At 37.9% G+C, this 72,089-nt stretch overlaps 2 protein-coding genes across 3 annotated transcripts; both read left to right on the top strand.

The window, feature by feature from the left end:
• Positions 1 to 207: 207 nt before the first annotated feature.
• On the top strand, positions 208 to 33,232 carry LOC127812996 (protein TOPLESS-RELATED PROTEIN 2-like). Of its 2 annotated transcripts, none has more exons than XM_052353641.1 (26): positions 208 to 374; positions 807 to 1,047; positions 1,484 to 1,663; positions 1,754 to 1,867; positions 1,955 to 2,113; positions 2,310 to 2,487; positions 2,566 to 2,692; positions 2,795 to 2,904; positions 3,016 to 3,154; positions 3,309 to 3,418; positions 3,512 to 3,581; positions 4,628 to 4,701; positions 4,780 to 4,875; positions 4,945 to 5,040; positions 5,215 to 5,342; positions 26,344 to 26,578; positions 26,686 to 26,853; positions 26,949 to 27,056; positions 27,134 to 27,280; positions 27,624 to 27,734; positions 27,869 to 28,057; positions 28,178 to 28,306; positions 28,586 to 28,681; positions 28,881 to 29,066; positions 31,441 to 31,613; positions 32,815 to 33,232. In XM_052353641.1, exons 2-26 carry the CDS (start codon positions 968 to 970, stop codon positions 33,029 to 33,031), a joined length of 3,420 nt encoding a protein of 1,139 aa, XP_052209601.1. In that variant the 5' UTR covers positions 208 to 374; positions 807 to 967; the 3' UTR covers positions 33,032 to 33,232. The 2 variants fall into 2 exon arrangements, with proteins under 2 accessions (XP_052209601.1, XP_052209602.1); XM_052353642.1 differs by having other exon boundaries at positions 2,397 to 2,487.
• Positions 33,233 to 34,537: 1,305 nt separating this feature from the next.
• On the top strand, positions 34,538 to 37,494 carry LOC127812998 (pentatricopeptide repeat-containing protein At2g22410, mitochondrial-like). The gene has a single exon (XM_052353644.1). The coding sequence runs from the start codon at positions 34,665 to 34,667 to the stop codon at positions 36,750 to 36,752; it is 2,088 nt and encodes a 695-aa protein (XP_052209604.1). The 5' UTR covers positions 34,538 to 34,664; the 3' UTR covers positions 36,753 to 37,494.
• The last annotated feature ends 34,595 nt before the right edge of the window (positions 37,495 to 72,089 follow it).

Raw genomic sequence — 72,089 nt, forward strand, 5'->3', positions numbered from 1 at the left:
AATAAAAAAGAAAAAAAAAAGGATAAAAAGTCGCACTCCTTCAACGTTAAGAAAAATGGAACGTCTAACAACGCCCCTCGGTGTAAAACACCTCGAGCAACCGCCAATCACCGGGCAACACGTAGGCCAAAAATTTGTCATACATCGCCCAACAGCCTGGTGAACTTATCATTTCTCTAGTGTCAGTGCCCAAGAGAAGTCTGGGGCCACATATAAAAGGGGTTTCGGAGAGGCGGAAACCCAAAGAGGCACAGAGAGGTATATATGGAGAGAGAGAGAGAGAGGCCCAGAGAGGACTGATCTTCTTGTTGCCGGGGGAAGACGGGCTATTCTGGAAACCCTAGGTCTCTCTGCTTTCCCCGCTTCTTTAGCCAGTAAGTCGCGCTCTCTTCTTCCTCAGTTGGCATGGTTTTCGTGATCAGATCTGAATTTGGTTCAGTGATAGTTGTTGCCGATTCTTCCTTCTCGTTCTTAGGGAGGGGGTTTTTGGTTTGTGCGCCTTGCTAGGCTCATTGATCGAAGTTTTGGTTAGCGGACTAGGTTCTGGTTCTGGCGTGCTCATTTAATTTTTTCTTTTTCGTTTTCGGTGTTCTACTTTTCATTTCTAATTTGACGCAAAATTTCACGGGATTTGGGGCCGAACTGTTAGGCACTCTGTTCTTTTGGTACTTTTGCTTCGGTATTCGGTGAATTGGTTTGGTTTTTCGCTCTGCATGAGTTCTTTGACTGTCTGAAATTGGGGATTTTGAGTGTAAAAGTGGATGGGTAACCTAATGATTGCATTATTGTTATTTTATTTGAAATAGGAAAATTGGAAGCAAAGGATAGTCCTTTTTACGCGAGCTGTGGCAAGTGAAGAATTTATACAAGTGGAACTTGTTCTGGAAGGATCACATACTATATTTGTCGAATTCGTTGTTATTGATATTTTGCACTGGAGTCGTTCGGGGTACCAGGTGTAGGAGGCATGTCGTCCCTGAGCAGGGAACTGGTTTTCTTAATCTTACAGTTCTTAGATGAGGAGAAGTTCAAGGAAACAGTTCATAAGTAAGTTCCTCTATCTCTCTGTTTTGTTATTACGAGGTACCTCTATATACTGCTTAAAGATTGTAGGAAAGTGAAATTGTGCTAAATATCAAATGCCCAAGAACCTGAGAAAACCAGCTTACCTAAACTCTATTTATGAACTGGTTGCTTTCTCTTTTTTGCTAGGTAAACTGGTTGCCTTCCTTTGGTGAGTTTTACAACATAGGGGAACCCTAAATAACATCATGCATAAGTAATAATGGGTTGTTGCCCAAGTGAACAGAGTTTTTCATTTTGGGAAGCCAAATTAACATGATGAAATTAGAGTATACTCTAGGGTTTTCCCTGGTGATTCTGGATGCAAATGGAGGCAAATTGATTAATTTTAGCAAAAAGGAAATCAGCTGGTTTAGTGGTGGATATATTTCTCTTACTCGGAACTTTATGATGCATTTAGGTTGGAACAAGAGTCTGGTTTCTTCTTCAACATGAAATATTTCGAGGATCAAGTCCAAGCAGGTGAATGGGATGAAGTTGAGCGTTATTTATGTGGTTTCACAAAGGTTGAGGATAACCGGTACTCAATGAAAATTTTCTTTGAAATCCGGAAACAAAAATACTTGGAGGCTCTGGATAGGTGAGTTTTAATGAATCCGTTCTATATCTTGGGAGCAGTCTCTGGTATTTAAATATTGTTGATCTTTAGTTTTCCTATTGTGCCTTGCAGATATGACCGTGCGAAGGCTGTGGAGATTCTCGTGAAGGATCTCAAGGTTTTTGCTTCCTTCAATGAAGAACTCTTTAAGGAGATCACCCAGCTACTTACTCTTGAAAATTTTAGGTATTATATATACCTTGACATTAGCTGATAAATGATTTTCAATTTCTTATTTTAGAGTCCTATCTACTTACTTCTTCCTATTATCAGGCAGAATGAGCAACTTTCCAAGTACGGGGACACAAAGTCTGCTCGGAATATTATGCTAGTTGAGCTTAAGAAGCTTATAGAGGCAAATCCATTGTTTCGTGACAAACTGACATTTCCAACATTCAAGGCTTCAAGATTGCGAACATTGATAAATCAGAGGTTATTGTCCATTGATTTACTGCCATCTTTTATTTCCCCTCTCCAAGTTTGGTTCTTGTTTTTGTTATTGCCTTTGTTTCCTGTCATTCCTTATCAGATGCTTGCTTAATTGATTTTGAGGTGTATTTGTTAAATTCGGTGAACTTATCTTTTGTTCAAGTTGTCATTATCAAAGTTTTTTTTGGGGAAATTTCAGTCTTAACTGGCAGCATCAACTTTGCAAGAACCCTCGCCCGAACCCTGATATCAAAACACTTTTTACTGATCACACTTGTGCTTCTAGTAATGGAACCCGTGCGCCTCCACCAACTAATAGCCCTCTTGCGGGACCTGCTCCTAAGGCTGGTGGTTTCCCCCCTATTGTAGCCCATAGCGTAAGTATTACTGGATTTTCTTACTGTAGCTATGCCCACTCTTTTGCCCTCAAGTCTTAGTTGGTTCATCCTGTGCAGCCATTCCAACCGGTTGTCTCTCCTTCTCCAAGTGCCATAGCAGGGTGGATGTCGAATGCTAATCCTTCTATGCCCCATGCTGCAGTTGCTGCAGGTCCCTCTGGTCTTGTGCAGCCTTCTGGTCCAGGTTAGTCTCAATATTTACTTCTGGTATGACTTTGAATTAATGAGATATTATCACTTATTCAGGCCTGGTTAACAATACTATTGCTTACTTTGACATCCTCAGCTGCATTCTTGAAGCATCCAAGAACTCCTCCAGGTGCTCCCGCAATGGATTATCAAACTGCAGATTCTGAGCATCTAATGAAACGTATTAGATCTGGCCAATCCGATGAGGTGCAGAAAATTGGATACATGTTTGGAATGCTTAGTCATGTGAAACATGACTAATGTTGATTTGGAAAGCATTCTTGTTTGCATGCTGACATGCTAAAATATATTATCTAGGTGTCCTTTTCGGGTTCAACACTTCCTCCCAACATTTATTCGCAAGATGATCTTCCAAAATCTGTTGTGAGGAATCTTAGCCAAGGATCTAATGTGATGAGCATGGATTTTCATCCACAGCAGCAGACTGTTCTTCTAGGTTGACGCTTTAGTGACCTGTTTTACATGGCCTAATCTTATGTGCTTATATAGTAATTTGTTTTACTTTTTATCTTGTAAAGATGATCATTTATGGTAGCACCCTTGAGATAGTTATGTCTGAATATATTTCTGGGTATACTATTGTCATTTAGTTGGGACAAATGTTGGTGACATAAGCATTTGGGAAGTTGGATCTCGGGAAAGGTTAGCACATAAACCTTTCAAGGTTTGGGACATCTCAGCTTGTTCAAAGCCTTTGCAGGTAAGAATATGATAGGTATTAGCTGCATTTGATATGGTGCTTCATTCAACTCTGGGTATCCATTTTTATGAAGAAAACCTACATGATGTCCAGACAACTTTGGTGAAAGATGCTACCATATCGGTTAATCGATGCATTTGGGGCTCAGATGGATCTATACTTGGTATATCTGAATCTTTGTTTTTTATTTTTTTTGCACTGGAACTTTTGTTTTATTTTTTAATGTGTTAAGTGGTGAAGTCACGTATAGCTGAGGGTGCGCATTCAACACCCCCCCCCCCCCCCAAAACCCCCACAGCTTTAAAAAAAGAAAAGAAAAGAGAGCATCAATAAGAATGTTGATTGTTATATAATATTTCAAGAAAAATTTGGGGTAATTTTATAAACTTTTCATTTTTAAACGTAAAATATGTCAATGGGTGCTTCTCGTAAATTTCAAAATATAGATTAAGTTTTCTTTTACAATGGAGGAGCATCATTATTACTTCATTGCTGCCTGTGAAGCTTGATAATTGATCCAACAATTTACTTCCTATAAAGCTTGATTAGTTGATTGAGAACACTTGGAAAACATAAACTGGTTTTTTTTTTCTTTGTTGTAGCTTGATAAACTAAACAAATAATAATCTTTCTTTGCAAACAACTAACTTGTTTGAGCAATTGTGTGGCGAGTTGAGCCCTTAAAATGATAAAAAGAGAAAAAGCTTTCATTTATGTGGCAAGAGGGGGGAAAAGGAGAGGAAAAAGGATAAAAAAAATCTTTAGGAATTGTGTTGCAGCTTAAGTCCTATAAGGTAAGAGAAGTTATTCATATTAGTAATTTTTATATTTTAGTTAATACTTATTTTTAGCATAAATAATGTTAATTGATTATGATTCCTTATAGTATTAACTAATTGATAGTCTTTAAGTTATAAATATATTTATTTTGTAGCCATAGACAAGTTTCCTAAAAGAAAAATGACATTAGATCAATAGTCATCTTTTCAAAAATTAATAACTAAGATGATGGAAAAGAAAAATTTTGCAGAAATTCAAATAATTTCGTAATAAATGTATAATATGTTGTAATGTTATGCTAGGGACACCCCCCCCCCTCCCCCACCAAAAAAAAAAAAGAAAAAAGAGCCTGGATCCTGGCTCCGCCACAATTTATGCATCCTATACAAATTGTGTTTTATTGCTCATCTTACAATTTTCTTTTAATAGGTGTTGCTTTCTCAAAGCATATTGTTCAGATATATATGTACAATCCAGCAGGGGAGCTAAGACATCACTTAGAAGTAAGCTTATTTGTTTTGTTGTTATTTTGTCACACCTAGATCAATCTTCAAGTACTAACAACTTCTCCAATGATCCAGATTGATGCTCATATTGGTGGCGTTAATGATATTGCATTTGCTTTTCCTAACAAGCAACTCTGTATTGTCACATGTGGTGATGACAAAACAATCAGGGTATTAACTGAATCATATTTCCTTTGGGGATATTTCGGGTTGAGTTTTCATATTCATCCTTTTTAATAGGTCTGGGATGCTGTAGCTGGACGCAAGCAGTATACATTCGAAGGTCATGAAGCTCCTGTATATTCTGTCTGCCCTCACCATAAAGAGAATATTCAGGTGAATACTTTCTATGCTTGAAAGCTGCTGCTGTGTGTTTACTTCCTTATCATTCTTTGGTGACACATAGTGATGTTATGGGCACATTTTTGCAATATTGTGAAGGAAGAAGGTCTGAAGAGCTTAGCTCTATCCCTTTTAATTTCACTTGGACTATTTTATCTCTGTATGCAGTTTATTTTCTCCACTGCTATTGATGGAAAAATTAAAGCATGGCTTTATGATTGTTTGGGATCGAGGGTTGATTATGATGCCCCTGGACTTTGGTGCACTACGATGGCATACAGTGCTGACGGAACCAGGTATTACTTCTTGTATAAACAAATTTTGGCAATTGACTTCATGATTAATGTGAATTTCCGGTTCATTTGAACTTATCTTACTGGTTTGTGTGGATTTTCCATGAGTTCTCTCCTTGATCCTCCATTACAATTTTCTTTTACTTAGGTTCTGTTTGAAATTCGTTATGGAAATTTTTAGTTCTTTCCACCTTTTTCATTCTATTTCATTTTAGAAATTTTCATTTGAGTTAGGGAAAATGATAACTTAGAATTTGTTTGATTTTGCTGTCAGTCGTTAAAAACATGCAAAGAAAAACTGAAAACAGTGTTTGATTTTCACAATCTGTGTTAAATCCTCATCATGTGTGTACACACACACACACACATATATACAGAGAGAGAGAGAGTGAGTATCGAGCCCATGTCCTTGATCTCCGTCTTTCCCACTGTGTGTATATGTAACTATATATATAGAGAGGGCAGATCGACCCCTTCACTGTACATGCATACAGAGAGAGAGAGAGAGAGAGAGAGAGAGAAGCCAAGCTTTGCGAGAGAGAGATAGACATAAAGAGAGAGACAGAGACGAAGAGAGTGAGATTGTTGTAGTTTGTTGCCTATCGAAGAGAGAGACTCGCCAGATTGAGGCATGACGGGAGGTCATTGCCATTGATTGAAGAGGTAAGATGTAGGTGTTTGAGAGGGAGAGATAGGGGGGGTTTTCTTTGTTTGTAATGAAATAGAGAAAACTGAAACTGGAAAAAAGGTTAAACTGCTTTTTGATTTTATTTTCTTTTTTTAGTAAAACATGTTTTGGCTTTTGAAATAAAAATAGGAGAGCCAAACACCATTTGGAAAATTTTCATTCCATTTTTAGTGAAATGAAATGAAAATTCTTGAAATGCAACAATAATCAAATGGCCCCTTTGAGATGCTTACCCAATAATTCTTATTTTGCATCTGCTAGAGATTGGGTTCTAAATCTTTTCAACTTTGTTGCTGACGTGGAACATCCAGCCTAAAAGAGTCCAAAAGAAGCCATATGAGCCTTTTGATTTCCTACTGCAATTAGGATGCCTTTTCGTTTCAGTTTTCCTACTACAGTTAGGATTTCAATTTTAGTTTTCTACTTCAATTAGAATTTCAGCTTTCTACTTTAATTAGGATCTGACTTTTGTTTTTCTCTTCCTGATTCAGTTAGGAATTCCTTTTCCTAGAATAATGTCATATTTCTTTCTTAAATTCGATTGCGTCTTCAGTTTCAACACGAAACTGGTTTAAATCACTTCCTATGCCACGTTAGTTGGTATTAGAGCAAGCAAGTTCGCCCAGTCCAATGGCCGGTGACTACAACGTTTGTGGCGGCGGTTCCCTTAGTGGTGAACTGGGAACTGAGGCCTCAAATCTTGAGGCGACATTGAAGGCCATGGAGAACATGATTAGATATCCGATTCTAGTGCCTAGAGTGATGTTTTGAAGAGATGACAGATCGCCTAGACACCTTAGCCCTAAGCGCCAACATAGATCAAGAAAAGGAGGCACTACTTGTTGGAGATGAAGTTGCTCACGTGCGCGGTGGTCATTTCAGTAGACTTTATGTTGAAGTTTTGCATTGAGTATATTCTAGAAGGATAGAAGGAAAAAAGGAATCGGAAGAACCCTCGAGGAAGCAACAAAATAAACTAAGTTAGGGAGATTCTAACTTATGTTGTACTTATAAGAGGTAGTTTAGACTTTATGTCGTATATATTTAACCCTTTGTAATATCCGCCCAAATCCTCTATAAATAGAAGGTTTAGGCGGGCAGTCAAAAAAGGATAGATTTATTCATTCACTGTAAACGAGTGTTGAAAAGGAGAGGAAAGTCTAGATTAGATAGCCTTTGTAATCTCACGATGGAAGTGCTCGTGTGTGAGGGAGTTCGCGTACTGATTCTTACATTGGATTTCTAGTGGATTGCTCTCAGACCAAGGCTAGATGTGGGATTGCTCACTGTAATTTGAACCAGAATAAACTTCTTGTCTCTTGTGTGGTTTGGTTGCCCTTTCCCTAATTTCTTTACTGCTTTCAATTTCATTTTTCATACTTCTGTTAATTTGATTTTGGGTGAGGAGTGTGTGAGATTGGCATTGAATTGAGAGGATCCTAGTGCTCCTAATCTTAACACTTGGTCCTGCAAATCAACAAAGGCAGCTCGCCTATGATGATAATATAGAAGATGAAGACCTAGAGGAACCTGTGAGAAATTATCGCAGGAATAATCAATACAATCGAGGTCACCAGAGAAACGCTTACAGGGATAGAGAGGACTTCAAGTTGAAGGTAGACATTCCATACTTTAGTGGTAACCTAAATATCGAAGAATTCCCGGATTGGATTGCTGAAATTGACAGGTTCTTTGAATATATGGAAATACTTGAAGATATGAGAGTAAAGCTAGTGGCGTGTCGATTAAAAGGGGGTGCTTCCGCATGGTGGAATAGAGAGCAGAACCAAAGGGAAAGAGAGGGTAGACCTCCAATTCGAACTTGGTTCCAAACGAAGTAACTATTAGAAAGAGATTTTCTTCTTGCTGATTATGATTAGATTTTATTTCAACAATATCAAAGATGTCAACAGGGACAACGGACTGTCCATGAATATACCGCTGAATTTATGAGGTTATCAGAGTGGAATGACTTAAAGAGAAATTGAGGGACAACAGGTGGCTATGTACCTAGAAGGTTTGAAGGTAGCCATCAAAGACCGTATAGGGGTATAGGTGTTGCGAACTCTAGTTGAAGCCAAGAATATAGCGTTGAAGGCAGAGTTGATGCTGCAGGAAAAGGCGCTGACTGATTATTCACGTAAGATGTATGCTGATCAATACAAAGCAAAAAGACAATACAACACAGTCTCAAGGAAATCAAGTCCGTGCTAACCGATATAGGTAGGATAAGGTTGCAGGTAAGCACGTCGTCACAGAAGTGGAGGTGATACAAAGAGGGTCTAACCCCTAGGACATCGATCGAATGAACGCAGTCCACGTAGTTGAACATGGAGAAGAGGAAGATGATGTCGAGATATGCAACCCCGATGGAGGGGATATTGAATACGAAGACAACCATGATGATACTGTTTTGAGCTATGTGGTACAACGAACAATGCTGACACCTAAGACGGAAAATCCTAGCTAGTGTCATCAACTGTTCCAAACTAGATGTACCCTCAAAGATCGAGTGTTTGATGTTATGATTGATAGTGGCAACGAACATTATAGGGAGACGACGATGAAGAGCTTGTGATTGCCAGTTGAGAAACATCCCGCTCCTTATACTGTTGAGTGGATTAAAGTCGCAGAGAAGGTCCACGTGACATTACGCTATAAGGTACCCTTTTTCATAGGCAAACATTGTGATGAGGTTTATTGTGATATTGTGGATGTGGATGCTTGTCATATTTTGTTGGGCAGACCTTGGCGGTATGATGTAGATGCTCAACATCTTGGGAGGAATAATGTGTATAGGTTTGAGAAGGAAGGAATACAATACACTTTGCTACCACTTCGTCTTAAAACTTATAAAGTGGAGGGGCAAACCTTCCTTACCAGTGCCCATTCCAAGCAAGAGATGGAGGAAGCAATTAAAGAGTCCAAGGTGGTGCATATAACAATTGTGAAATAGGTTTTGTTGAATGGAACAAGGCAGGAACTAGTTGAGTATCTCGAACCGGTGAAAGCATTGTTGGAAGAGTTTAGAGAAGTAATGCCAGATGATCTACTCAATGGAGTACTATCGATGCGAGATATTCAGCATCACATTGATTTGATTCTTGGCCCTAGTAACCTACCCCACTATCGAATGAGTCCAAAAGAGAGAGAGATTTTAAAGGGGAAAGTAGAAGAGCTGTTGGGAAAGGGCCAGATTCAAGAGAGCATGAGTCCTTGTGCAGTTCCAACCATAGATGTTAAAGGCATGCCTAGGCGCAAGGCGCCTTAAGGTGCCAGTTCAATGCCTTGATTGGGTTGAGGCGATGCATTTTTCGTGAGGTCCTCGCCTTGCACGACAAGGCGTTGGGGCATGAGGCGCACCATTAACATCTATTGCATATATGTTAATTTTTTGCATTGTTTGGATGATTTTGCCTTGGATATAAAAAAAGCCACCAACTCTCTCTTTTTAATCCTCTCTTTTCTATCTCTGCCAACCAGCTACTGTCCACTGCCCCCACCTCGCTGTCCACCACCATCGTGTTTAATTTCTTCTTCTTCTTCCAGGAATTGATTTCTTCCCCTTTCTTTTCTCTGTTCCAACTTCCAATGCTGCGACGTCTACTATCGCTGCTGTCATTCACCTTCATTGTGACTTGTTGCCACCACCACCACTTCTTCTTTTGATTTGAACCTAGAATATTTGGCTTTTGGCAATGAAATCGATCTAGATTTTATCTTCTGCTTCTAATTTTTCTAGTGGCAATGAATTAGATGGACCCACTAGATCACTGGGATGAGATGAACCCAGTGATCTACTGGGTTCATCACACAGGTGATTCAACACCCCGGCAAATCGGTGGAGTGTTAAATCATCCCCAACATTACCCGGTCTCCGAAGCCATCACTGAAGCTTTATTTTAAAAAAAAATTATATAGACATAATATTTTTATGTTTGTATATTATATAGTATTTTTACAATGTTTGAGACTTTGAGTTTGAACTTTGATGATATTTCTAGTTTAGAATTTGCATGATGAATGAATCAATTTTGATGATGTTAGTTTAGAATTTGAAAATGATGAATCATGAATGATATGTGTGTGTTATTATTGATAATTTGATAGTTGTTTATGATTTTACAAGATTTTGAGTTTTTTTTTTTTCTAAAAAGTGCGCCTAGCTTTGTAGAGGCGTACCTCGCCTCGTGCACCTCGCACCCCAAGCTCCAAGACCCTTTGCGCTTATCGCCTTTCAGAACTATGGTTCCAACATTGTTGACTCCAAAGAAATATGGTAGTTCGAGGATGTGTATAGATAGCCATGCAGTTAACAAGATAATTGTTGGTTACAAATTCCCAATTCCAAGATTGGATGACATGTTGGACAGATTGCGTGGTGCTAAGTGGTTTTCAAAATTAGACTTGAGAAGTGGATACCATCAAATTCGAATTAGACCAGTAGATGAGTGGAAAATGGCCTTCAAGACTGAGTCGGGGTTGTATGAGTGGTTGGTGATGCCATTTTGGTTGACCAACACCCCAAGCACGTTCATGAGATTGATGAATTAGGTTCTAAAACCTTTTATTGGAAAATTTGTGGTGGTATATGTCATGATCCAAGGGTTTAGCCTAGGACTAGAATGACAATCGAAGGAGCTGATGGAATAGAATAAAGAACAGAATATTGGGAGGAAGAAATGGACAGAAATGGCGGGAAATTAGAGAGAATTGAGGGAGAATGGCAGAAGAACGAGGGAGAGAGATTAGAGAGAAATTGTAGAGAGAAATATTGGGATTTCAAATATCATTCAACATGTAAAACCCATCCATTTACAGCAGCCTTATATAGACATATTTGTCTCATAACAGCCTTGCACATGCAGCCATGTGCACCTAACTAATTGCTAAAATATCCAAAACAAACTATTCTACTTTATTACAATAATACCCTTTATTGCTCATAGGGTTATGACAATTCCTCCCTCCTTAAGAGAGTTCTTGTCCCCAAGAATTTGCAACAAGTAGCCATGTCTCTTCATCCAATTCCAGCCTTTTCCATCTGGTACATCCTTCTTTTCTTCTTCCTCCTCCTAAGTCTCTTCATCTTCATTTTTAGGTTCTCAATTGAAACAAAAATAATAATCATTGCAGACAAGGCTGCATCTTCCTCCAAAAAGTAACATATTATTTACCTTGGGTTTGTAATAGCTACCAAATTAAGGTTGCTAGTACTCATAGTCTGGGCATCCAATATAATGCCAAAACCTGTCAAAGTGTCCACATCAAATGCCTTCAATGAATTTAGCTGCTCCTTGTCGTAGGTAGCAGCTAAAATTTGCAACCCTACAGCCTTCAAATGTCGATCATTCTGAAACTCTAACCGACCAGCTACCACATATGTTCCCCTCTTTTTATCATCTCCAAAATTGGCAACAATATGGTGGCATTGTTTAGGATCAGCAAGTCTTCCTTCTGCTGGGGCTGTCTCCCTCTTATTGTTTAATAAAACTCCCTCCACGTTATCTAATCCTTCAGCCTTCAATTGTTGTTGCTCCTCAACCTCAAAATGTACAGCAATATTGTGGCACATTTTAGGATAAGTTCTACTCACCTTCACAACATTGGAAGATATTTCAGCTACAAGTAGGCCATCTTCATAGCAGTTCTGTTTCTGGTTCCGCCTTTCCTTCACTTCTGATTCATGCTCAAACTCTTCCATAAAATGATCAATGCTCCTTGCTTCCTTGTTTGCTCTTTCTTTCAGCTTCTCCTCCTGCTGCTCCAATCCAAGGAATTCCTCCTTGTTAAAGCTTCCATGATAATCATCAAAATATTCCACTAGAAAGTTGTAATGATACTTCTTAATAAGTATCATCGCAAATTCTTGTAGCTTCTCGCGGAACATTCGACCGAATTCCTTGCACTCTTCATGAATCCCATTGCTTATTCCTTTGTCCTTGTTGCTACCAACTGAAAATGCAGCCTCCTTTGGCTGCCATTGAGGCTCCATTCCAGCTAAAAAGGAAACTTTCTCCTGCTGCAATTGAGACTCCATCGGACTCCTTTGTGCGCCACTTCCTAAGGCTTCACGAGCAGGACATTCCATTGAAAATGCAGCATCCTTCGGCTGCAATTGAAACCCCATTTCAACTGAAAATGAAGGATTTTTCTGCTGCAATTGAGGCTCCCATGCTCTCTTACATGCACTGCTCCCCTTAGCTGATTTTTCACAATCAGCATACAAGACCAAGGAGCTATATACATACTGCTCTTCTTCAAACAAATTATCCCAAAATTCAAGCCAAAATTAACCTTTGTTTTCCTTACTAGCAGTCTAGGATTTGATTGGAACTACCGCCAAAAAGAGCGCTGGAATTCACAGCCAAGAATCACCCCTCCAAATTCGCCTTCCACAATCCACTCTCAGCTGCTCTAAATCTCAAGTTTTTGCTGTGCAAATACTTCTGGAACTTGATTGAATTGGTTCGGCCTCCCCTTCTTGATCAACCATAGCAACTCGGAAAAAAACAGTAGCATTTCACCCTGCTGTTCCACTTTTAATAGTCGCTCTGTTTTACCTTCACATTCGACAACCTAATCTGGAAGTGATTCACGCTTCCATCTTCACATTCGCTCTGTTTCCGATCCAATACCTGCTGCGTCACTCTGATTTGACTTAAGATCCAGCGTCGAATTTAATTCCGGAGCCAAAATACTTGCTCAGCTTCGCCTCCTTGTTCAATCGACGCTACTCTGGCTCGTCGGAAATTGCTGCTATCTATTTCGGCAGCTGAATTTCCACTTTGAAGTAACCACCTGCTTCCCTCTCAAGATTCGAATAGGAGAACCCGGAATCATAGGCTGCAATCGCCTCACGTCAGCCGCCCAGGGAAGCCACCAACCCAATCACCATCCCCTACTGGCCATGACTCCTATTTCCACACCTGACCCAATCTCTATCACCTTTCAATTTCAGGTCCGATAGTGCCTTCCTTGCACCGGTCGCCACCCAATCACCTTCCAATTCAGAATCGCCCAGCGGAATCCGTTTGAACTGGCTGCAATAGCCTTCCTCACCCCTGTCGTCAACTCCAGCGAAGCTCCTGCAACTTGTCTTCCGCTTCAGTCGCACGTGCCTAGGCTAGTTTCGCCTTCACCCACCTTCCTTAGTCGGTCTCCTCCTCCACTCAATCAATTGATGCTTCCGATCGGTGAGATGTCCACCTCGTCCGCCCAAACTGTGCGATTCACCGAAAGGCTGCCTCGGCTGATGACAACAATTGATACAACCACAAGACCAAATCCTTCCTCTATTCGATCGTTAATCTTTGCTCGCAATGGGTACGACCGCAACACCACGCCCACTCGAATTTGCGATCACTTCTGATTCCAAAATCATCAGACTCACTGTTAGTTCAGATCGCGACACCCACTGCAAAATAGCGATCATTTTGGAAATGGTCGCGACACCTTCTTTCAGTGATTGTGCTGCAACCAACGAGATTCTGAAGAATTGAGAATTCGATGGTTGCAGTAGCTTACGACTTGGCTTCCAAATACGTTGAAGTTGCGTTCCCTTCCACTTCGAGCAAGACTCATTGAAATTCGTGGCCAAGCATCAATGGTCGGCTTTGTCTTCAAAACTCGAACACACTTTCGGAATTCTCAAGCCGAGAGCCACTCCTCCGTCGGACTCACGGGAAGCTGAATTCGCCTATCACACCGTAACCAAGGAAACTCGTTCGAGTCCTTGTATTCGCTGGAATCACTTAACAGAGAGAACCGCCGAGGAACAGTGGCTCTGATACCAATTTGTCATGATCCAAGGGTTTAGCCTAGGACTAGAATGACAATCAAAGGAGCTGATGGAATAGAATCAAGAACAAAATATTGGGAGGAAGAAATGGACGACAGAAATGGGGGGAAATTAGAGAGAATTGAGGGAGAATGACAGAAGAACGAGGAAGAGAGATTAGAGAGAAATTGTAGAGAGAAATATTGGGATTTCAAATATCATTCAACATGTAAAACCCATGCATTTACAGCAGCCGTATATAGGCATATTTGTCCCATAACAGCCTTGCACATGGAGCCATGTGCACCTAACTAATTGCTAAAGGGAAATTCTATTTGCAACCATACGTTTTGCTTTTCATAACCCACTTTTAATATTCCTAAAATACCCTGAAATGAAAATTCATATTTGCCCTTCATTTAAATTTTCGACGCTCAACCACCCATTATTACTCTTCAAGCGCGTTGACTCACTTTCTCGACCACGATCACCATAGCCACTTTACTCACCCACTGAACATCGCACAACCACTATTATTCAACACTTAGCATTACGTAACCACTATTATCCAACACCAAACATTGCTCAGGCCAGTTCTCCTCGCCATAACCAATTACCAGTACTATCAACAGTTACTACTTGCGATGGAAGATTATTATCCACTATTATTTACGTAGAGTTTGACGAAGAAGGTAATGAGTATTCTTGTTTCGGCGAGAAACAACACAATTTACAACATCTATCACTAGTTCAATAACATAATTTACATATACATAGACGAGGGATGAATTAAAAAAATAAGATTAATTAAAAAATAAAAAATACGCTTTGAAACCCACCCCGAACCTCGGGGTTCAGGGGATGCCTCCGAACCCCGGGGTTCAGGGGCTAGGGGATGCCCCGAACTTCGGGGTTCGGGGGCTAGGGAATGCCCTGAACCTTGGGGTTCGGGTTTGGGGGATGCCCCTGAACCCCGGGATTCGGGGGCTAGGGGATGCCTCGAACCCTGGGGTTCGGGGAACTCAGAATCTCAGGGTTTGGTAAGCACCCCGAATTTATAGATTCGGGAAAAATCAATTCTCCCCAAATTCATGAATTCAAAAAAAATCAATTTTTCCGAAATTATGAATTCGGGAGAATTGGATTCTTCTGAACCTCAGGGTTCGGGAGAATGCAAATATATATAATATATTATATGTATATTATATTATTATACTATTATATGTATACTATTATATGTATATTATATTATTATATGTATATAATATATTATATACATATATATTATAACTATATACATATATATAATGATTTTATATAAATTATTTCAAATATATATAAATTATTCCGAATCATCCTGCCCCAAATATTTGGATTAATATTACATTTATTTTTTCTTGAATTAATGTTGCTTTAATTTTAATTTTTTTTGAGTTAAATACAAATCGTAATAAAATTATATTTATTTTTATTTATTTAAAATTTATATTAAATTTATGACATTTTATTATAAATTAAATAAAGTTAATTTAAATAAAATCTAACAGCAAATACTAAAATAAAATATTATTACAAATAATAATAATACACGTTGAAAAGTTATAATTATAATAATATAATAAATAATAATAAATAATTCGAGTGGTCTTAAGAAGGAGGAGGTTTGATGTGCGTGGGATGTCTTTTTTGAGGGATGGTGTTTGGAGAGTATGCATGGAATAGAAATGGTTGCAGAAAGTAATAAATATGGTTGTAAATAGTAAAATTTAATATTTTACTTTACACTGGTTACGAAGAGCAAAAAATATGGTTACAAATAGAATTTCCCATTGCTAAAATATCCAAAACAAACTATTCTATCCTATTACAATAATACCCTTTATTGCTCATAGGGTCATGACAATATATTTTGATGACATCCTTACAATTGATATGAGGAAGAGCACTTTTCGCACTTGAGGGAAGTACTAACAGTCTTGCAGGAGATTAAGTTGTATGTGAACCTGAAGAAGTGTAGTTTCATGATCGATAAACTCTTGTTCTTGAGCTTTATTATCAATGCTGAGGGGATACAAGTAGATGAAGAAAAGATCTGAACCTATAGAGAGTGGCCAATCCCAAAAATTGACACAAAGGTGCGAAGTTTCCATGGGCTGGCAACTTTCTACAAGTGTTTTATATGCAACTTTGGTAGCATCGCTGCACCCATAATCAAGTGTTTGAAGAAGGGGAAATTCCACTAGGGAGAGGAAGCCTACACTAGTCTTGCTATGTTAAAGTTGTGTATTGCCCCACTATTGGTGTTGCCAGATTTTGACAAGCTGATTGTAGTGGAATGTGATGCTAGTGGAGTAGAGATAGGGGTAGTCTTGTCCTAAGAGAAGATGCCCATAGCATACTTCAGTGAGAAGTTGAGTGAAGCAAGGCGGAAGTGGAGCACATATGACAAGGAATTCTATTCTGTCGTTCGAGCTTTGAAAACATGGGAGCATTATTTGGTTGGGCGAGAATTTGTTCTATACTCGGATCATGAAGCTTTGAAGTACTTGAATAGCCAGAAGAGAATCAACAGTGATATGCATGCTAGGTGGTCTTAGTTTTCGTAGAAATTCCCTTTTAAACTAAAGCACAAGTTGGGTGTGCAAAACAAAGTGGCGAATGTTTTAAGCAGACTTATTGATGATAATGAGCATAGAAGTTGTGATCTTTGAACAATTGAAGGAGTTGTACGAGACAGATGTGAGTTTTGAATGACTGAAGGAGTTGTATGAGACAGATGAGGATTTCCAAGTTCTTTTGGGAAAGTGCTGTAGCAACGAACCTACGGATGATTTTCGCATCCATGAGAGGTACTTGATGAAAGGAAATCAACTTTGCATTCCTTTTTCCTCTCTAAGGGAAAAGCTGATCTGAGACCTACATGGGGATGTCTAGCTGGTCATCTTGGTCTTGATAAAACCATTGCTGCAGTTAGTGATTGTTTTTGTTGGCCACAATTATGGAGGGATGAAACCAGATTTGTGCAAAGGTGCTACATATACCACTGTCAAGGGACAGTCGGATAATACTGGGTTATACATGCCTTTACCTATTCTTGAAGCTATTTGGGAGGATCTATCGATGGATTTTGTGTTGGGTTTACCACGAATTCATCGAGGTATGGATTTTGTTTTTTTTTTTTGTTAATAGGTTCTCAAAGATGGCTCATTTCATCCCTTGCAAGAAGACTGCTGATGCGGATGGTATTGCTAAATTATTCTTTTTAAGGTAGTCCGTTTACATGGAGTACCAAAAACCATCACTTCAGATAGAGACACCAAGTTCCTTAGCCATTTCTGGAGAACTTTATGGAAGATGTTCGATTCTTCATTGAATTTCAGCAGTATGGCCCACCCTCAAACAGATGGGCAGACAGAAGCGGTGAACAAAACTCTGGGCAACCTCATTTGAAGCATCTGTGGTGACAGGCCCAAACAATGGGGTTTAGCACTGTCGCAGGCAGAATTTGCTTACAACAGTGCTATTCACAGTGCCACCCAATCACCATTTTCAGTCGTGTATCAGAAGACGCCGTAGCATGCTTTGGATCTAATCAAGCTGCCAAAGGATCTAGGAGTCAGCATAGCTGCTTAGAATATGGCGGAACAGTGGCAAACCGTGCAGGAAGATGTGAAGCAGAAGCTGCAACAAGCTAACTCTAAGTACAAACAAGCTGCCGATCGACATCATTAGAAGTTGTTTTCAGTCGGAGATGATGTGTTGGTGTTTCTGCGAAAGGAGAGATTTCCAGCAGGCACTTACAGCAAATTACAGCCCAACATATATGGTCCTTACAAGATTTTGAAGAAGATCAATGACAACGCCTATGTTGTAGATTTGCTAGACTCGATGGGTATATCCAAGACGTTCAACGTTGCAGATCTTTATACCTATCATTCCTCAGATGAACCCTTGTACCCTAATCTTCATGACAACTTGAGGTTGAGTTTTTCTCAAGTGGAGGGGACTGACGTGGAACATCCAGCCCAAAAGAGTCCAAAAGAAGCCAGGCCTTTCGATTTCCTACTGCAATTAGGAGGCCTTTCAGTTTTCCTACTGCAGTTAGGATTTCAGTTTTAGTTTTCTGCTTCAATTAGAATTTCAGTTTTCTACTTTAGTTAGGATCTGATTTTTGTTTTTCTCTTCCTGATTCAGCCATGAATTCATTTTCCTGGTGAATTAAGGTTTAGGGTAGCCTATAAATATTTTTGTTCCAAGTATTAGAAAGCAGCTTTAGAATAATAATCAGATTTCTTCGCTTAAATTAAATTTCGTCTTCAGTTTCAACGTGAAACTGGTTTAAATCGCTTCGAGTCAGTTGCATTACACTAGTGTTTCCTACAGACAGGTTGGCAATTGAACTCTTTCCTGCTTCTTGTCCCAAGGAGATGTTGATGCAAATTCTGTGACCAAATATAGGAGTATTGAACTCTGCTACATCTTGTCCCAAATTGGTAGTATTCCATGCCCACACCACCCCCCCCCCCCCCCCCCCCAAACCAAAAAAAAAAAAAAAAATCTCAAGCTTATTATGTCATGGCCCTATGAGCAATAAATGGGTATTATTGTACATGGACCTAGGGCTTAACTTAGGATCAGTTTAGGAATCGGAAGAATCTGATTTAGCTAAGGCCAAGAACAAGAGGAAATTAGGGGGAGATTTGAAAGAATGAGAGGGAAATTAGAAGAAGTGTTAGGGGGATTAGAAGAACAGAAAAGGAGGAGATGAAGATCAAGAAAGGGAGAGAATTCGAAGGAGGAGAAATCAGATTTAAATTCATTATTGTACATGGACCTAGGGCTTAACTTAGGATCAGTTTAGGAATTGGAAGAATCTGATTTAGCTAAGGCCAAGAACAAGAGGAAATTAGGGGGAGATTTGAAAGAATGAGAGGGAAATTAGAAGAAGTGTTAGGGGGATTAGAAGAACAGAAAAGGAGGAGATGAAGATCAAGAAAGGGAGAGAATTCGAAGGAGGAGAAATCAGATTTAAATTCATTAATTCTTGCATAAAGAAACAAACCCATTACAACAACCTTATATAGACATATTTGCCTTCTAACAGCTTTACACATGCTCCCATGTGCTTCTAACCACTTGCTAAAATATCCCTAACAAACTATTATACCCTATTACAATAATACCCCTTTATTACTCATAGGGTCATGACATACTATTGAGGGTGCATCCTGCTCTGATCACTCCAAAGCCTTGTTCCAAGGATTAATATTGTTATCATCGGAGATTATACCAGCAGTAGTGGCATTCCTTAGATATCTTTTCAACTTTTTGCTTCTTTAGTAAAAAAGTCTTCTTTGAAAGGAGTTTGACAAAGTGGTAAAACTATTAGGTTTGTTGATGGTTATTGATGGTGGAATTAACTGTTTACTTGTTCTTATGGTTCATAGTTACTGTGAATAGCATTGATATTTCAATTGTTAAACCTGATTTAGAGTGGGATGCAAAATGGAGTTCAGTACCTAGATGGTTCATATTTGCTTTTTCCTCAAGTGGAGACACAATAAGAATAAAAATTGGACAAGAGAAGGGAGTGTACAGAAGTATGAAGAAGAAAGAAGAAAAGAGGAATTGTGGAGAGGAGAAGAACATTCAATTGAAAAGAATTCAAATCTTGTATTCAGAAATCAACCATCAAAATCTAAATATTTCCTAGATTGTGCTGCAAGCTGCATTTATAAACTCACAAATTACTATCAAATAGGAATCCAAACTAAACTAGAAAATAAAAGCATTTAATTTTAATCCTAGCTAAAATTGGAATTCAAATCAAAGTAGGAATAAAAACAAAAAAAAATCCAAACTGTCTAAATTCCCATATGACGAATACTTTGCATAACTAGAATGATAAAGTTCTAAAACAATTAGGAGTCTTCATTCTCCGTAGCTATGTAGAACTCCAGGAAAAAAATTCCAATTGACGTTTTTATCTTCTTAATCAAAACACTAGACGTATAACTAGGACAAAAATCTTTTTATCACATTGAATTACTTGTTTCAATTTTTTGGAATAAATTTAGGTTCTTATTATTGTTTTTACTATTAGATAGGGGCATCATGATGAAGAATGGTGAAATGTCCTCAAATATAAAAAGCTAATGAAAAAAACTTCTTGTTAATGTGGAGGATTTAATATCCAGAAGGGTCATTACAATTTGAATTCAGGATGGTAAAAGAACTTGTATTGCAGTATGTTACTATGACAGCCAAAAACACGAAGGCACTCTTTAGTTGCATGATGTGAGGGGTTGCAGATCAAGGGACCTGTTAGGTTGGGTAAAGCATGTTCTCTCTTAGGCACAGTTAATTTGTTGCCATGAGTCTGAGTTGCATGTCACCTAATGAAGTCAATAGTGTTGTATATTTCTACATGGTACAAGAAGCCTTCTTGAGCTGGGGGTTTAAGGACCAAACCAGACTACTGTGCTACATGTGACTTTGTATAGTAATGATTACTGGACAGCTGAGGAATATGTCATACCACACATGCCCACATGAGAGAGAGAGAGAGAAAGGGGGGAGGGGGTTGGAGGAGGACATCCACCAGAAGACGTCGGAATATTAGAACTGAACCTTTTGAAGTTGATTACTTGCTGGATTAGTTCAGGCAAAATGAGATGGAGAATGCTAAAATTTGAAAGCCTTAAACCAATATATAGGATGAGGTACTGGGAAAATGTTCATAAGATGCGTTAGTCTCACCATATCTTTAACTGGAACCCAAAATTGCACATGGGTTTATCAAGTACATCTTGCAATGTTGAAGCTAGGGATGGGAGTGAAGAGTGACAGGGAAACAAAAACTGTTTCTGCTAGTAGTTAAGTGCCACTGCTTAATGAGAGATGAGAATTTCCAGAATGCATTGACAAAAGAATATTCTGTGTTCTTTTGATATTTTGCAAGGCGATTTCAATGGAAATAAAGCAAAGATTAGTTGAGAACGCTGCTTGAGTGAATGCTTATTTTGGTGAATATTGCTTGTTTCTGCAACATCAGCAAGTTCTCATTATTAGAGATGTAAGGTTGTTTGCGTAATGGCTTCTATAACATTCTTCTTCCTCATCTTATTCATTCTCTTATTATTGATTGTTAGAAACTGAATAAATCCTTCATATATTCATGTGTACACGATGAGTCCTCTTATAGAGGAAGAAATTACAACATAGGAAACATCAATCACCCACAATAGGAAAGATACATATATACATCTCTTAGGAAAGTTTCCTAAGTCTGATTTAGGCAAGTATCCTAAACCAGATTTGGAAGCTTCTAATCACACACACACACACACACACCCCATTCTTCTTCCATAATTCATGGGAACTAACACTCCCTCTCAAGCTGGAGAATGTATATCTATCATTCTCAGCTTGCATATTAAATCTTCAAACCTTTTAATTGGCAGCCCTTTAGTCAGCATATCAGCCACTTGTTCCTCAAATGGAACATAGGGTAAATGAATTAGACCTGCCTCCAACTTCTCCTTTATGAAGTGTCGGTCTATTTCTATGTGTTTTGTCTTGTCATGTTAGGTAGGATTTTGGGCAATGTTAATAGCTAATTAGTTATCACACCACAACCCAATTGAGCCCTTGACTTTGATCCTCAAATCTTCTAAGATAATCCTCAGCCACAATACCTCACATAGGCCAAGAGCTATAATTCTAAATTCTGCCTTTGCACTTGATCTTGCTACAACACTCTGTTTCTTGCTCCTCTAAGACACCAAATTTTCACTTAGAAACACACAATATCCAGTTGTTGATCTCTTACCCGAAATGGTCCAGCTTAGTCAACATCTGAGAAACCTTTAATGTCTAGCTCATTCCTTGTTTTGAATAAGATTCCCTTACCCAGAGTAGCATAGCTTAGAATCTTCCTCATTGCTTGCATGTGTTCCTCTGTTGAGCAGTGCATAAATTGGCTCACTAGGATGACAACAAAGGCAATGTCTGGCCTAGTGTGGGAAAAATATATTAAGCGGCCAACTAGCTGCTGATATCTTCCCTTGTCTGCGGGCTGGCTACTAGAGTTGTCCCATAGTTTGCTGTTAGGTTCAATTGGAATCTTGGACCCTTTTCCACCTGTTAACACTATTTCAGCCAATAAATCTAATACATATTTCATTTGAGAGAGAAACATCCTAGCCTTATAATAGACAACTTCAATTCCCAGAAAATACTTGAGAATACCATCTTTGATCTCAAATTCCTTGGCCAAACTTTCCTTGAGGCTCCTCTGCTCTTCTTCATCATTTTCAATGACAGTTATGAAGCATGTAATCACCCCTGTTTTGGTTGTATCCCATGGCTTTAGAAAACTTGTCAAACCAGGCTCTTGGGGGCTGCTTGAGTCCATATAAAGCCTTCTTAAGCCTACAAACTTTCCCTACATCCCCTTCTTGAAATCCGGGTGGCAATTGCATAAAGACTTCCTCCTCCAAGTCTCCATGGAGGTTGTAGATTCCATCCAAAGTAGGCTGCTAGTGAAAGAAGAATTCGCACAGTAGTCATCTTTGCCACTGGGGCAAATGTCTCAAGATAGTCAATACCATAGGATTGAGTGTAACCCTTTGCTACTAACTTGGCTTTGTACCTTTCTAGGGTCCCATCAGCCTTATACTTCACATTGAAAAGCCACCTGCAACCAACTGGTGTGACTCCCTTAGGTTTAGATACTAAATCCCATGTATGATTCTTCTTTAATGTTCTCATCTCCTCCAGCATAGCTTGCCTCTAGTTCTGATCCTTTAGAGCCTCATCAACTGTTTTAGGAATCACTATTGAATCTAAAGATACCAGGAAACCTTTGTGGTTTTGGGAGAGTCGATGGTAAGATAAGAAATTGGCTAAGGGGTGTTGAGTGCAGTTTCTAACCCCCTTTCTAACTGCAATAGGTAGGTCTAAACCATCAAGAATAGCATCAGCTGAAATTGAGGTTGGAGAAGGATGTATGAAATCCATACCTTGAATAGGGACTGATGTTGGTGTGTGCTGAGTTTCCAAATTAGGCCGCCTTCGCTTGAATACACAAGGAGATCCCTTATACCTTACTAGAGATGGCAACCTTCGTGAGGCTGCTTGCTCATCAGGGGCGGCTTGATCATTATCTTGGTCATGACTGCCTGAGGATAGGTTAGGAGGCTGAGGAGGAGGACTGGAGCATGGCTGCTGATCTGCACTTGAGCAGATTGGAGGAGGTGGAGATGACTCTAGGATAGGGAGGAAGATGTCACCATTACTTTGGTCACCATAGATCATCTCCTCCTGGTGACCAACCTGAGGAGGACCAAAAAATGGGGTAGATTCAACAAAAGTGACATCTTTGGACACATATAACTTCCAAGTGGAGGGATGGTAATTTGTACCCTTTTTGAGTGGGTGAGTAACCTATGAAAACACACTTGACTGCCCTTGGATCAAGCTTATCTTGGTGATATTTAGATATGTGAACAAATGGGACACAACCAAATACTCTTAGAGGAAGAGGAGTATGTAAAGTGAGGTTAGGAAAATGAGTAGAGGGGCATTGAAATGGACTCTGTTGTTGTAATAACTCAGTGGGCATTCGATTAATGAGATAAGCTGTTATAAGGACAACTCCCCCCAGAAAGTTTTAGGGACATTATGATGGTGAAGTAGGGAGCAAGCCATGTTGAGATGTCTCATCTTCCTTTCAGCTACTCCATTTTGGTGGGGAGTATCTATACATGAAGATTCATGGACAATCCCTTCTTGTTGAAAGAACTGATGCAAGTGATGATTGAAATAATCCCTTGCATTATTAGTTCTCAACTTCTGTATAGGGGAACCATATTGGGTAGAAATCATTTTGCAGAAAATTGGTAGGACCATTCCAATAGTAGCTTTATCTTTTAACAAGAAAACCCAAGTTATGCAAGTACAATCGTCAATGGATGAGATAAACCAAAGAGCCCCAGAATAATTAGTGTTGTCCCAATCTTTCGCCTCACTTAATCAAACGCTCTACCCTCAAGATAATCGGAATTACCCCACACATGAAAGAAATAGAAAAAACAGAATATGAAAGCAGCAAATTAGAAGAACACACACACAAGAAGACACGAGATTTATCTTGGTTTAGTTTCCCTTATAGGAAACCTACATCCAAACTGCCTTTGGCTTCTTCTCCAGTATCTTGAATCTTGAAAATGATTACATGTCTTGAAAACAAACTCTCTCTCACAACCCTATACCCAGGCTATGCAGAGATTACAGAAGATTACAAAGCTCTCAATTGCTTTCCACTTACACAGCACATACTCACACAGAATTCCCAAGATAGAATAAAAAAAACCAGTGAGAACTAAAGGCCCCCAACCCCTTATTTATAGAACATAAGGGTGGACAAAACAAGACTTAATGAACTAACAGCTTTGGTGGTTCTAACTAACCAACTAACAGAACAACTAAATGAAATACCGAATACATCCATGACATTAACTGCTCACCCGAGACAATAAACTAATCTAATACAAATGATTTAACAATTAGGAATTTTACAAGGTCCCCACACGGTAGAGTGAATTAAGGCAAAAGGTTTAGAATAGATTTTATTGTTGATTGGGTAGGAAACATGATGCTGTTTAGAGATAACACATACATCACAGTGAAACCTACTAGGATCTATGGTACCAAACAGAGTAGGAAGCATGTTCTTTAAGATAGTAAAAAGAGGATGACCGAGATGGTAGTGATGCAGTCAAATGTCCTTATGATCTGAGGTAGCCTGAGATGAGCAAGCAACCTGCAGCTGGCCCCATTAGGATAAGTTCCCTCCCTTATCAGATAGTACAGCCCATTATGTTCTCTAGAAACACCAATCATCTTCCCTGTCTTCATGGCCTGAAATTCACACATATTAGGGGAAAAAATGGCATTACAATTTAATTCTTTAGGAGCTGATAGATAGATATAAGATTGGCTGATAAATTTGGTACGTGAAGTACTTGTTTAATAGCAAGATTTGGGCTAAGGATGACTTTGCCATGACCAGCGATAGGAATTGAGGTTCCATTGGTAATTGTAATTTGTTTAGTTTCAAGAGGCTTATAGGTGGCAAAAACATGAGGGTTAGGTGTCATATGATCGGTTGCTCCTGAATCTAAGATCCAAATGTTATTCTTATCAGCTTTTGAGGTAGAAAAGAATGCAGTGTGTAGACAACTACTTGGATTACCTTGATAAGCGAGTGAGCAGGCCCCATCCTGCATGGTCTTTAAGAAAGACTTGAGTCTGTTGACCTCGTCAGCATTCAGTTGAGTAAGATCATAGCCTGAGATGGACTCTGTCTTATCAACTGATCCTCCTTCCTCTTGTCCCTTGTGAGATAGATAAGCCTGGTTCTTTGTGGTCAGGTTTTTGAAGCCTCCAATTTGAACTAGAACAGCTTCCTTCCCATGAAGCTTGAAACAAGTATCTCGGGGGTGCCTAGGCTTCTTGCAGTAAACACCATAGTCCCTCTCTACTGGTGGTTCTGGTTTTAGCCTCTGCTTTCCCAGCTCTAAGCCTTGTTCATTCTCCTTTATTTGACACCATAGCAGACCCTTCTGAGTCAGATTCACTGAGCATGGCTACCCTTCGATTCTCTTCACTTCGAACCATAGCAAAAACCTGGTTTAGGGAAGGGAGATTTTCTCTACCGAGGATTTGCACCCTCACTTGGTCAAACTCTGAGTTGAAACCAGCTAGGAATTCCACAATCCTATCCCTTTCAAATATTCGGCTAAGAGTAGCAGCATTTGCACTGCATACCATATTTATATTTTGATAGTGATCTAACTCTAGCCACAAATCATTCATTCGGTTATAGCATTCTGTTATCTTCAATATCCCATGCTGGGAAAGTTGGATCAGTAGCTTTAGAAGGAAGTGCAGTTAGGTGACTGATATTCCCATGGCCTTTGATGTAGGTCTTGACCCGTTGAGCCTATTAATTATAGGTAGTTCCTACCATCTAGGCGGTAGGATTGATGGATTCCAGGCAGCTCTCCGGCTCTGTCTCCGGTTGGCTGGTCAATGGGTGCAGATTCTCCAGTTTCTGTGCATGGGGTAACCTCTGAAATTTCAGACATGATCACCTTTGCTATCGGGTCAGAAATAAGGTAGCAATGAAGGCTTGGTCAACGAGAATAGGTGGAGAAGGAATGGGAACTTGCAATGAAGGCACACTAGGGTTTCGGGCTCTGATACGTGTTAGAAACTGAAGAAATTACAGCATGGGAAACATCATCACCCACAATAGGAAAGATGCATATATACATCTCTTAGGAAAGTTTCCTAAGTCTGATTTGGGCATGTATCCTAAACCAGATTTGGAAGCTTCTAATCACACACGCGCGCCATTCTTCCATAATTCACAGGAACTAACATTGATCTTGATGAAGGTGATGATTATCATGATTATTTGTAGTAAATGTTTTGGTGTTAATGTTCTGATGATTCTTGTTTGTTTCCAGGCTTTTCTCTTGTGGAACAAGCAAAGAGGGTGAATCACACCTGGTAGAGTGGAATGAGAGCGAAGGAGCTATTAAGAGAACATACTCTGGATTTAGGAAGCGCTCTCTAGACGTTGTACAGTTCGACACAACAAAGAACCGTTTCTTAGCTGCTGGAGATGAATTCCAGATAAAGTTTTGGGATATGGATAATACCAACCTACTGACAGTTATTGATGCAGATGGAGGAGTGCCTGTTAGTATGATTTTTGGCCGTATTTGTCACGTTTAACATAGAACATTAACTTGAACTCTTGAATAATACCAATCTCTTCTGCTATTTGATTTGGGGCTTCCTAACAGGCAAGCCCTAAACTAAGATTTAACAAGGAAGGTTCATTGCTTGCTGTTACAACCAACGATAATGGAATCAAGATTTTAGCTAACACTGATGGGCAGCGCATGTTGAGGATGCTAGAGAACAGGGCATTTGAAGGGTCTCGAGGTCTTTCTGAATCTGGCAATGTTAAAGTAAATTTTAATAAATTTTTAATCATTTTATGATATTTACTACTATCTATGAATAGTTGAATATCATTCTGATTGTATTGTTTGCATCTGTGCAGCCTCCAATAACTGGTGCACTAGGGACCATCGCCAATGTTTCTGGCCCGCTAGTTCCAAACCCAGAGCGTTCTGATAGAATCCAACCAACTGTATCCGTTGGCACTCTTGTAATCTTTATTTCTTTGTTGACTGTCAGGTTTTTGTCATCTTAACACTATTGCTCATATCATTTGATAAATTGCAGGCTGGAGTTGAGAGCAGCAGAACACCTGATATTAAACCAAGGATTTCAGATAGTGTTGACAAAATTAAAAGCTGGAAGTCCCCTGATATAGTCGACTCTTCTCAACTAAAGTCTTTACGTTTGCCTGATCCATGGATGACAAGCAAGGCAAGTTCATGAGGCTTAAGAGATACTTTTGGGAATCTGATTCACGTGGCTCCATTTTTGTGAAGTGCATATGATTTTGACTGGAAGATATGCCTAGCAATTGTCTTGTGATGGTTTTCAATATTCTTTTTAGTTGTGTGTAAATACTGTGTTGAGTTCCACTCAATTTATGGTTAATATCATCTTCTCTCTCAAGAAATTGAAGCATCCATCCTTGTCATTTCTTTGTTGGTATATCCATTAAAGAATGCGTCTGTCTATGCTGGCTGTTATCATGTTCCTTTTCCGTGCCATTTTTATGTATGTTGAACTGAGTGCGGTATATCTGTGTCATGGACCATAGGTTGTTCGACTGCTTTACACTAATTCTGGGCTCGCTCTTCTTGCGCTAGCCTCCAATGCCATTCATAAGCTCTGGAAATGGCAGCGTACTGAACGTAACCCATCTGGGAAGGTTATTATTTCAATACATGCTTTGCAATGACTTAATCTTCTTTGAATACACTGTATGCCCTATCCAATCTCTAATTGCTTTATGCCTTTTGATCCGTCCTATTTCTTAATTGCCTTTACCCTGTATTTTTCCAGTCTACTGCATCTTCTGTACCACAGTTGTGGCAGCCTTCAACTGGGGCTCTTATGACAAATGACTTGAGTGACACTAAACCATCGGAAGAGTCAGCTGCTCCTGCATGCATTGCATTATCTAAAAATGATTCCTATGTCATGTCTGCTTCAGGTGGGAAGGTCTCATTGTTCAACATGATGACATTTAAGGTTGGTAGCAATGTTTGGAGTTTATCTTCTGCTGGTTCTCATTCCAGATTGCTAATCTGTCTGAAACTTTGCTTATGGTTATGGTTTGTGACTATCTTGGAATTGATAATTATTCACCAGGTGATGACAACTTTCATGCCTCCGCCTCCTGCAGCATCCTATTTGGCCTTCCATCCACAAGATAACAATATTATTGCCATAGGAACGGAGGATTCTACCATTCAAATATACAATGTTCGGGTTGATGAGGTGAATCAATTAGAGCTAGCACTTGAGTTACATTAGAGAATAACCATAAAGTTATTTCATATGCTAATCATGGCCATAGTATTATTGTCACTAGGATCTGTGTGTTATCTGCAAACTAATTTAGTTATTGGTCGTAATTGTGTTTGAAAGGCATTAAGTTCCCAAGTCTTCTAAATTTCATTTAACCCAAATGGTAGGTAAAAGCATGATTAATGAGCTAGAATTCATCCAACTGACCCCACCTAGTGGGATTAAGGCTTGATATGTTGTTGTTGGTAGGTAAAAACCAAGCTCAAGGGTCACCAGAAACAAATCACAGGGCTTGCATTTTCCCAGACTCTGAATGTACTGGTATCATCTGGAGCTGATGCACAGGTAAGTTTCAGACTATTGGAGATTTGTTTTTCCTGTATACCAACATGTTTCCATTTGGAGATTTATGAGAATCCTCCTTTAGATGAAGTGCCAAATGTTGCAGAGTCAATAGAGAAAAGGATACGTGCATTTTCTTTTTGGTTTCTTTGGATCATCTTGCTACTAATGATCACCTTACAATGCTTGATTTGAGTTGCAGCTTTGTGTCTGGAACATTGATGGATGGGAGAAAAGAAAAGCAAGGCCCATACTAGCACCACCTGGTCACCCATCTCCCTTGGTGGGGGAAACTAAAGTACAATTCCATAATGATCAAACCCATTTACTAGTGGTCCATGAAAGTCAAATTGCTGTTTATGATAGCCATCTTGAATGCTTGCGATCAGTAAGTCTGCATTCTCCTTATTGATTTTATGTTATAGGAATCTTCTTGTTGGTTGGACTCTACTTTATAATTCATTGAGATTTAGCTGATTGGTAAAGTTTAATGTACATCAGGGGACAATTGTTTCATTTCAAATCATATTTCTTAGCTTGAATCCCCTCCACGCACCTATCACGAGTTTTTGAATAATACATATTCAACTTAAGACAAAAGATAAGCTTTTATCAAAGACTTGAATAACATTTCTCTGGTTGACTCTAAAACTTAAAATAAGATGGAACTCTGCTTGTATACCACAGAGCATCCTATTATAACCTTAAATCCTAGTTTTATCCAAGCTAATTATCTATTAATATGCTATCTATAATTAGCTGTAAATTGAGTGGATTGCCTTGTAGTGAGAGCCATGGTTCTTAGATGTACTCAAATTGTGGATGTTTGAATCTTCAAATAAGATAGTTGAAGGAAAAAAATAAAGCTCATGTTTGATTCTTAAAATTCTCTAATTTGACATGGATAAGAACCTCAAAGAAGTTTTGTGGGAAGTGTTGAGGGAATAAAGGAACCCAGATTACTTGCTTATATACAGGGTATTAAGGGCATGTTTTCTTTTTGGATTATTGAGGACCTGTATCATCAAGCAGAAATGTGTGGAGGAGATAATAAGGCTTTTCCAATTATAATTGGATTGTATCAAGCATCTATATTGCACCCTTACCTCTTTGCTTTAGTGATAAATGAACTCACATAACACATCTAAGAAGAACTGCCTTTGTGTTTGCATTTGTGTTGGTAGATGAGACAAAAAAACATGTAAATGAAAAACTTAAATTTATGGAAAACACTGTACATCCAATGCAGATTCAATAAAAAAAATAAAAGTGTGGATGATGTAATTGTGAGACTTGAAGATCAAGTTATCCTTAAAAAGTATTAATTTGGATATCTTGGATCAAGTTGTTCAGAAAGAAGGGCAGAATATAGAGGATGTTACTCATAGAATCAAGACATAATGGTTAAAAGGGAGAAGTGCAATCAGCATTTTATGCAATTGTAAACATCTTTTAAAGCTAGAAGAAAAACTTTTATCAGACAACTACAAGATCATGTTTGTTGTATGGCATCTGTATAGGAAAAGGCAAAATAAGAAACAAGATTATACTTAATGAGATAGCCACTATTCAAAACAAGATTGGAGGGTGGGGAGCGATAAAGATGGTTTGGACATGTAAAAGAAGATTGATAGACGCACTTATGAAACAAGTGAGGAGAAAGTTTGTAGCTTAAGACTGGCAGACCAAAATAAAACTTGGTGGGAAACCCTTTAACATAACATAGGGTATAATGATCTTATAGAGGATATGACCATGTATAGAGATGGCTAGAGGTCTAGAACTCATGAAGCAGAGCATACCTTGTGGGATTAAGGTGCGTCGTCGTTGTGGGATAGACATCTCATTTTCGTCTTCAAAACTTTGATGAATTTGAGGTACATTTGAAACAATTATATTACTTCATAGAATACTATGCATTGCAGATGATATTTAATTGTGCATGTGTGTATTCATTTATATCTATTTGTTGGATTCATATCCTTGTATGTACCCATGTGTGATACACATATCTGAGTCCTTGTAATGTAATATAACCTATTATTTTGCATATCCATCTGGCAAATGTACTGTAATAATTGTCATACCTTCAGCCCGTGAATCTGTCAATTTCATTACTAGCTCAGGATTAACAAAGCTGAAACATACATGAGGAATTGTAATATACATGGTTGCATTGTCAAGAGCATTCTTTTACGTGTTTGGTAATACCATGCTAAAAGGCCTTTGACCCCTCTATTTAGGTGCACTGTGATCACAGAGGCGTAATGTTTTGCAAGTGGCAAAAATGAGGGCCATAGGTAAAGAGGCAATATGAAGTGGAGGATAGCAAGACACTTTATCTATAACTTTATTTAGCTTAAAAAAATTTAAGGTTCATAATACATCAATAGAGTATAAATTCTACTAGATTTGTTTATTCTTATATTTTGTAAGTAATCATTTGATTGGCATAGGAGATTTTTTGAATTCAAATGATGATTTTGGTGTTTATTTTGCCATTTCCACATCTATGGTGGATGTTAGTAAAGGTTCCTGATATGGGATCCAAATTGCTGAAATGCAGAATTGGTCGGTTGCATGATATCTTTCATTGAGCCACTTTATAGCCACTTTTAACTTACATGTGTTTCCTTCACCAAATCCTAATGGTTACAAAAATGAGCTTATGAAGGCAGTTCATCTGATGTTCTTTTGTTTGATACACTTGCTTACATTTTTTTCCATTTATTTTCTTTTTTAAATGGGCAATCTGTTTGCAGTGGTACCCAAGAGAAACACTTTCTGCTCCCATTTCCAGTGCAATTTATTCATGTGATGGTATGCTGGTCTTCACTGGATTTTGTGATGGTGCTATCGGGGTTTTTGATGCAGACAGTTTGAGGCTTCGATGTCGTATAGCACCTTCTTCTTATATACCTTCATCCGTTGCCAGGTATGCTATTCTAAAGCTTGCATCCTTTTAAATGCCAAAAGAATGCATATTTTAAGAAGACATGGTGTTCCCTTTACTTTAATTTAATAGGCTAGAGAAATTTAAACATCACCACCTTTTAGCTTTTGATCTTTTTGGTTATTGATAAGAAACTTACCATATTAAATTCATTTTCCAGTTCTCATTATGTGTGATTGTTAGTTGTTACCCAACTCTTAGTAATAGTTAACCGTAAAAACTTCTTTTATGAATTCAATGTCTGCAATATGTTTGAAATATCTTTTAATAATAAACCAAATTTGAAGCATTTATGAATGCCCGAAATCATCTAGTGATGCGATGAGATTTGGATTCTTGAAGATGGGAAATTTTGGATTTTCCTGTTTGTGTTGATATCTGAAAATTTTCTTGCTTTCAAGTGGGGAAAGCTCTCGATGAACATTCTTAAAGCAGAACTTCTTGAATTTAGGAAAGACAAGACACCTACAAGAGAGAGAGAGAGAGAGAGAGAGAGAGAGAGAGAGGAACTTCTATTAACCCCTGCCATCTAATGAATAACAGAATCAGATCATATGAACTGGCTTTGATAGAAAGGAAACTGACTCTACTCCAGTTCCTACCAAGACCCAATTTTGTAGGTGATACAATTTTCGTCTACATGATGATGATTGTCTTGTTATCTGTCACATATTTATAGGCCTCTATTATTGACAGTTATGCAGCCTGTCAACAGTAATCAAGCAATTGATGGTTCTATTCAAATGGTCATCAAGCCTTTTGTTGTCAAACTTCTGAGTCTGCCGCATTCCTCAATTACTAGTGCATTATTTTCCTTCAACCCATGGCTCCATTATGCATGTTCTGAAATTTGAGCTGCTTATGGGATCCATGTTGGTCTTAAATCCCATCTCAACTAGCTTAAATATGGCATAAACAGTTGGCGATTTCAGAACATCCACTGTTACTTAAACATTATCTTATCAAGCTTTTTGTGTTGGTAGTTTGTAGACGTTATATAAGAAACTTGATAATTTGTATTTGGTGAGTTCCACTCTAGAGACATTACCATAAACAACAAAAAGTTCTCTCCCTCTCTCTCTCTCTCTCTCTCTCTCTGAAGTTGATAGTCAGTGATACTTCCCCTTCCCAAATGGTTTTACTTGTGAAGCTGGATTAATCAGTGTGGGCATTAATTCTGCAGTGGCGGCGGCAGTGCCTTTCCCGTGGTAATCGCTGCACATCCATCTGAATCTAATCAAATCGCAGTAGGGATGAGTGATGGAACAGTCCATGTGATCGAGCCATCTGATGCAGAGCCAAAGTGGGGTGGTTCAGCGCCGCAAGAAAATGGGACTTTGACTTCGGTCCCCTCAAATTCTGGTTTGAATAGTCAGCCGTCTGAAACCCCTTCTAGGTGAACATTATGTAACACCAGTTTCTTGATATAGCTGTGGCACGCACGCATATGCATAATTTTTGCAAAATATAAAAACGGTTTGTAAATTTTAATCCCTTTTAAGTTATTTTCAACAACAAAGGCTCGTGCTAGTCTACAGGTTAGTTTAAGTCATAATATATATTTGGGGTGATGAGGCCATTCTCTTTGCCTTTAAGCTTTAGCAGGTGCGTGCTTTCGGTTCGTAGTAATATTCTTTAGCTTGCTTGTGAGGTTGATAGCGATAACGTTTGTTCTCCAGTTGGACAAAGACTGCGAGTCTTTAATTACTCTACCCGTAGGTCTGAAGCGGTATAATTTAGTTAAGTGTCGAGAAGGGTGTTTGGTTGCACCTTCGATTTTAGTTTCTATTTTTTGTTTCAAAATTATGGAAATGATAAAGAAGGTTGGCTATTTATTTTCTTTTTTTTCAAAGGAAACAAAAGTTTTAAAAATTAATAGAGGTATTTGTATATATGTATATTTACTTTCGTTTATTTCATCTCTGTTGCCTTTTTGAACGGTTTAAATTGCATAGATAGCGCTGCAATGGTGTGAATATTACAGGAAAAAGAGCATATATTGTCACAAGTGCCATGCAGTATGTCCGGAATGTTTTTGTTTATGGGAATGCTATGTTGTCCACCGGCAAACAACATAACATGTGGCCGCCCAAGGGGGGCTTCATGAACGTGGGCCGTCTCTGTACATGGGTGCCATGTGCGCGGGCCCATGCCCCTCTCACTGGCAAATATTATGTTGTCCCACCAGTGGACAACATAGCATCACTGATTATATATATATATATATATATAAATAAATTTAGGCTGGGAATTTGATCATGCCTTCAAAAATCAATTCATTTGTGTTTATTTTTAACTTTGTTTTGTAGAGGTTAATATATTGAGAACAGTAAAAAATTTTAAGAAAAGGAAATTACTCAGTAAAAAGTGCAAAAACCAATAACAATAGGATTGTACCCTCCATGCTATTTAATTGATCAAAGCAAAGAAAGAGAGGTAGACCAGTTGGAATTCTGGTCCACTGATAAAAAATATATATTAAGCCTACCATCAATTTTAACTTCTTACTTATTTTTATTTAGGATAAATTTCATGTGCATTTTAGTAGGGAGGTTGAGATACTCTTAAAATTTAGAAAATGATGAGATTTTTCTTGATTTTTCAATTCTAGGTACATTTTTTTCCATTGTTACTTTATAAATATTAAAAATTTTAAAGGACAAGAATACTCTTGTTTTTCTTTTCTCCTACCTTTTTCATTTTGCATTACTAATTGGATAGAATTTGATTGTCAATTAGCCTTTCTTTTCAATTTGGTGATGATTTAACCATGATTAAATTAGAGAAACAAAGCAATTGACATACTATTAATTTTTTTTTGTTTATTTTTTCCGTTTTATACCTCTTTTATTGAGAGAATAGAACATTTTCTATAAAATAATAATTACTAATTAAAATAAAATTGAGATTGTAAATTTTCAAACGAACTAATCTTCTTCCTAATCCTACACTACAACCCATGTAGATGGCAGATGTAGATTTCGCCGGCTACAATGAGAGAAGTTCCGGTCTGAAGTTGGAACTTCAGATTCGATGCCTTCTCCTCTAATACAGAAGACTTCTTCATTATTCAGCTACTCACCACAATCGCTGCTCTCTTGCCTTGTTCTTATCAAGCCCCCAACTCTCCTCCCATCCTTCTGTCCGTTTTCTTCTTCGGCCGCTGCCCAAAAACCCAATTGGAACTCGCGGACCACTCTCCTCGTCACCAACCCAACTCTTCTCATCATGGAGTCGTGCGATTCCATGGCCCAGTTGAAGCAAATTCAAGCTCACATGACTCGAACCGGCCTCATCTTCCACCTTTTCCCGGTAAGCCGGGTGCTTTCCTTCTGTGCTCTTGCCGATTCTGGCGACATTCGCCACGCCCATCTTCTCTTTGCGCAGATCTCCGAGCCCAATGTTTATATATGCAATACGATGATAAGGGGCTACTGTAAAGCTCAGTTTTCCACCATGGCTTTCTCCTTGTTTCGGAGAATGATTCACGAGCGGGTGGAAATGGACAGGCGAAGTTTCGTGTTTGCGCTCAAGGCGTGTGAGATCATTCGCGGAGTTGAAATGGGGCAGTCGGTGCATTGCCGGATTTGTAAGGTGGGTTTTGATTCTGATTTGGTTGTGCAAAATGGTTTGGCTCATTTTTATGTCTGTGCTGGATGTTTGACCCATGCACAGCAACTGTTTGATGAATGTCCTGAGAGGGATGTTGTTTCCTGGACCACAATGATTGATGGCTATGCGCAGAACAGTATGTGTGATGAAGCTTTGAGGCTCTTTGACTTAATGTTGTCGAGCGGTATTGAACCAAATGATGTTACCATGATCACAGTGCTTTCGGCATGTTCACAAAAGGGGGATGTAAACCTTGGGAAATCTCTTCATGAATATATTAAAAGAAGAAACATTAATTGCACTCTGAATTTGACGAATGCATTGTTGGATATGCATGTGAAGTGCGGTCGCTTAGAGACTGCAGAAGATATTTTTAGCAAAATGGAAACTAAGGATGTTTTCTCATGGACAAGTATGATAAACGGTTATGCCAAAAATGGGGAGTTGGATTTGGCCAGAAAGTGCTTCAATGAAATGCCTGAGAGAAATGTCGTGTCATGGAATGCAATAATTGCTGGATATTCACAAAACAATCACCCCAAGGAAGCCCTAGAACTTTTTTATTACATGGAGAATGCAGGTTTAGTTCCCATAGAGAGCACCTTGGTATCTGTTCTCTCTGCTTGTGCTCAATCAGGGTGCTTGGATTTGGGTCAACGACTCCACCACGACTACATTAAGAAAAAGCGAATTCAACTTAGTATAATTCTGGCAAATGCATTTATAGACATGTATTCTAAATGTGGGAGCATTGACGCAGCTGAAAAGATTTTCAATGAATTGCAAGAGAGAGGTCTGATTTCTTGGAATTCAATGATTGTCTCGTATGCTTCTCATGGGCATGCTGATAAGGCCCTTGCTCTTTTTGAGCAAATGCAAAGTAACAGGGTCAAGCCTGATGATGTCACGTTTGTGGGGATCCTGTCAGCTTGTAGTCATGGGGGGTTTGTTACTCAAGGTCGAGAACATTTTGCAAACATGCAGAGGAAATTTGGGATAAAGCCCAAAGTGGAACATTATGCATGCATGATAGATTTACTTGGTCGAGTTGGGTTGTTGGAAGAAGCTTATGCGTTGATGACAAAGATGCCAATGGAACCTGATGAAGTTGCTTGGGGTGCCTTACTTAATGCTTGTAGGATGCATGGAAATGTTGAGCTAGGTAAGCTTGCTGCTGATAAGCTACTGCACTTGAACCCTAAGGATAGCGGTATTTATATGCTCCTTGCAAGTTTATGTGCTAACAACGAAAGGTGGGTTGATGCGCGGATGGTTAGGAGTATGATGAGAGAGAGGGGCATCAAGAAGACTCCTGGACGCAGTTGTATAGAGGTGGAGGGTTTGGTTCATGAATTTTTGGCTGCAGATGAATCACATCCCGAATCCAAAAGTATATATGAAGTACTGTCTGAAATATTCTTACTATCAGAATCAGAGAGTTCTATCACCAATTTCCCCCAAATTATGTCTCTACATGAGAATTTCAATTCTTTAGTTTATGGTAACTGAAAGAGACAGTATTTTTTCCATTGAAGCAGTTATGATTAGGTGGGAACTTTGGGATGATTGTTTAGACATGTTAATTGTGCACCACAAGCATTATTGGCATAAGCATGAAGCGAATTCTGTGAAGGGTGTTTCACACGAATACATTGCATCCAACAAAACTGCACCTTAGTGGAAGATTTGAGGGCTTTCAAACTGGATATGCCTGCATGAAAATAACATGAAAATAACCATACGAAGAATGTCCCAGGTTGGCCTAGAGAAAGAGAGTACCTACAAGATAACAGCTTACTGTCGTTAAAGATGTGAAGTCAAGAATTCTTACCCTTTTGTAAGTATTAAATACATCTGAGCTTGGGAACTCTTTCTTGTCTAAGGGTGCTATGAAATGTTTTGATGATTGTGCTGAAGATACAAGAGAAACTGTTGGAAAAATTAAAAGATGAATCCAGATTATCTCTGTCATGGCTGCGAACAAAGTGATAAGGTTGTTGGAAGGTTACAAGATGAAGCGATAAAAGAGATAAAGAGAGGATTACAAGATTAAAAGTGACAAGGTTCCAAGAAAAAAGGGATGAGATGAGACAGCCCATGGAAGATAATTCCAGAAAAGGTTTAAAGTTTCGTTGATTAGCTTTTTTGTCCAAGTCTAGTTCAAATTTATTCTTGTGTTTTAAGAGATATTTCAAATAATTTCGTGTATATATACACCATATTTAAATTCAATAAAAGTTCGAGAAAACGTTCCCATTTAATCAAGTTTCTTTTTACTCAAATAAATTTTCCCAGTTACTCAGTGTCTTCTAAATTACTCCACTAAGTCTTCCTAATTACTTGAGTAAATCTTCAAGTTACTTGACTAAATTTTTTCATTTCTCGAATAAGCTTACCATTATTCAGCTTGTTTCAATTTTGTTCATGGTATTAGAACCATCAATGGCGGGAACTAATTCTTCTACCAATTCCTCATCATCCTTTACCCTAGAGGGTATGACTTCTTCTATTCAAAATGATTTGAAAAGCAAAAACTACATGCATTAAATACAAAGTAATGACTATAAATTCAAAAATAATAAGAATTTTACTTGATTACAAAACATTTGTATTCGATTATATTTCTGAGACAAAAATTTGAAATGATTACTCAATTGTATTTCTGAATTTAGTCAATTATGTTTTAATATCTACTCGATTACAAATTTGAACATTCAATTACACTAAAAGTCCATAGACTTGACAATTTATTTGAGAATTAATACTTGATTACAATTTGGATTTAGTCCTGTATGCTGAGATATTTAAGCGACTATAATTTTGAGTATTCAATTACATTGACGCTCCAGAAACTTGACATATCTTTTATGAATAAATATTCGATTACAAAAAGGGATTTAGTGAAGTATTCTTTCATATTTACTCGAATACAATATAACTTGTAATCAATTATCTTTTTTGTGTAAAAATGACTTACTCAAATACAACAAGATTTTACTCGATTGTTTGATAAGTATACTCAATTGTGTTTATTTAGCTTAGTTGCTTACTCAAATGAGTTTATTATTCAAATAAAGAAATTTTTTACTCAATTATAGGATAGAGTTTAGAGATGGACTCAATTACAATTGATTTTATACTCGATATAAATGATGAGTACAGAGACTCAATTGCCTAGATTCAATATTTTACTCAAGTAACATTAAATTTATACTCGATTAATATTCTGATATACTCGATTGATATTATGCCTTACTTGATTAAACCTTTATCAACTTTCACCTTTAACATATTATTTTGCATATCATCATCAAAACCATTTCTCATCAATATCAAAACCTAATATAAGACTTAACATTGACAATATGAAGGACTATTTTACCAATGACCTAAACCAATATCTTGTTGATCAGAGTATATTTCATCAAAGTTCTTGCACCTACATACCCCAATAAGAACGGAGTGGCTAAACGAAAAAATAGAACCTATTAGTAGTTCGATCCTTTATGTTTTCTAGCCATGTTCCTAACTCATTTAAGGGGGAGGTTGCTCTAACAGTAGCCTATGTCATCAACTTATTACCTTTAAAAACCCATAACCTTTGTATTTATCTTAGTTGTTTACTTGACATATTCCCTCAAGTATTGACTATAGGGGGAGAATCGAGTATCACTAAACTAATCATGGTTTATTCAAAGAGACCGAAAGATCCCCAAGTTGTACAATTATTTGAACCAAGGCCAAGTCTAGAACCCAAAAATAAAGGTATGATGCTAACTGATGAATTAATCTCCTAATTGCTCTCAAGAAAGGAGTACGATCATGCACTCAATACCCTATTTTAAATCACTTAACCTACACTATATTGTTTCATAGTACAGTTAATTTGTTGCAAGTTTATATAGTGTAGAGATTCCAAAAGATATTCAGAAAGCTCTCCAAAATCCAAAGTAGAAAGCTATTGTAGATGAAAAAATGAGAGCACTTTGGAAAAATAAAAGTTGGGAGGTAGGTGATCTTCCCCAAGGGAAGAAAATCGTGGGCTACAAATGGATATTTTAATATGAAATTCAAAATTGAAGGGGAGATAAAGAGACACAAAACAATATTAGTGGCTCAAGGGTACACCCAAATATATAGCTCAATTATGAAGAAATGTTTGCTCCAGTAACCAAGATGAATTCAATCAAGGTTCTACCATCTCTTACAGTTAACTTTTATTGGGAACTCTATCAAATAGACATCAAGAATGCATTTTTAAATGGAAATACGGATGAAGAAGTATTTATGAAGATGCCTCCTGGATTTGAAGAAGGAAACAAAAAGGTATGCAAGCTTAAAAGATCATTTTATTGATTGAAACAATCCTTTACAACATGGTTTACTTGATTTAACATTGCTTTAAAATATTTGGATATATCCACGGACAAGCTAATCACACATTGTTCACAAAACAGTAACAAAGTGGTAAAAGAACTATCTCAATTGTGTACGTAGATGATATTGTGATTATGAGTGATGATTATCAGGAAATTATAGAATTGAAAACTCATTTGAAAAGTGAATTTCAAGTTAAGGATCTTGGAACTCTTAAATACTTCCTTGGTATAGAAATTGCTCAGAGCAAACAAGGAATATTTATTAATTAAAGAAAATATGTCCTAGATTTGCTAAAGGAAATTAGGAAGCTTGGATGCAAACTTGCAAGCACTAAAGAAAGAAATCGGAAGCAAAAGGCCACTGAGAATGATCCTCTAGTAGATCATGAGCAGTACCATCGATTGGTAGAAAAATTAATATATCTTTCACTCACTAGACCTAATATTTCATTTAGGGTTAGTGTGATCAGTCAATTTATGCATTTTCCTGCAAAGTAGGATTTAGAGGCAACTAATCATGTACTAAAGTATCTCAAAGGAACTCTAGACAAGGAAATTTTGTTCAAGAAAAGTGAAAATTGAGATATAGAAAGGTTTGCAAATGCAGATTGAGTTGGGTCAATTAAAGATAGTGAATCTATAATTGGGTATTGTACTATGTTACGGGGTAATCTTGTCACATGGAGGAGCAAGAAATAGTTTATTGTGGATAGGAGTAGTGCCGAAGTAGAATACTGAACAATTGCACAAGGAGTATGTGAACTCATTTGGATCGAGAGACTTTTGAAGGATCTAAACATTCCTAGAACATACCCTATGAAGCTGTACAATGACAGTCAATCAACAATAGCATAGTTCATAACTCTATATAACATGATTGAATGAAGCATGTGTGTATTGATAAACACTTCATCTAACATGAAATTGACTCTAGAGTTTTTAACCTATACTATGTCTCTACAAAGAATCATGAAGTTGATATTTTTACAAAAGATTTGTCCAAAATAGGATTTGAGTTTTTAGTTGACAAGCTGTGAATGATTGATATTTATTCACTATCTTAAGGGGAGAGTGTTGGAAAAATTTAAAGACGAATTTTGATTATCTCTGTCATGGTCAAGAACCAAGTGATAAGGTTGTTGAGAGGTTACAAGATGAAGTGATAAGAGATAAGAGAGGATTACAAGATTAAAAGTGATAAGGTTCTAAGAAAAAAGAGGATGAGACAATTCACGGAAGATAATTTTAGAAGAGGTTAAAGTTTCATTGATTAGCTTTATCATCTAAGCTTAGTTCAAATTTATTCATATATTTTAAGAGATATTTTAGTTGATTTCATGTGTGTGTATATATATATATATACACCATATTTGAGTTCAATAAAAGTTTAAGAAAGTATTCCTATTTGATTGAGTAAGTCTTCTTTTTACTCGACTAATTCTTTCTTGTTACTCTAGTGTCTTCTAAATTATTCAAGTCTTCTTGATTACTCGAATAAACCTACAAGTTACTTGACTAAAGTTTCCTAATTTCTCGAGGAAACCTTCAAGTTTAAGCTTTCCATCTTTCAGCTTGTTTCAATTTTGTTCAGAAACTTCTATTTGGTTTGTGCGGTGAAGGCTGGTTTGTGTTTTAGGAATGTTGAAATCTGTTGTTTACTCCATTTAGTGGAGAAGAAATACATCTGACAAATATATATAGTTTTACACTAAAATGAAAATACATGTTAGGTGGTTGAGTGATATAATTTTCTATCTTCTTGCAGTTCCTTCTTCAAATTCATCTTCACAGTATTCTTATTATTGTAATGCAAATCTTCAGCAAGTAATAGGTCTATTCAATTAGGACATTTTAACTGGAGAGCACAAGCAGTGCTCTTTTCCTTCATAATAACCATAATTCTTTAGCAAAACAGCCATGCAACCTCAGCCACTCCTTGTATGCATAAAGCAAAAGCCTTTTGACACCAAACAAGAAACAAAGAATACAAAGATAAACAGAGGAAACTCCAATTGCAAGGGCACCATGGACTCATGAAGTCAAGGTGTTAGTGATTTTCTAAAAAAGGATTTAGATACAGCTAGCTACTAATTTGATTGTATATAATAAAGTGGTGTATAGGCTTGGCTTCTGTACTATGGTAAGGTTGAAACTCCAAAGATTCCTGTCAAGATTGAGCTCTACAAAGTGCAACCAGCAAATCGCTAAATATGAGCTTTAAAGGAACACACGCAACTCTAGTGGCCTTTCTGTTCAGTGTCAAATGAAGAGACTGCTCTTGTTTTCTGCTTAGACAAGATATGCATCTTCATAGGTCTACCAGTAGATTCTTGTGGTGGGAGCATGTTGTCTGCCCTTGCCTCATGATTTGAATGGCTGGGTTTTCAACAAGTCAGTGCACTTTCATCATCCTTCTGAGCAGGAGAGGGGAAGCATAGCGGGCCATAATGCACGGGAGTCCTTTCAGATGTTCTCCAAGCTGGCTGGAACATTTTGCTCCCAAAGTTATCAAACAACACACCACCTGCTTTGCGTTTTCTAGCTATCAGGATCTCTGAAGAGCAGTCTTTTGATGCTTCAATATCAATCGGGCGTCCCACTATTGCCTTCCCATTTAATCTACTAGTTATAAAAACCAAATGGACATGCTCTTGTTGATTACTTGCCTGAACCATCAACTCTACGTTTGTCAATGTTTCCAATTGATTATGGGAGCCTATACATTCTGGATTAATGATCTGACTGTCAGAGTCTAGGAAGTTACTGCTACTAGGAGCCGATTCTGAGCGTGGATTGTTTGACCACTTTGAGTTTCCCCTTAATTTGGTATCAGAATCAGTTCTACTTTGACCATGTAAAACTGCACTTGAAGACAATGGTCCGCCATTGGCATGTAACCCATCTTTTAATTCAACACAACTCTTTCCATCAATCATGTTGCCCTGCATTTTGGTTAAATTACAACTGTTTCCATTTCTTTTTAGCTCCCATTTTCGATCTTGCAAGTCAGTTGCGCAAATATGCTTATCAGAGTTATTTGGTTGAGTGGTCACCAGGATAGAGGCATCAATGCAATCTGTTGAATTTTGACTTAGTAGCTGCTGATGTGGTTTGAAGGAGTCAAAATAAATTAGGATTATCCATAACTAATAAATTAACAACTATTTGATATTGTTTGTTAGTTGTTTTGGCTGGATAATATGCCATATTATTCTCCACTTTATGCTCATTTTAGTTTACGTTTTAGCTGTATAAATTGGAGTTTACGATTGAATAAAATATATGACTTTTGCTTTGGTATTTTTTTTTCATTCCCTTTTTTTCTTTCTTTATAAAATACCAACAAATGGTATCAGAGCCCTTCTTCTTGAGGGACCTGTGAGATTGAGTGGGCCAAAATACAACCCAAAACATGTTTCACCTATCCTACACAATACACAAAACCCTACAAACCATTTTAAATGGATTCATTGCCAATATTTCTGCCTAAAGGGCCATGGAAGCAGATTCCCGGTGGAGTAACAACTATGAAGGGATTTAAAGTTGCAGAAATGTATGCTGGGTTGCGTGCCAAAGGAGAAAAGGTTGATCTTGCACTTGTTACTTGTGATGTAGATGCAGTAGTTGCAGGGGCTTTCATGACAAATGTAGTCCCAACAGTTCCAGTAATATACTTCAAAAAAGCATTAGAGACTTCACCAGTGGCACGTGCAGTCTTAATCAATGCAGGTCAAGCTAATGCAGCAATGGGTGATGCTGGGTACTAGGATGTGATAGAATATTCAAGTATGCTATGCAAAAATCAACAACAAAATGAAGTTAAAGCAGCAATGAATAGCCAAACACCGGAGGAGGAGTTATTTTAACTCTACTCAAAATCATATCCATGCCTATGCCCCAAAAAATGCCTATGCCCCACAACCATACCTATGCCTCATAACCATAAACCATAAAATATCCCTATAACCATACATATGCCTCATAACCATAAACCATAAAATGCCCATATGCCTATATCTAAGACATGCTAAAATTTAAAATTTGCATTTCCAGCCTCAAAGTCAAGGAGGAGTGTTGAATTTTGACTTCGTAGCTGCTGATGTGGTTTGAAGGAGTCAAAATAAATTAGGATTATCCATAACCAATAAATTAGCAACTATTTGATATTGTTTGTTAGCTGTTTTGGCTGGATAATATGCCATATTATTCTTCACTTTATGCTTATTTCAGTTTACGTTTTAGTTGTATAAATTAGAGTTTACGATTGAATAAAATATATGACTTTTGCTTTGGTATTTTTTTTTTCATTCCCTTTTCTTCTTTCTTCATAAAATACCAACACAATCAAACAACACTTACACAATTAGAATAAGAGCAAGCAAGCGCAACCATCCAAAAACTACTTAGATCTACTATTGAAAGTGAAGAGAGCCAACACTCAATAAGTTGTTATGCTTCATGGAAAAGTGAAAGCTTGCGTCATCTTTTGATAGCATGCTTTAGCAAATAAGGTGTGGGGGGAATCATTTACCAAGGGATAATCATAATCTAACAAAATGTGTTAATATGTGTAAACTTTTATATAGATAGCAAAGCAGTATATAAAATACTTGGATCGCAGTGGAATAACGAAACTGATTTGCCTAACAACCTCCGTGAAAGAAAACTATAAAAGCTTTTGTATCCGTCCACCCCTTATCTGCCCAAGGCTCGAATGGTGATGCCGAAGACAGTATATGAGCGATCAAAAATTGATTCTGATTGTTGTTTTTTTCCATTAGGCTTTATGTCTATTTATAGGTATCACAAAGATACAGATAGACATGGCTTTATTGGAATTTGAATCTTATTGAAATTCTAATTACTTATCCCATTATTGTTAAAATTCAAATGTTAATGAATTTAAAATAAATTCAAATTCATAACATTTATCTTTATCACTAGGGAACTTATCCCAATGTAACCGCAATTCTAACAATCTCCCACTCGGGTACATGGGATAACGCTCAACTCATCTCCTCATACAAGACGTCAAGGGGTGGGACCTTGATGACAACGATAAGAGTACTATATCAAACAACCACCAATGCCAACATAATACTGCTGCAAAAAGAAATAAACGAGGGCAATGCCATTTATGCCTTAGATAATAAATAACACATCTATCAAATGCTTCCAATCTTTCAAGAGTAACTCTGAACAGCATTTGATCATCAATCGAAGTTCTTGCACTCATGATCATCACACAGATGATCGTCCGGACTATGAGTTGCAAAACTTACACGATGTGGTATAAATTATCTTTCCCAAAATTCGAATCAATCCATCTCTTGGTTCAACCACTTACCCAGACATGGCCTGCCTAGCTGCTTTCTTGCTAGCCAATTGGGTGACATGCTAAAGTAGTGTAATTGAATCTCAACTTCATGAAACAATTTTAGGTCATAAGGCATATGTGAATAGGGTCTTACGCAGTGATAGAGAGAGAACAATCTTATCACTTCCCTATAGCGGTCGAACAAGCGCATGTTGTATGATGTGCATGCTACAGTGGAGCTCCCACTAATCAGGGATGTCACACTCAAAACACCGTACAGATGTTGGTCCAGTCACCACATAGGCACTAACTTGAGTCACTCAACTTATGAGTACTCACATCTTGCTTTTCTCAGGCTTAATATTGAATTCAGAATATATCCATATTCCACTTCTTCAAATAAGTCTCATCTTAGTCGTACTAAGGCAACAATAACAACCTTGGATACCCCTCAAGTATCAAGGCACTTACACTGACCACATAAGTCCAAGAGTAAGTTGTCTCATCTTGCACACCACACAGATGTCAGGGCGATCATCCGCGTGAGTGGACCGACCCAAGCCTGATGACATTCACGAACATGTGCAATTATTTTCATGTTTTCCATATCAACAACACAATGTCATATAATGAAAATAGAAAGAAGATAACAAATATCCATCAAATAAGATAACAAATATCCATCAGTATAAATCAAAATGAATGTCGTAAACATCAAATGTAGAACTCAAATTCTACGTAATCCCATACGTCTCACATGGGATTCAAACACATTCCTGCTAAGTGGCTTTGTCAATGGGTCAACCAACATTTCAGCGCTAGGAATATAACTTAAAATCACTTCGTTGTCCCTGATCAATCCTCTAATGTAGTGATATCTTCTTCTTATGTGCTTTCCTCTATCATGAAATTTGGGGTCATGTGCGAACTGCATCGCAGCCGTGTTGTCGATACAAATTTCGACAAGTTCACTAGCCTGAGCTGTTACCCAGAGCTCTCGAAGGAAAGCACTAAGCCAATATGTATGTCTTCCAGCTTCTGAGCTAGCCACATACTCTGCTTCCATGGTTGACTGAGCAACACAGTCTTGCTTCTTGCCTAGCCAAGAAATTGAGCCTCCACCAAGAGTGAAAACATATGCTGATGTGGAGACACTATCATCTTTATCTTCGCCAAAATCAGCATCAGTGTAACCATGTACTTTCATATCTCCACCTTGGAAAGCTAGAGCATAATCATAAGTACCACGTAGATACCTCATGATTTTCTTTACAACTCTCTAATGTATCTCACCAGGATTACTTTGGTATCTGCTTACTAGCCCGACGACGAAGCAGATATCAAGACGAGTACACTTTATAAGGTACATAAGACTCCCAACAGCACTGGCATATGGTTTCTTTTCTATTAGCTTTCTTTCTTCCTCTATTTTAGGGTATTGACTAGTACTCAAGGTGCAACCCTTATCAATTGGAGTATCAACAGGCTTTGAGTTATCCATATTAAACCGTTCAAGGACCTTATGAAGGTAAGTCTCTTGAGACAAACTCAAAAGCCTCCTTGAGCGATCCCTCGAGATCTTAACTCCGAGGATATAACTCGCTTCCCCTAAATCTTTCATCTCAAAGACAGAGGATAGCCATTCCTTAATGGTGTTGATCATCTCCAAGTTGTTTCCAACCAATAAGATGTCATCTACATATAAGGACAAAATCAAGAACCCATCTTTTGTCCGTTGGATATACACACAATGGTCTTCCTCCATCATGGTCAAACCAATAGAGGTGACGGCTTCATGAAACCGTAGATACCATTGTCTAGACAACTGTTTGAGACCATATATGGATTGTTTGAGATGGCACACTTTGCCCTCTTGCCCTTCAGTAACAAAACCGATGGGTTGATCCATATATATCTCCTCGTCTAGTTCTCCATTGAGAAATGCTGTCTTGACATCCATCTGGTGTAGCTCAAGATCTAAATGAGCGACGATGGCTAGAATCACGCAAATAAAGTCAAATCTCACCATTGGAGAAAATGTCTCTAAGAAATCTAAACCCTCCATTTGGGTGTAACCCTTCGCGACCAATCAGGCTTTATACTTGTCGATCGATCCATCAGCTCGGCGTTTGATTTTCAAGATCTACTTGTTACCAATCGCCTTTTTATTTGGTGGAAGATCAATAAGTTCCCACACCTTGTTCTTATCCATCGAGTCCATTTCCTCTTTCATAGCGATCAACCATTGATCTCGGTTTAGGGAGATTAAGACTTCTTCATAAGAAGTTGGCTCACTGTCATCCGACATGGCACATATAAGTACCCTTCCCTCAATATCATCGAAATGACGACGAGGGATTAGCCCACGCTGGCTGCGTCGAATTACTTAAGTCTCCGAAGTACTGTCTATGGGTTCACTCCCACTAACTGCAGGAATTCTCCCACTGACAAAAGGAACTTCCTCTTGTAACTCATACAATTGGGAGTCCTTATTAACCTCACCAATTCTTGGGAACTCATCCTTAAGAAATTCTACATCCCGAGATTCTGTCTCAGTCAAACCCCCACTAGGATGTTCACCATACATCACGTATCCTTTTGATCTTGCAGGATACCGAATGAACACCTTCTTGCTAGCTCTTGGTCCAAGTTTTCCATACTTGTGGGACGTGCTATGAACATATCCAGCTAATCCCCAAGGCCGCAAGTGATCCAAGTTTGGACTTCTTCCAGTCCATAACTCATAAGGGGTAGAAGGCACAGACTTACTTGGAACACGGTTAAGAATGTAGGCTGCAGTCAACAACGCATCTCCCCAGAAACTAATCAGGAGATTCGCCTGGGCCAACATCGATCCAACCATTTCCAACAAAGTCCTATTCCGGCGTTCTGCAATACCATTTTGTTTCAGAGTGTCAGGAATAGTTAGGTGTCGAACTATACCTTTTTCCTCACATAGACTTCTAAACTGATCAAAAAGATATTCACGACCTCTATCGATTCGAAGAGTTTTAAAACTCTTATCCATCTGATTTTCAACCTCATGCACAAAGAGTCTGAAGCAATCTAATGCTTCTGACTTATGAGAAATCAGATACACGTAACCGAAACGTGAATAATCGTCTATGAAGGTAATAAAGTATGATGCACCATGACGTGCCCTCACATTCATAGGACCGCATATGTCAGAGTGTACTAACTCCAAATGACAAGATGCACGGGAAGCCTTACCAAAAGGTTTCCTCTTGGCCTTACCAGCTAAGCAAGGCTCACACACAGTGAGTCTCACTTTATTGAGAGATCCCAATAGACCTTCTCTCGCCAGCCTTGCCATCCTTTCTTGACCCACATGGCCAAGTCTCTTGTGCCATAAATCACAATCAACATTTATGTTAGAAGAAGTAGAAGAAACTAAAGCAATAGAATGGTTATTAAAAACATGATCCAAATTAAGTTTGAAAAAACCATCTACTAAGAAACCACCTCCAAAGAATGTATCATCCAAATAGATGTTCACGCTAGTATCACAGAAAAGAAAAGAATAACCTTGTCCTAATAAACATGTTATTGATAATAGATTACACCGGACTCTAGGAGCATACATAACGTCCTTCGGGAGTAGAATCTTGCCATTCTTCATCTTGAGCTGGAACGAACCAACTCCAAGAACTTCTTTTTGTGTGTCATTCCTAAGCGTGACATACTGAGTTCCCGCTGGCACCCAGTGGTAATCCACAAACCCTTCTTTCTCAACACTTATGTGTCGTGTTGCTCCTGTATCCACAATCCACTGAGGACGTGAGTATGCAACTAATGCATGTGAGCAAACATGAATCAAAAGGGAATAAGAAAAGAAATATACCTTCTTCGGCTCTGGACAATCCTGAGCGAAGTGACCCTTCTTCTTACAATTATAGCATTTCAATTTGGACAGGTCTTTCTTTCCACGTGTCCCTCTTTTGGCCTTCTTGTTCTTGCCAATATTAGGTGCAGGCCCTGATGCCTTCGATTCTTGTCTCTTGCGTTTGGGCCCGAAGCCCTCACGTCTGTCGACCTTGGCTACAAAAGCCGCCGCACGGGTCGCTTCAACGCGCTCCGCCTCAAGCTCCAAGTGACGTGAAATATTATCAAAAGTTTTGATATTTTCACTGTGTGTCATAATGAGTTTCATCTGAGACCACTCAGGGTCAGGCAAGGATCTGATCACCCCTAGGAGTTGCTGCTCATCAGTAAGCGTTACTCCTGCACTCTGAAGATCTCTGATAAGTGAACCCATCACTCTCAAATGCTCAGCCATGATGTGCCTCGGGTCTTTGACATACTGTTGAAATTTTAATTGTAAAGCACGAAACTTTGTTGCAGATGTCTGACCAAAAGTGATCTTCAACTTTTGCCACATTTCCATGGCAGTCTGGAAAGACTCAAACTGGCCCATGAGATCGGCCCGTATGCTAACAAGCATTGCGAGATGAGCATAACGGTCCCTCTCAAGCCATTTGTCATAGGCCCGCTGTGTCACCAAGGAAACTTTTTCCCCTTGCGGCACGGGATGTGAAGTCTCTAAAATGTCCTATACTTTCTCCATCTGAAGTAGATACTGAATCTGCTTCTCCCATGTGGAGTAGTTGGACCCATCCAACTTATCTATCCTGGTCATGCTTCCAGCAACTGAACTGGTGGCCATTGATCACTGGATCGGGGACAACAAAAGAAATTCAATGCACATGTTCGAAGCAAACAATTAAATCAAACATTTAATTTATGCACTTCGGGATCAACAGATCGCTAGGCTTCAAAGTCATCACCCTTAATGCACAACTAATATGTTATGATTCAATTGTTTATGTAGAACTAATACACAATATCCAATAATATATTAGGACCCACACAAGGCCCAAAATCAGTACTAAATTGAAATTAATTATCAATAAGCAAATAAAATAAAATATTTGCAGGCAATAGATAATTAATTAAATTAGCAAAAAAAATGCCACATCACATCTATTTATAATTTTAGACTCAAAATTAAACTTATTAATTTATGGTCTAAAAGAATAAATTAAACAAATATCATGACAATATTAACACATAATAAAAGTCATGAAAACAATTTTACTAATTACAAAAATTAATAATCCAGAATTAAATATCCCTAAAATAATTCTGATTTTTTTTAAATCTCAAAATGGATTTATTATTTAATTTATAATTTTAGGCACAAAATTAAACTAATTAATTAATAGCCCAAAAGTATAATCCATATAATTAAATAAAAACCCAATAACATGGCCCAATACAAAATTAAGCCCAACTAATATTAAATTAAAAACAGACCCAATTTCATTAAAACAAATGGCCCAAAAGCCCATAAGCCCAATTTTAAAAAAAATAACCCAAGTCTATGCCCAGGCCCCAATCCAATGGAAACAAATCCACTAAGCAGATCCTTAAATGGAGCGGGCCAAAGGATTCGGATCTGACCCAGTGGGTCGACCCGGCACTCAACTGGTTCATCTTCTTCTCCAAACCCATAGGGTTTTTTGGGCAACCAAGCCCCGCTGCCGCTGTTGCCTTCTTCCTCCACCGCCGTTGTAAGGGCCCACTCCCGAATATTCCCGCTAGCATAGGATATTCGAAAGGAGGTCATCACATAGATGATATAGAACAAACCACAATTAAACAAACAACTCATTTCATTCATTAGCAGCGAAAACTATGTTTAAGTTCAATTACACTTCCAATAGCTCAAGAGTTCGGGCTCAACGACCATACAAAATAGATAAGAGACTCTAATGTTAACTAACAAAATAAGACTCATTTCATCTCAAGTCTCACCAAAATGCTAACAGGATCATCAAATTTGGACGCGTCCCCGTACACCACTATCCTTAGGCTTTAGTCCCACTAGACTCGCCCCCAACAATAGCTTTCCCTTTACCTGGAATGGCAAGAAAGATCAAGTGAGCCACAAGGCTCAGCAAGTTCTAGGATAATAAACAATGATCATGAACCAAGAATAAGGTGACATCAAAGAGAGTACTCCAGAACCTGATTGATGTATACAAGTATCACAATTTAAGACTTGATCAATTCCAAGTTAAATGTATCATGCCACCATGTACTATTATGCAAATGTGCATATAAATTTAATATCAGAATCAAATCTCATAGGCTCGCAAGCCATAAATCAACACATGCCAAAGTGCATCACATAGACAAAACCTCACAATAAATATGGAGCCAACCTGCCGGGCTATGGCCACCTCGTCCCATGCCAGGTGCTCTAGGGTATCCTTTCTCCCTCCGCGCAAAATAATAGGAGCGCAACACATATATATATGTAACATGTACATGTATGTATTTCCCAACCACATGTATTTAAATTCTTGTTCCTGCGATATTCATACTTTCAACATTACTTACCCATACCGGGTATTTTTCTATCATCAGATAAATTCAACATATCTTACTTCATAACGTTGACCACATTCAAGATGTAATTTATGACACATAAATGCTTGATGTAATTTACAACACAAGAATACTTCTTTGAGAGATGTCATTTAATATTAGATATCGATTCACCAGCTGAGGAGTATTATAAACTTAATAACTACTTTTCCCACCATATGATTGTTGTGATTTTATTTAACTAGTGATAATATGCATTTACTTGCATTCATGCTCGTAGCTCAAATTCATGATTAGTCCCAATGCAATTAAATGACCACACCACACGAAATTGCTGACCAAACATAAACCTGAAATTTTTCTAAGGTAATTGACCAAATAGAACATATTTTGAGAATGTCTTCATTTTGAAAAACTAATTCCCGGTAATTTGATAACTAGCATTCATTGTTGTAAAATAATTTTTAATGAATTTTTCAAGAAACGGAAACTATGTATTTCGATGGTGGTAAAATTGCAAATTCGTAGATTTGTACTAAAACCAAAATTCTAACTTTTTATTCTTATGAATTTTGATTTTTTTGATATTTTTATTGAATCCAAATGGGGGGTACTTTCTTATTTACATTTATGTATTAAAGTAAATGAAAGTAAAATATAAATTAAAGAAAATGCAGCTTACGGAGCTGATAGCTCCCATTCAAAGGCATATGGGACGAGCTCGGGAACAACTCGAGGTCTTGAGGTCGCAGCTTACGGAGAGAGCTCAAGAGAGCTCGTGGGAAGGACAAGCGAACAAGCTCGAGGTCATGAGGTGAACAAGCTCGCGGTCAAGGGGTTGAGCAAGAGCTCGCTGGACAAGCTTCAGGTCAGGCGCGCAGCAAGAGCTCGCGGCCATGAGCTTCAGAGATGAGCTCGCTGGACGAGCTCGTGATTAAGCTTATGGTCAGGGAGCATATAGGTGTGAGCTCGCGGCAAAGAGCTGGAACGAGCTCGCGGAAAGAACCGGAACGAGCTCGCTAGAACATCAATGAAGCTGAACGTGAATATATATATATATATATATAACTGAGTTTGCAGAATAGAGCAGGGGCATTCGAACGACTGTTAAGCAGAAGTATATGGTGGATTAGCTAGGCAGGGCATGTTCTAATAATCTTTACAAATCTCTAAGGGGTATTAGCTCATTACGCATGTTGTATATATGTATTTACAAATGGGTCTTATATATAGGCAAACAGTATATATATATTTTCAGCTGAGGCTTTTGCTATTGCTCCAAATACCTTAATGAAATCATTTAATGGTGACTTAACATTTTACATTTAGCTATGGGTGAGAGCTTCCAAAAGTGATGCAACATGTACATATATAAATGCCTGAACAGAGAGCAACGAGCTAAATAAAACCCAGTTGTAAGTAAGAAGAAAAGCCATTCACTGAATAAATATTAGGGTGAATTAAACCCCGCTTGAGACATCAAATGAACTTCACAGCAACTAGGGACTTTATACACAAAATAGACACAGTGGAAAACACTAACAGTGAGGTGACACAATAAGCAACAGTTTGCAAATCAAGGAAGCTTGCATTGCAATATAGAGTATATCTAAGAGAGAGCTCGCACTAAAAGATAACGTGGAAGTGCAGAAGAACTTGCATTGGAGTAAAAATGGGAAAGAGAACTTGCCTGTTGAGAATGCAATCAGAGAGAAGTTCCACCCGCGCACATGAAGCAAATAGCAACAGCAAACAGAAGTGATGGAATAGGATGGAGAGGGTGAAGAAGAAGAAGAGCACGAAGATGGACTAAAGAAGCAATGGAACAGTGCATTCAAAAAGAAGGGATACACCTTGCATTGAAATAAGATATTTGTGCACAGAGGCTGCTGGGAAAAATGAGCGTGTACAGGTCTGCACGCCAGCTCCAGAATTTACTGAAATGACCATCTTTTCATATTACAAACAAAAATATCCAGGGGCTTGAGTGACAATTGCTACTTAATTTATTTTTTTCCCCATTTTCTTATTACACCATCCAGCCCATTATTTCCAAATAATTTCTCACCATGGGCCTCAGCCCAAATCACATATATCCCATATACATATATTCCAAGCCCACTAGGCTTAATTTTCTACTTGGGTTAGACATCTCATTAACTATTTAATTGAGGCCCTTTCACTTAAATTTTTGATTCCATGCACCATAAAATAAAATTATGTAATCTAAATTATTTCTGTGCCACCAAGGAAATTAACATTAAGCATAAAAAAAAATATTTTGTCCAACATTTTAATTGCGAAAACACTGACGTCAAGTATTAAAACACCTAGACCCACTTTAGGGTCGTTACAGCCGTCGATCGCCCCTTCACCTTCTATGCCGCCGACCGTAAGGACCGACGACCGACCAGTGGCTCACAACGACCACCATCGGTCATCGGGCATTCCCAAAAAATAGAAGAAGTCGCGGCCATGGTGAACTGATCAAGCCATGGCCGCCATCTTCCTTCCATTAATGGCGGCTATAGAAGTAGCCGTTCGATGACCCACGTCGAACCCACGACGAAGAGCAGAAAATAGAGGCATCGGCCATGGCGGAGCATTCACAGCAGCAAGCCAAGACCTACCAGAAATCGATCATGGCCGATTTCAGCCTCCGCCCGTTCGGTTCTCCCACAAGTTGCGACTTACGAGATCGTTGGGTTGGCCTCAGCCACCGGTCGTGACGAACACGGCCGCCTCCGTCGGTGCCTTAGCCATCGTGAGGCTCACCGAGGGGCTTCAAGCCCAGTGGCCATGACAAACATGGCTGCCAATCACGTCTGTATTGGAATGTAGTGGACATAAATTTTTTTTCGCAAAAATAATCTTGAGTTACAAACAAACGTGACTGAATCGAAGCAAACAGAGAGACAATAATTATTTCACACAGAAAATAATTTCACGCTTAAAATATCACAAGTTACAAAAATTGTGACTGTCAATTACAACGGTGTAGACAAATAAACAATGGCTCTGATACCACTGTAAACTTTTATATAGATAGCAAAGCGGTATATAAAATACCTAGATCGCAGCGGAATATCGAAACTGATTTGCTTAACAACCTTCGTGGAAGAAAACTATAAAAGCTTTCTTATTCGTCCACCCCTTGTCCGCCCAAGGCTCGAATGGTGATGCCAGAGACAATATATGAGCGATCAGAAACTGATTCTGATTGTTATTTTTTTTCCATTAGGCTCTATGTCTATTTATAGGTATCACAAAGATATAGATAGACATGGCTTTATCAGAATTTGAATCTCATTCAAATTCTAATTACTTATCCCATTATTGTTAAAATTCAAATGTTAATGAATTTGAAACAAATTCAAATTCATAACATTTATCTTTATCACTAGGGAACTTATCCCAATGTAACCGCAATTCTAACAATATGATCTACGAGCCAGTACCTCAATGCCTTAGAGCCAGCCATGATTTTTCATGGTTCTCACACATCTCACACCAATTTGCTGTTGGAAATGTATGCCCTAAAGACACGTTTTGTTTAATTTATGGTAATGATGTTTCTTTTATTCAGTTTATGGCACATATATTAATTGCATTTAATTGTTGGAAAGGTGTCCATGCTATTAAGTAAGTGATTCATGTGATGGGTCGTTCTTCACAGTTAGGCATGAATCATGGATACTTAATAAGCAAGAAAATATAACTCTTGATCTTTTGATAGAACTGAGCATTCTATCATGATAAGATCATTGTGCAATAGATCCTAATGGAGGATGGCTTGCCTTAGCCAGTAAACAGTCAGTTTACTCTAATTGTACAAGCGCATTTGGAATGCGTAGAGTGGACCTGTGATAGAAGCTAATGACAAAGTACTAATTATCATGGAGCTAGTCTATCACTGCTACTATGTGGACGAGTACTCTAATACTTGAGTATTAGTTGGTGGTCTAGTGAACCTAGAGCTATATTCTTAGATTCATTGTAGGTGAGGTCTATCAAAGATCAATATCCTTTTGAGTTGGGAGTATGGTTTCTAATTAGCTAAGACAGACTAATACAAGATAGTTTCTGTGATTCACCCCCTTGTGATTGTCCAAGAATAATCGAATAATCCAGGGCCCTGGGAACGTGACTTAAGAGTGTGTGCTTCTGGGTAGCTCCCAGTGATAAGCAAGTACATTCGAGTAGTCACGGATTATTGGACTAGTGATCTAAGGATGGTAGAAGTCATTTAGAAAGGTGTTAGTACATTATTCCTTTCTAAATGATGGGTGTTACGCAGAGGGGTATTTTCGTCATTACACTAGTAGGTCAAAGACATGGCATATGCAAAATTATTCGTGGGGTCAGTGTTACCATATGGTGATAGTTGGAACACTTAGAATGACAAAATATAGCTACTAGGTAGCAGGGATATTTTGGTCATTTTAGTAGCCGTGAAAAATTTGTCTTTTGGTCCCCGGGATAGCTCGATGTAACTCATGTATTTTTTAATGCATTTGGCTTGTTGGATGAATTACATTGAGAGAGAATTATTTTATTCAGAATGGTCCATTGGGCTAGAATAAAATAATAGTTCATTAGGGTTTTTAATTAATTAATTGGGCTAACCCAATTAGAAAATTAATTAAAAGATTTTGGCCCATTAGGGTTTGGCCCACTAGGGTTTTAACCCTAGGGTTCTCCCTATATATATCTCTCTTTAGTTGTTTTTTTCATCCAAGTCGTTTTTCATTCTTCTTCACCGAAGAGAGGCCACGAGTTCGAGTCATACTCCGGAAGGTCGAAAGGGTGCTTTTGAGTTCTGATGCGACGGAGCCGAAGGCTAGCAGGACAGCAGTCGTCTCCACAACGCGAAGAAGCTCCCATCGCTCCATTCCGTCCGGTAATCCGCCGCAAAAGTAAGTCTCCTACATTCTTAACAATACGAGGAACGTTTTTGATTTTAAAACGCTTCCGTTGCATGCTTTGTTTCCTCGTTCATGATCCTTCATTTGCATGAATCCTAAGTTCTACCAAGTGTTGTTTATTTTATGTCTATATTTTTGTTTTAGCTTGGTTAGCATGTTAGTGGGAACCTAACAGTTTCCCTATCCACACCCACGATAGAAAGGAATATGACAAGTTAGCCTTCACTTAGAATCTGTTCCAATCATGTCTCTATAAGACTGAAGCTTTTCTCTTGGAATAGCTTTCATTATTTTATTAGATGGAATTTTGTTAACATAGAGTGAGGAGCCTTTGAATTCGAGCACTAGGGACACCTTTCAGTGATAACAAACATCAATGTGCTTGGTGCATTAATTATACGTGAAACTCATTGCTTAAGTCAGTGTAACTTTGATTGTCACACACTCCATACTTTAAGCCCACTATTGGAGAAAATGGTTTATCCAAAACATATCCTTTCCTTCAGCCACATAAACAAAGTATTGCACATCTACGTTTTGATTCCGTTGAAATTTGAATTCCCTGTTAACCAGACTTACGCCTGACAATGATTAGGAAAATATAAACCTAAAAAGGCTGATTCACTTAATCGACCCAAAGGATAAATGCAGTCCAAGCAACGCAAAATGACTTGCTTTTTAGTGAAGAAAACGTTGCTGCTAAGATACCATTTGTTAGGCATAGAATGTACTATTTAACATTAATTACTAGGTATTGTCACGGGAGACCGTTCCGAAGATTTCTAGACTTAGTGTTCCAGATTTTGGATAATGATGTTTCTAGTATAGTGGTTTAGTTATAGTTGATATATCTTCTTCATCCCTTATCTTCTTATCCTTTTATTTTAGGGAGTCAAAGTCTGGTGGTTAGTTCCTATTTTAGGGGAAGGTAATAGAGAAGTCAGTTTCTTATTTTTAGGGACATAGATTTTTCTTTCTATGACACTCTCCAAATTATATCTATATACTCTTGACTCTTTAAATAAAAAGACACATAAGTTTTTTAGTCTCTACCTAATTTGTGTCATGGTATCAGAGCTTTAGAACTTTTTTTTTTTCTTTTTTTTTTTTTAGGGAAGAACATTCTTTTCGACTTTGCACTTCACTTTTTGAGTCCTGCAAGTTTGTAAGGATGATTTTTCTCCCCTGTAAACACCCATGAGATCTTGAAGTCTCTACCAAGGACCCATGTCATAAACAAATGAAACTAGCAACATTCTAGCAGCACCTTTTAGCAATGTTTCAGAGGCGCCTTTTAGCAGCAATAAGGTCATTACACCTATTGGGGAGCTACATAATATATAGGTAGCTTATCGGTTGAACGACAAGAATTATTTGAAATGGTCCCAGCTGATTTGCATATTCTTGAAAGGAAGTGAGGCAAACTGAATCATTTACTCGGTACTAGGCCTAAGAAAGGAGATCATACATTTGATGCTTGGGATGTAGAAGACTCGATGGTGATCTCTCGATTGTGGAATGCTATGTTGCCAGAGATAAGTGATACAGTAATGCTTTTAAATACAACTAAAGAAATTTGGGATGCTGTCAAACAAACATATTCTAAGGTTTGGGATGCTACACATATCTGAGATTAAGAATAAGGTATCAGCCACAAAGCAGGGGAATGGGTCCATCACTAAATATGCCAATCTTTTGCAAATATTGTGGCAAGAGATGGATCATTATCAGTATATTAAGATGAAACGCAGTGAGGATGCAACCCTACTTAAGAGGTTTGTTGAAAAAGACAAAATCTATGACTTTCTTGTTGGACTAAATATTGAATTTGATGCAGTTAGAGTTCAAATATTGGAAAAAGAAGATGTCCCATCTCTAAATGAAACAATTGCCATTGTCTGTTCTAAGGAGGGAAGGAGATGAGTTATGCTTGAGACTCTAGCAATTAATGGATGGTCCTTAGTGACTAGAACTAGGAAGAATCCTGGTTTGGGACATCAATTGCATGAAGAAAGAAAGTCATTGGATGGATCTAGATCAAATGATAAAGACTCCTTGTGGTGTACTTATTGTAAAAAAACCCCGACACACCATAGATAAATGCTAGAAGCTTCATGGAAAGCCTCAGACAATAAGTAATGAACCATCAAGCAAAAGTGGACAAATATTAGGATAAGGGTAGGCATACATAGAGATGCACACCAAACTGGGGAAGAGAGATCCCAAGAACCACAACCACTAGTTAAGTTTAACGAGGAGGAAATAACTATAAGTTGAAAAATCTACTGGGGTCATTAGAAAAACGAACAAAAACAGGTACATGTACCTTGGCTATTTTAGGTATTTCTTCCTCTTCTCATACTTTTAATGCCTTAGATATATCCTCTCTTAGCATCTAGATCATTGATTGGTTTACCGACCATATGACCTATTCCTTCAAAAAATTTGTCTCCTACACACCTTGCCTTAGTAATAAAAAGATAAGGATTATTGATGGCATAATAACAACAGTAGTCAGCCAAGGAGATGTGCTTATCAATGATTTTCTCACTCAAAAATGTGCTTCATGTACCGAGATTGTTTGTTAACCTTATATCAATTCAGAAACTCGCCACAGATTCTAACTATAGTGTAATTTTTTACCCTTCTCACTGTGAGTTTTAGGAACATGGCAAGAAGAAGATAATTAGGTATGCTAGAGAGAGAGGGTTAGTCTTACTATCTTAAGACATCTCAGGGGCAGGTTAAAACAGCTAAACCTCACCATTATCATTTCTATCAGACTTTTCCAAGTCTAGTACAGAAAAAATTTGGCTTTACCACGTCCGTTTTGGTCATCCATCCTTTCATGTTCTTAAAATAATGTCTCCATTATTGTTCAAAGGATTAGTTGTTGATACTTTTCATTTTGATGTTCGTGAACTGGCAAAACATAAGTGAGCTCCTTTTCTAGTCACCAATAAAAGAACTTCTTTCCCATATACTCTTATTAGCGACATATGGGGTCTCACTTATTCCCAATATTTTTAGGGCTAGATGGTTTGTTTCTTTTATCGACGACTGCACTTGTATAACTTGGATTTTCCTCATGAAAATAAAGCTGAAGTGGGTGTCATTTTTTTAATTTTTTATAATATGGTTAAGACTTAATTTGGAGTTAACATTAAGAGATTTTGTTCTCACAATACAAGGGACAACTTTAATAAGTTTCTTTCTCCTTATTTTCAAAAAAAGGGGTATAATTCATGAATTCTTTTGTGTCTACACGCCTTAACAAAATAAAGTGGTTGAACGCACGAATGGTCACCTTCTTGGCATCACCAGATCACTCTTATTTCAAACTAAAGTCCCAAAATAGTATTGGGGAGAACCAGTGTTGACTGCTACTCATCTCCTAAATAGCTTACCCCTTAATTCCCAAAGTCCCATGCAACTTCTCTTGAAGTTTTTTCCATAGTTCAACATTTCTAATGGTCTTGCTCCAATGGTGTTTGGTTGTGTAGCCCTTGTTCACATACACCCTCGTCACCTTAGGGGGGAAACTTGATCCATGGGTTGTTGGGTATTCATAAACTCAAAAGAGTTATAAATGTTATCATCCTCCCGCCATTTATTTTTTTTTTTTGTGTAGACTGATGTTACATTTGTTGAAAAAGACTCATACTTTAATCATCCTTATCTTCGAGGGGAGACATCATTCTTAGAGTGTTGAAGAGTCTTAAGCTATTAAGGAATTCATTAGAGAGAAGAATTTGTAGCTGATAAGAAGACATGCAGTGAATGGAGTTTGATCGAATGATAATAAGGAATCAAATGTAGTGAAGATAAGTTCCTAAAAGTCAGGATAAATAATAGGAATAGGTAGGAGTTATCTTGTCTTGTTTGTATCCTAAAAATTTGTTATATATCATCTCCTAAATTGTAGGACTAGATAATATAGAAACCTGTATAAGTAGAATTCAATCTTTGAATCACAGTATCAAGCATTATTCATCTTAATACTCGACCAAACTTTATAGGTTTCCTACTTAGGAACCAACTGTGTTCAGGGTATTAGAGCTCGATATGATTATTAGAGCCTACTATCTCGATCAATATGGTTGATATTAACCCAACAATTCCAACCCCTACGATTGAAGAATCCTATCAAAGTTCAGTTTCTCAACCATCGGTGCAAGCTACCATGACTCCTGCCAGCACTCTCACCATGGATAGCCTAACCCTACAAATCACATAACACAAGTTGAACGGCAAAAACTTCAGGGAATGGTTTCAACCCGTGACCTTCGTGATCAAAGGCAAAGGGAAATTCAGCTATCTCATTGGGACTGTCCCAACTCCTCTAGAAGAGTCCATGGAATACCAATGATGAGAGGTAGAGAATTCTATTCTCATGGTGTGGTTGATCAATTCAATGGAATTTAAGATAAGCCGAACCTATCTATTCAACAAGATCGTAAAAGAGGTGTGGAATGCAATCCAAGAACTATACTCTGATCTTGAAAACACAACCCAGTGTTTTGAGATCAGAGCAGCCATTAGGACTACAAAACAAGATGGTCTTGATGTCATCGAATACTATAACAACCTCGTAGAACCATGGCAAGAGATGGATTTATTTTACGATCCAAAGTGGGAATGCTCAAGTGACAGCCAGAAGTATAACAGGATGTTGGAGAAGGAACGAGCATTTGATTTCCTCCAAGACCTTAATTCAGATTTGGATAAAGTTAGGGGACGACTCTTAGGTATCCATTGCCATTTCTCAAAGAAGTGTTTGCGGAGATCAAATGTGAGAAAAGCAGGAGGTGGGTTATACTCACATAACCAGAACCAAACACTGGTGTTACCCTTGCCGCATCTAAGAAAAAAGAAACTTCCAGGGTTAAACAGTAGTGTGAACACTACAAGCCCTATCATACAAAGCAAACCTGCTGGAAACTTCATAGAAAGCTACCAAATTGGCAACCGAGGAACAAGAAGGATCGACAACCAACCCTTCAATGCCTATAGCTCAAAGAGGTAATTTAGTGTTTTCCTTAATTACTATAAGGATGAGTGATAGTTATTGGGTTGTAGATATAGGAGCATCTGATCATATGACTGGATCTACCAACATATGTAAAAACCTTTAGTTGAAGGATAAGCAACTAACAGTTCTATTGGCTGATGGAACATTGTCCTCATTTAAGGGAAAATGAAGTGTATATGTGGCTGGTTTATCACTTGATTTTGTTTTATATGTGCTAAATTTGAATTATAGCCTGCTATTTGTGAGTAAACTCACAAAGGATTTAGATTGCATTGTAACTTTCTTCCCTTCATATTGTGTTTTTCAAGATTGGTCCATGAGCAAGATGATCGGCAATGCTGAGGAGAAGTGTAATATCCTCAAATTTTGGAAATATATGGCTGTGCGCATATGCTTGGAGGCTACGCTTTGCACAGTGGCCATTTTCTGTTAAATTAAATCAAAGAAGAATCAAAGGAGAGAGAGGGAGAGAGCTCGAAAGTAAGAGTTGGAGAGGGAGAGCTCGGGAGAGAGCTTTGGGCTGAGAGCTCATGCGAGAGAGAGAGGGAGAGAGAGATAGAGAGATCGAGAGAAGAAGGGAGGCGTGATATAGCTTCGGCCATGAAAGCTGGCCGAGTGAAGCTTGGCCATGGCAATCGAGTGAGGCAGGGCAGCAGCTCGCGTGAGGAGGCAGCCATCGATGGCGGCCTTGTAGCGACGTGGAGCGTCGGTTCGTGGTGGCGCGAGGTAGCAGCCAGGAGCTTCAGTGGCGGCTATGGTGGTTGCGGTCGATTGTAGCAGCAGCGGCAGTCGTGAGCATGCGCGGGTGCGACGGCCATGGGCGAGGCTGAAGCAGGGAGGAGCAGTACGCGGGGAAGAAGAAGAAGAAGAAGAAAAAGAAAGGAAAGAAAAAGAGAAGAAGGAGAAGAATGGCGTGCAGAGTAGAGGCGGGGCAGAAAGGAGAAGAAAAAAAAGGAAAGAAAAGAAAATAAGGAAAAAATAAAAGAATTTTGGGATTTTCGGCATGAAAAGTGATCAGGTATGTGGGTAAAAATTAGTAGAAACGTGATATGTTTAAATTATAAATTTTACGCGATTAGAATTTTATTTTGGGTCCAATTTTATTAATTTTGAGAGTTATTTTATTTTACAGCGTGTATTAATTTGGTGGTGTTTAAGTGTGGAAACGTCGTAAACGACTGGATACAGGCAAGCTCTTATCTACCCTTACAATTTCTTTCCATTTTATGATCCCCTCGTTTTCCCTTAACTCGTTTCGGTATCGCGTATTAATTATATATATAAATGGAGAATTTTATTGGCGTGATTTAATTTAAAATAAATATGAGATTTATTGGGATTTTATTTGAGGTGCGCCTACGTAAGATTTTAGATGGTTAAATTGTTTATATTACACGGTTAAATTTAATTAATGCGAGCTATGGATTTATTAATCGCTATTAAACGTTTTACTTCGCAGCGGGAGTGCAAGAAAGGCATGAAACGACCATGTAAAGGCAAATTCCTAACCCTCTCTTCCTGTTCTTTAATTCCTGTGAGAGACCCCGTGATTTCTCGTATTTTATCATCTCCCTTACTTTGATTCGGCACCTAGCCTTATTTGTTGAATTATTATTCATTTGTTTTAATTTAAATTAAATCCGAGACTTCTAGAATTTTATTCGTTATGAGCCTATGGGGGTTTGTACCTCCCCCACTCCTTTTGGGAATAATGCTGAACCATCTTGGGGACTAGGTTCCTAGACGTGCAGGTTTATCTATGATTTTCTCGGATTTATTTATGGTTCGGTTAGAGCTATCGAGTAGTGGGGCATGAGTCGATTGTTTGGTGACGTTGGGGTAGACTATTGTACGACTCTGATATGGACCGTCGGGTGGACATTCCTAGCCACTGGCCGTTGACCGATGTCGGGCACTGCTGACTAGCTCTACCAGTTTGTTATTTACTGCACGTTTAGATTCATTATATTACTGTTCATGATTTGATATGCACATGGGTATGGGTTGCATGTTGGGATATTCATTTATTGAGTATGCTTGGACACGGACATTCTAGCTTGGTTAGGTTGCATCCAGCACGGGCATATACATCGCGTGTGGTTTACTATGTAGGCGGAGCATGGCCTGATACCTGGATGTATGGGCGCCATGTATCACGTTGATGCTCACTACGCCATTGCATTTCTATGTGAATTACATGGCTACTGGTAGTTATTAGTTCTCGGAAGGGAGTACTGTTCCGATGGAACCTATATCTCGGGTGTCGGGAGTACCGACATGGACGGGTGACGGGAGTACCGACCTAGGACAACGCGCGTAGGTTTGCTGGAGATACATGTTGCCTCTCAGGGCAGCGGCAGGTTGGTATGGGACTTGGGTGCCGTGTGTCTTGTGTGGGCCCCAAGGACCGGTATGTGCTTTTATTATGCTATACTATTGTGTTGTAGCGTCTCATGGCTTGTGTGTGCCTGGGGTTTATTCTGGGGAGAGATTTCTGGTTTTGTGTAGCCTTCAACCTTTCTTTCTTTATGCTTGCTGAGTCTCTCGACTCACCTTGCTTTCCATCATTCCAGGTAGTGGCAGCGTGGGCCATGGCAAGGGTGTCAGCTTTTAGCAGCAGAGTCGATATGGTGTACAGGCAATCCCGTCAGTCTCTGTCAACTCTGATGGTTGAGTAGGATTTACTCTATTATTTTTTTTTACTGTGCCAGGTCATCCCTCGAGTCTCGTGTATGTTGGCACATGAGTCTGTTTTCATTTATTGATCTTGTGACCACTGTGCTAGCGGTGTTTCCGTAGTGCATGCATGTGTTTAGCTTTGCTTCCGTTGCTCTCATTTTTGAGTATGCATGCCAGGGTAGTTTTGGTCTCGTGTTTCATTCTTTCTCCTTCCGTAAGTGCTCCCGTTCGGGTAGTCCGGGTGATTGGGGATATCCAGACGGGGGTGCTTACAAGAAAGATAGTCTTTATTGGGCATTGGATAACAAAGCTCTCCCTAGTTAGTTAGCTCCTAGTCTTTCTCTTTCAATTAGTTTGAACTCTAAAATTTTACTATGGCATAGACGTATTGGTCATCCTAGCTTTTAATATTTGAAACACTTGTACCCTGATTTATTCATCAATAAAGACTAGTCAGTTCTCATCTGTGATCATTGCATATTTGTCAAACAAACTCATAGTTCTCATTAACCAAATCCATACACTCATTTCAAACCATTTCATTTGATCTACAGTGATACTTGGGGACTAACTAGAGTTCCAAACTTGATGGTGCGAGGTGGTTTGTGACTTTCATTGATGACCACACAAGAGTATGTTGGGGTATACCTAATGAAGGAAAAATCTAAGATTTGTGCAAATTTTCAGAATTTTCACAAATTCGTCTTAAACTTATTTCAGTTCTCTATTTGCATTCTTAGGACTAATAATAGTCGAGAATATTTTTCGTACCCATTCACTTAATACCTCATTACAAATGAAATTTTACATCAAAACACTTGCATACACTCTAACAAAATAGGGTAACTGAGAGAAAAAATTCATCATTTACTTGAAGTGGCTAGAGCCCTAATGTTTACAAGTTCTACTCCAAACAAATATTAGGCTGAAGATGTCCTAACAGGCTCTTATATCTTCTACTTTCGAGCTTAACAATATACATGTAATATCCTGAAATTTGAAAATAAATAATAATTATTTAAATCGGTGTTTGAGGATATTATTGAATATTTGAGAATTTAAAAAGAAGTATTTATTTATGTGGTTTGAGGAAAATAAGGAATTAAAGGTAATTAATTAAATTATTTGGTTGATAATTATTAATTATTGTATTTGTGGTGATTATTAAATATTTGTGGATTATTAATTTTTTTGGGTGTTTGGAAATGTAAGAAAATATTTATTTGTTATTTTGAGAAAATAATTATTTATTAGGGAGTATTTAGAAAAATAGTAAAATAAATTAAATTAGGTAATTTCTGGAAACTTGGGGTGTTAGGGAAATAAGTGTAAATGGAAGTTGGGGAGTATGAGTAATTTAAGGGAAGTTGTGGGTGTGAAAAGTGATTTACGGAATTGGCCAAAAGTCACTACAAAATTAAATGAGGGCAGTAAATGTAATGAAGGAGCGGCTAGCCTAGTGGCCGCGTGCGGGCGCTGGCGTGAGGCGTGGGATCGAGGCCTGGGCTGTGCGCGGCTGGGGGAAGAAGAAATTAAATTTAAATTTTGGGCAACAGAGGCGGCTTAAAACGGCGCTGTTTTGGGGCGCCAGTGCCAGCCCACTGCGCGGCCACGTGGCGCGCGCTGGCGCACCCAAGCGGCTGCCTCTCCCACGCCACTATTTTGCACAGGTTTTAAGGCCAATTTGACCAAGTATTTTGGCTGATTTTCTTGAGCAATGGGCTGCCGTTTAAAGCTCCAATTGAAGCTTAATTAAGAAGCATAACAGAGAGCTCGGGAGAAGAAGAAAATGGCGCGTAGAGGTTGGAAATGGTGAGGAAAATTGGGAGAAGTTGAGGATTAAGTCAAGTTTAATTACAGTTTAATTACTCGGATGAGTAAATAATTATGTATTAATAATTTTATATGGTTAGAATTTAATTATAAGTTTGATTTTATTAAGTTTGGGTGATTAAGTTTGGTGTGCAAGTATATATATATACACTGGTGCGCTGTGTGCGTGAGAGTGTATAATATTTTGTATAATATTTTGTCTGTGAGACTGGATGTGTTGCTGTGAGAATGTGCCAATATATATATATATGTATATATAAACGCAGTGATCGGGTGGGTGAATAGCACTGTGTGTGAGTTGGTCACTGTGTGTAAATATATATATATATATATATATGTGGAGGTGTGAGTTTTAGTGTCCATTTAGTTGTGGAGTGTGGGCAGTAATTGAATTGGGCTTGATGAGGTGATAAGCAAAGGAAAATTATATATGTATATAAATATATTATGGATGAGGTAGCAGTGAGTTTTGGGTTGTCGTGAATGTGAGAGAATGGCTTTAATAATATATATATAAGTGGAGTATATGTTTATTGATAATATATAATTGAGACTTATGATTTTATTAATTATCAAGAAATGTTTTACTTCGCAGTAGGAGTATAGAAAAGGGAAGGAACGGCCATGTAAAGGCAAGCTCCTAACCCGCTCCTCATGATCTTTAATTTTCGTGAAAGACCCCGTGATTTTCTGTATTTTATCATCTCCCTTACTCTAATTCGACTCCTACCTTATTTGTTGAATTATTATTCATTTGTTTTAATTTAAATTATATCCAAGACTTTTAGAATTTTATTCGTTATGAGCCTATGGGGGTTTGTACCGCCCTCACTCCTTTTGCGAATGATGCTGAACCAGCCTGGGGACTAAGTTCCTAAACGTACGGGTTTATTTATGGTTTTCTCGGATTTATTTGTGATTCGGTTAGAGCTATCGAGCAGAGAGGCAGGGGTCGACTGTTTGGTGACGTTGGGGTAGACTATTGTACGGCCCTGATGTGGACCGTCGGGTGGACACTCATAGTCATTGGCCGTTGACCGATGCCGGGCACTGCTGACTAGCTCTACCAGTATGTGATTTACTGCACGTTTAGATTCATTATATTACTGTTCATGGTTTGATTGCACATGGGTACGGGTTGCATGTTGGGATATTCATTTATTGAGTATGCTTGAACACGGACATTCTAACTTGGTTAGGTTGCATCCAGCACGAGCTTATGCATCGCGTGTGGTTTACTATGTGGGCGGAGCATGGCCTGATGCTTGGATATATGGGTGCCAGTGTATCACGTTGATGCTCACTACGCCATTGCATTTTTATGTGCATTGCATGGTTAACGGTAGTTATTAGTTCTCGAACGGGAGTACCGTTCCGAGGGAGCCTATGGTTCGGGTGTCAGGAGTACCGACATAGACGAGTGGCGGGAGTACCGACCCGGGATGGTGCACACAGGTTTGCTGGAGGTATTTGTTACCGTCCAGGGCAGCGACAGATTGGTATGGGATTTGGGTGCCAGGTGTCTTATGTGGGCCCTAAGGACCAGTATATGCTTTTATTATGCTATGCTATTGTGTTGTAGCGTCTCATGACTTGTGTGTACCTGGGGTTTATTTTGGGAAGAGTTTATTGGATTTATACAGCATTCTGCCTTTCTTTCTTTATGCTTGCTGAATCTCTCGACTCACTTTGCTTTCCATCATTCCAGGTAGTGGCACCGTGGGCCATGGCAAGGGAGTTAGCTTTAAGCGATAGAGTCAGTATGGTGTACAGACAGTCCCATCAATCCCTGTCAACTCTGATGGTTAAGTAGGATTTACTCTACTATTTGTACTGTGCCAGGCCTTTTCTCTAGTCTCGTGTATGTCGGCACAAGAGTCTATATTTATTTATTTATCATGTGACCGCTGTGCTAGCGGGGTACTTGTAGTGCATGCATGTATTTAGTTTCGCTTCTGCTATTCCTATTTTTGTGTATGCATGCCATGGTGGTTCTTGTCTCATGTTTCATTCTTTTCCCTTCCGTAGGTGCTCCCGTTCGGATAGTCCGGGTGGTTGGGGATATCCGGGCGAAGTTGCTTACAAAACACATACCAGCTTACACACGCACACACACATGTTACGCAACTAACTATATATACAAAAACATCAACATAAATTGCCAACCTGAATATCTTCCATCTTTCAATCATTTTCGCCCTCTTTTCAGTTCCACTATATTTCAATTTCTTTCTTCTCTTCCAAAAAGATTTTCTCACAAAACAAGGATATCAGCATATACATAAATATATGTATATGTATATTTTGGATTTACACTCTAGAATCTTCTCGTCCGAGAAGCTTGATAGGGGTGCCAAGTTTGGATGGGGCAGGAGAAAAAGGTTGCGAGCTCGTTGGGTTCGACTACTCGGCCGGGCCACCATGAGCCGTTCTTCCTCTGTACCCACACCAACTTTCCGGCTCTGCAATAAGCTTTTGGTAAACCCATTATGTTCTCTCTATCTAGGGTTTCTGCATTTTCAGGGTTTCGGATGGGGGGATAAGATTTGCAGAGTGTACATCCCACAACCTAGTGGCCGTTGGACATCTGATATTTGAATGTACGACCGTTGGTATATTCCTTTTGGGAAATTCTATTCACAGCGACGGTTTTACTCTTCATAGCTTTTCTAGCCAAAATTTTTCATCATTTTTCAAAAATCCTATTTTACCTTTCTGTCACCCCACCATATCATCTTCATTCCCTTTTTACTCTACACAATCACTCAATCTCTCTTTCTCTCTCATTATAACCATTCCTTTTTCTCTCACACCTATCTCTCCATCTCTCTTTCCCAACGAGCACACACACAAATATATATATATATATATATATACAAACACACACACAGAGATAATTTATTATAATAAAATAAAATTAAAAAATATAAATAAATAAATTATTTTTAAATATTTGTATTTTAAATAATTATAAATTAACTAATTATAAATTTTTTAACTAATTTTAAATTTTAAATTATCGTGAGTTAAATTTTTGATACTCAAAAAAATTTAAAATTAGTTAATTTATCTTATTAAATTACTTAAAGATACATATACTTAAAATTAGTTATTCAATCAACTAATTTAATAAGATATATATCTTTAAAAATTAGTTGAATTTATTTAAAGATATATGTATCTTTTTAAAAATAATTTATTAAATAAATTCAACTAATTTATTTTTAAAAAGAATTAACTAATTTAATTTATTTAAAGATAGATGTATCTTTTTAAAAGAATTAACTAATTTATTTATTAAATAAATTCAACTAATAAGATATATGTATCTTTTTAAAAAGAATTTATTTATTTATATTTTTTATTTATTTTATTTTATTTTATTATAATAAAAAATTAATTAAAATAAAAAAAAAACTTCCCCAAAAGCCAACTTTCGGGAAACACTGGGTTCCCTGAAAACTGGCTTTCGGGAAACACTTTGATAGTAAAAAAAAACTTTAAAATTAGTTATTTTATTTTATTAAATTAGTTAAAAATACATATACTTAAAATTAGTTATTCAATCAACCAACTTAATAAGATATATATCTTTAAAAATTAATTGAATTTATTTAAAGATATATGTATCTTTTTAAAAATAATTTATTAAATAAATTCAACTAATTTATTTTTAAAAAAAATTAATTAATTAATTTATTAAATAAATTCAACTAATAAGATATATGTATCTTTTTAAAAAGAATTTATTTATTTTATTATAATAAAAAAGTAATTAAAAAAAAAAAAACTTCCCCGAAAGCTGGCTTTCGGGGAACCCAGCGTGCCTCGACCTCCAACTTTCGAGGAACCCAGTTTTCCCCGAAAGCTGGGGGTCGGGAACGCCCCCGAAAGTTGGCTTTCGGGGAACCCAGCATTCTCCGACCTCCAGCTTTCGGGGAACCCAGTGTTCCCCGACCCACAACGCTTCTGAAAACCTCCGAAACCTGGGTTTCGGAGGCACCCCACGCCTCCGAACTCTAGAGTTCGGAGGTATGGGATGCCTCCGAACCCTAAGGTTCAAAGGCTTTAATTTTTTTATATTTTATTTTTTATACAAATATTTGAAAAAACTTAATTTTTAATTAAATAGTGCTAATTAACATTTTTTTATAATTAATTTTTTATTTAAGTATTGCACTAAAATAATTTAATTTTTAATACAAACAAATACATATTTTTTACTTAATTTTTTTAATCTAATAATGGATTTTCCGAACCCGTGGGTTCGGAAAATCCGTAGTTCCCCGAACTCCAGGGTTTGGGGAACATATGTTTTATTTTTTTATATTTTATATAATCGTATTAACATATTTTTTATATAACATATTTTATATTAACATTATATTAACATATTTTTTTATACTTAGTTTTTTTATATAAGTATTGGACTTGAATAATTTAATTTTTTAAAAAAATAAATACATATTTCTTCCTAAATTTTATTTAATATCATGTTGTCGAACTCCAGAATTCAGGAAACACCATGTTTCCCGAACTCCAGGGTTCGGGGAATTTGGAATTCCCCGAACTCCAGCATTCGGGGAAGGCTAGCGTTCTCGAATGCCAGGTAGCCATTCACAAACGTTCATCTCTTTAACATCTTCAAATCTCAACAATTTCGATTCACAAATACTAGTTTCACGAGACACAAATACAAGCTTCACGAGACACAAAAAATAGATGAAAATAAATAATCACACACACACTATATATATATATATATACAAAGACACACATACATATATATACGCACACACAGACACACAAACATATATTTATATATACTTACACATACATATAGAGATATATCTATAGGAAGGAAGCTCGACGGCCATGGCTGTCGAGCTTCATCAATCACGCCCAGAATCCCACATATATATACAAACACACACATATATATATATACACGCACACACAGACACACAAATATATATATATATATACGCACACATATACATATAGATATACATAAAGAGAAAGGAAGGACTGCCGAGCTTCTGCGAACCCTGGAGTCCGGGGCCTCCCGAACCCTCCCGAACCCTGTGCCCCGAACGCTGGAGTTTGGGGAGCTTCAAGCTCCCCGAACTCCAGGGTTTGGGGAAGCTCGGCGACCATGGCTTCCTTCCTTCCTATATATATATATATCTATATATATGTTTGTGTGCTTCCTTCTGTGTGCGTATATATATATATATATATGTTTGATGTGTTAATGTATACAGGTATATATATGTGTGTATTTTTTGTTGTATTGATATTTTTTTTGTTGTATTATATACATTGGATATGATATTTATTTGTTATATTGTCTTCGTTTTGGAAAGGATGGATGGCGGTTTTGAAAGGAATGGGTGGCGGGTAATTGATTGAGGAAGAAAGTGAATGTAAGGGTAAAAATGAGTTTTCAAAATAGAATATTTTAGGTATATTAAAATATAGCTGCGAAGAGTAAAACCTGAATAGAATTTCCCATTCCTTTTTCTTTTTTCCTTTTCTGCCCTTTTTTCCCTGGGATTTTTGTCTTTGTTCCACGGCCCATCATCTTGGGCCGAAGGTATTGCTGCTGAACTCTGCAGTCTTCATGGGAAACTAAATTGGCAAAATTATCAAAATGCATTTATAGTGATTTTAACAATCATTATATGGTTCTTAAGAAAAAATAAGACTTCAACTTTTTGTTTTTTGTGATTATGAATACTGCGTTTTCTTAATGCTAATGTTAAGGTAGAGATTGGGTGATCAGTGTACTAACTTTTTAATGTGACTATAAGAGTAATTTATTATTAGATAATATTTGATTTATGTCATAAATATTATTAAAAATACAAGTTCGTCCGCCTAATCCTACCAATACGCACAGTAATTGGTCCCATGTCTCGCACTATGATCATAGTCTATTTTTTACAAACAAATTTTATATTTAAGAAGATTTAATTCCTCAACTCAAAAGGCAAAGTAAACCTCCCTACCAACTAAGCCCCTAAACCCTAAACTTTGTGTTTAATTTGGTATAATATTGTAAGTGGGAGGTAATGATTTCAATGGAGTCACCAACCAGATTGGTTTAAATTTCAAATATCAGCAGCGTTTGAGTTCAAAGGGGTCATCCCAATTGTCTGCTAGATGATTGAGACAAATGCTCCGAAGACTCCAAATTGGTTTGGACAACAGGTTGTTCTTGTAATTGTCACCATCACTGGCTCTGTTGAAGATACGATAAGCATATTT

This window comes from Diospyros lotus, chromosome 11 (assembly GCF_014633365.1).
Source record: "Diospyros lotus cultivar Yz01 chromosome 11, ASM1463336v1, whole genome shotgun sequence".
NCBI classification, from domain to species: Eukaryota; Viridiplantae; Streptophyta; class Magnoliopsida; order Ericales; family Ebenaceae; genus Diospyros; species Diospyros lotus.

Bases quoted from the DNA above. Each gene is read 5' to 3' on its own strand.
- LOC127812996 (XM_052353641.1), top strand. From the start codon at position 968: ATGTCGTCCCTGAGCAGGGAACTGGTTTTCTTAATCTTACAGTTCTTA. The intron at 27,057-27,133 runs GTAATCTTTATT...GATAAATTGCAG, and splicing joins CTGTATCCGTTGGCACTCTT to GCTGGAGTTGAGAGCAGCAG. The intron at 28,058-28,177 runs GTTGGTAGCAAT...ATTATTCACCAG, and splicing joins TCAACATGATGACATTTAAG to GTGATGACAACTTTCATGCC.
- LOC127812998 (XM_052353644.1), top strand. From the start codon at position 34,665: ATGCCTTCTCCTCTAATACAGAAGACTTCTTCATTATTCAGCTACTCA.